The sequence below is a fragment of the Rutidosis leptorrhynchoides genome, chromosome 8 (genome assembly GCF_046630445.1).
Source record: "Rutidosis leptorrhynchoides isolate AG116_Rl617_1_P2 chromosome 8, CSIRO_AGI_Rlap_v1, whole genome shotgun sequence".
Lineage (NCBI taxonomy): Eukaryota > Viridiplantae > Streptophyta > Magnoliopsida > Asterales > Asteraceae > Rutidosis > Rutidosis leptorrhynchoides.
The window spans coordinates 217,445,479-217,517,567 of NC_092340.1; positions in this window are offsets into that span (position 1 = coordinate 217,445,479).

Here is a 72,089-nt window from a genome sequence, read left to right on the forward strand (position 1 = left end):
AATGAAAGTGTTTGTAGGTGTTTTTGGTCGTTGGTGTATGGATTAGATATAAAGGATATGTAATTTTGTTTTCATGTAAATAAGTCATGAATGATTACTCATATTTTTGTAATTTTATGAGATATTTCATGCTAGTTGCCAAATGATGGTTCCAACATGTGTTAGGTGACTCAAATGGGCTGCTAAGAGCTGATCATTGGAGTGTATATACCAATAGTACATACATCTAAAAGCTGTGTATTGTACGAGTACGAATACGGGTGCATACGAGTAGAATTGTTGATGAAACTGAACGAGGATGTAATTGTAAGCATTTTTGTTAAGTAGAAGTATTTTGATAAGTGTCTTGAAGTATTTCAAAAGTGTATGAGTACATATTAAAACACTACATGTATATACATTTTAACTGAGTCGTTAAGTCATCGTTAGTCGTTACATGTAAATGTTGTTTTGAAACCTTTAGGTTAACGATCTTGTTGAATGTTGTTAACCCATTGTTTATTATAACAAATGATATGTTAAATTGTTATATTATCATGATATTATGATATATAATATATCTTAGTATGATATATATACAGTTAAATGCCGTTACAACGATAATCGTTACCTATATGTCTCGTTTCGAAATCATTAAGTTAGTAGTCTTATTTTTACATATGTATTTCATTGTTAATACACTTAATAATATATTTAATTATCATTTAACATAATTAACCAAGTGTATCAATATCTTAATATGATTCATATGTACCTAGTAAGACGTTGTTATAACGATAATCGTTATATATATCGTTTTCGAGTTTCTTAAATTAATAGTCTCATTTTTATGTATATAACTCATTGTTAAAATACCTAATGAGATACATACTTATAATAAAATAATGTTAACTATATATATAACCATATATATGTCATCATATAGTTTTTACAAGTTTTAACGTTCGTGAATCACCGGTCAACTTGGGTGGTCAATTGTCTATATGAAATCTATTTCAATAAATCAAGTCTTAACAAGTTTGATTGCTTAACATGTTGGAAACACTTAATCATGTAAATAACAATTTCATTTAATATATATATAAACATGGAAAAGTTCGGGTCACTACAGTACCTACCCGTTAAATAAATTTCGTCCCGAAATTTTAAGCAGTTGGAGGTGTTGACGTATCTTCTGGAAATAAATACGGGTATTTATTCTTCATCTGATATTCACGCTCCCAGGTGAACTCGGGTCATCTACGAGCATTCCATCGAACCTTAACAATCGGTATCTTGTTTTGTTTAAGTCTCTTAACCTCACGATCCATTATTTCGACGGGTTCTTCAATGAATTGAAGTTTTTCATTGATTTGGATTTCGTCCAACGGAATAGTGAGATCTTCTTTAGCAAAACATTTCTTCAAATTTGAGACGTGAAAAGTGTTATGTACAGCCGCGAGTTGTTGAGGTAGCTCCATTTGGTAAGCTACTGGTCCGACACGATCTATAATCTTGAATGGTCCAATGTACCTTGGATTTAATTTCCCCCGTTTACCAAATCGAACAACGCCTTTCCAAGGTGAAACCTTAAGCATGACCATTTCTCCAATTTCAAACTCTATATCTTTTCTTTTACTGTCCGCGTAGCTCTTTTGTCAACTCTGGGCGGTTTTCAATCTTTGTTGAATTTGGATGATTTTCTCGGTAGTTTCTTGTATTATCTCCGGACCCGTAATCTATCTATCCCCCACTTCACTCCAACAAATCGGAGACCTGCACTTTCTACCATAAAGTGCTTCAAACGGCGCCATCTCAATGCTTGAATGGTAGCTGTTATTGTAGGAAAATTCTGCTAACGGTAGATGTCGATCCCAACTGTTTTCGAAATCAATAACACAAGCTCGTAGCATGTCTTCAAGCGTTTATATCGTCCTTTCACTCTGTCCATCAGTTTATGGATGATAGGCAGTACTCATGTCTAGACGAGTTCCTAATGCTTGCTGTAATGTCTGCCAGAATCTTGAAATAAATCTGCCATCCCTATCAGAGATAATAGAGATTGGTATTCCACGTCTGGAGACGACTTCCTTCAAATACAGTCGTGCTAACTTTTCCATCTTGTCATCTTCTCTTATTGGCAGGAAGTGTGCTGATTTGGTGAGACGATCAACTATTACCTAAATAGTATCAAAACCACTTGCAGTCCTTGGCAATTTAGTGATGAAATCCATGGTAATGTTTTTCCATTTCCATTCCGGGATTTCGGGTTGTTGAAGTAGACCTGATGGTTTCTGATGCTCAGCTTTGACCTTAGAACACATCAAACATTCTCCTACGTATTTAGCAACATCGGCTTTCATACCCGGCCACCAAAAATGTTTCTTGAGATTCTTGTACATCTTCCCCGTTCCAGGATGTATTGAGTATCGGGTTTTATGAGCTTCTCTAAGTACCATTTCTCTCATATCTCCAAATTTTGGTACCAAAATTCTTTCAGCCCTATACCGGGTTTCGTCTTCCCGAATATTAAGATGCTTCTCCGATCCTTTGGGTATTTCATCCTTTAATTTTCCCTCTTTTAAAACTCCTTGTTGCGCCTCCTTTATTTGAGTAGTAAGGTTAGTGTGAATCATTATATTCATAGATTTTACTCGAATGGGTTCTCTGTCCTTTCTGCTCAAGGCGTCGGCTACCACATTTGCCTTCCTCGGGTGGTAACGAATCTCAAAGTCATAATCTTTCAACAATTCAATCCACCTACGCTGCCTCATATTCAGTTGTTTCTGATTAAATATGTGTTGAAGACTTTTGTGGTCGGTATATATAATACTTTTGACCCCATATAAGTAGTGCCTCCAAGTCTTTAATGCAAAAACAACCGCGTCTAATTCCAAATCATGCATCGTATAATTTTGCTCGTGAATCTTCAATTGTCTAGATGCATAAGCAATCACCTTCGTCCATTGCATTAATACACAACCAAGACCTTGCTTTGATGCGTCACAATAAATCACAAAATCATCATTCCCTTCAGGCAATGACAATATAGGTGCCGTAGTTAGCTTTTTCTACAATAATTGAAACGCCTTCTCTTGTTCATCCTTCCATTCAAATTTCTTCCCTTTATGCGTTAATGCAGTCAAGGGTTTTGCTATTTTGGAGAAATCTTGGATGAATCTTCTGTAGTAACCAGCCAATCCTAAAAATTGACGTATATGCTTCGGAGTTTTTGGGGTTTCCTACTTTTCAACAGTTTCGATCTTTGCCGGGTCCACCTGGATACCTTCTTTGTTCACTATGTGACCGAGGAATTGAACTTCTTCCAACCAAAATGCACACTTTGAAAACTTAGCATACAGTTTTTCTTTCCTCAATACTTCTAGCACTTTTCTCAAATGTTCTTCGTGCTCTTGATCATTCTTTGAGTAAATAAGTATGTCATCGATGAAAACAATGAAAACTTGTCAAGATATGGCCCACACACTCGGTTCATAAGGTCCATGAACACAACAGGTGCGTTAGTCAATCCAAACGGCATAACCATAAACTCGTAATGACCAAAACTCGTCCTAAAAGCAGTTTTTGGAATATCATCCTCCTTTACTCGCATATGATGATATCCAGAACATAAATCGATCTTCGAATAAACCGACGAGCCTTGTAGTTGATCAAATAAGTCGTCAATTCTCGGCAGTGGATAACGGTTTTTGATGGTAAGTTTTTTCAACTCTCTGTAGTCAATACACAACCTAAATGTACCATCCTTCTTCTTGACAAACAAAACAGGAGCTCCCCATGGTGATGTGCTTGGTCAAATGAAACCACGTACTAATAGTTCTTGCAGTTGGCTTTGCAGTTCTTTCATCTCGCTGGGTGCGAGTCTATAAGGAGCACGAGCTATTGGTGCAGCTCCTGGTACAAGATCTATTTGAAATTCAATAGATCGATATGGAGGTAGTCCCGGTAATTCTTTCGGAAATACATCGGGAAATTCTTTTGCGACGGAAACATCATTGATGCTCTTTTCTTTAGTTTGTACTTTCTCGACGTGTGCTAGAACAGCATAGCAACCTTTTCTTATTAGTTTTTGTGCCTTTAAATTACTAATAAGATGTAGCTTCATGTTGCCCTTTTCTCCGTACACCATTAAGGGTTTTCCTTTTTCTTGTATAATGCGAATTGCATTTTTGTAACAAACGATCTCTGCTTTCACTTCTTTCAACCAGTCCATACCGATTATCACATCAAAACTCCCTAACTCTACTGGTATCAAATCAATCTTAAATGTTTCGCTAACCAGTTTAATTTCTCGATTCCGACATATATTATCTGCTGAAATTAATTTACCATTTGCTAATTCGAGTAAAAATTTACTATCCAACGGCGTCAATGGACAACTTAATTTAGCACAAAAATCTCTACTCATATAGCTTCTATCCGCACCCGAATCAAATAAAACGTAAGCAGATTTATTGTCAATAAGAAACGTACCCGTAACAAGCTCTGGGTCTTCCTGTGCCTCTGCCGCATTAATATTGAAAACTCTTCCGCGGCCTTGTCCATTCGTGTTCTCCTGGTTCGGGAAATTTCTAATAATGTGGCCCAGTTTTCCACATTTATAACAAACTACATTGGCATAACTTGCTCTGACACTACTTGCTCCGCCATTACTCGTTCCGACACCATTTGTTCCTTTCATTCTGTTAACCCCTAGTCTATAGACCTCACACTTCACCATGCTATGACCATTTCTTTTACACTTGTTGCAAAATTTGGTGCAGAACCCCGAGTGATACTTTTCACACCTTTGGCATAGCTGCTTCTGATTGTTGTTGTTGTTGCGGTTGTTATTGTTGTTGGGATGATTGTTGTAGTTGCTGTTGTTGTTGTTGTTGTTGTTGTTGTTGTTGTTGTTGTTGTTGTTGTTGTTGTTGTTGTTGTTGTTGTTGTTGTTATTGTTGGGTTGTTTGTTGTAGTTGCGATTGATGTTGCGATTGTTGGGATAATTGTTGCGATTATTATTGTAATTGTTGTTGTTGTTGTATTGGTGATTCTTATCACCGTTTTCCTCCCACTTTCTTTTGACTTGCTTCACATTGGCCTCCTCAGCCATCTGTTCTTTAATTCTTTCCTCAATCTGGTTCACTAGTTTGTGAGCCATTATACATGCCTGTTGTATGGAGGCGGGCTCGTATGAACTTATATCTTCTTGGATTCTTTCGGGTAATCCTTTCACAAACGCTTCGATCTTCTCTTCCTCATCTTCGAACGCTCCCGGACACAATAGGCACAATTCTGTGAATCGTCTTTCGTACGTGGTAATATCAAATCCTTAGGTTCGTAACCCTCTAAGTTCTATCTTGAGCTTATTGACCTCGGTTCTGGGACGGTACTTCTCGTTCATCAAGTGCTTGAATGCTGACCACGGTAGTGCGTACGCATCATCTTGTCCCACTTGCTCTAGATAGGTATTCCACCATGTTAACGCAGAACCTGTGAAGGTATGCGTAGCGTACTTTACTTTGTCCTCTTCAGTACACTTACTTATGGCAAACACCGATTCGACCTTCTCGGTCCACCGTTTCAATTCGATCGGTCCTTCGGTTCCATCAAATTCCAAAGGTTTGCAGGCAGTGAATTCTTTATAGGTGCATCCTACACGATTTCCTGTACTACTAGATCCAAGGTTATTATTGGTATGCAGCGCAGCCTGTACTGCAGCTATGTTTGAAGCTAGAAAAGTACGGAATTCCTCTTCATTCATATTCACGGTGTGTCGAGTAGTCGGTGCCATTTCCTTCAAAATAGTCAAATGGAACAAGTTAATCATACAGAATATTAAGAGTAGTTAATAGTATTTCGTAGCATAATATGAACTCATTTATAAAAGCTTTTTCTTCATATTAGCGTTTTATAAGTTTAAATTCGGGTAGTACCTACCCGTTAAGTTCATACTTAGTAGCTAATATACAATTCAACTACTACAATTCTATATGAAAAACTGATTATAATAATATTTCACGTTCAAACTTTTATACAATATTTTACAAACTTACAATACCGCTTATTTTACATAAAGCATGAAATATAGCACACAATAACTTTGATACAAGATAGTTTTGAAGATAATTCTAGCTAGTACATAAGTCGTTCAGCAAAGGCAATAAAGACACGTAATTCATACGTCCAGAAACAAGTCATGCATTCTAGTTTTACTAGGACTACTTCCCATCCTTGGTCTTGTGGAACATAACTGTTATGGCCGTTGATAAGATAGCGTGTTGTTACTTCGTCAAAGGGACGAGGGTTACGTAATGTCCAACAGTCCCGTAACAATCTAAAAACCTCATTTCTTACCCCAATTACCGACTCCGTTACTTGTGGGAACGTTTTGTTTAATAGTTGTAGCCCGATGTTCTTGTTCTCACTTTAGTGAGAAGCGAACATTACTAACCCGTAAGCATAGCATGCTTCTTTATGTTGCATGTTAGCCGCTTTTTCTAAATCATGAAGTCCTATATTCGGATACATTGAGTCAAAATAATTTCTTAACCCGTTGCGTAAAATAGAATTTGGGTTCCCCGCAATATATGCGTCAAAGTAAACACATCGTAACTTATGGGTTTCCCAATGTGATATCCCCCATCTTTCAAACGAAAGTCTCTTATAAACCAAGACATTCTTGGAACGTTCTTTGAATGTCTTACAAACTGATTTCGCCTTAAATAGTTGTGCCGAGGAATTCTGACCGACTCTAGACAAGATTTCATCAATCATGTCTCCGGGTAGGTCTCTTAAAATATTGGGTTGTCTATCCATTTTGTGTTTTTAAACTGTAAAATAGACAAGAGTTAGATTCATAAAAAGAAATTACTTATTAATACAAGCAATTTTTACATATATCATAAAGCATAAGCACACTATATTACATATATTACACCACACGAATACAACTATCTTATTCCGACTCGCTCATTTATTCTTCTTCGGTTTTGGTTCGTTTTGCCAAGTTTCTAGGGATATATGATGTTCCCCTAATACGAGCCGTAGTTTTCCACATTGGTTTAGAAAAACATGATGGTTTAGAGGTTCCCGGGTCATTGTTACAACTTAAGGGCTTCGGGGGTTGACGATACATATAAAGTTCATCGGGGTTGGAATTAGATTTCTCTATTTTTATGCCCTTTCCATTATTATTTTCTTTTGCCTTTTTAAATTCAGTTGGGGTAATTTCAATAACATCATCGGAATTCTCGTCGAAATCCGATTCATCGGAGAATTGGTAATCCTCCCAATATTTTGCTTCCTTAGCGGAAACACCATTGACCATAATTAACCTTGGTCGGTTGGTTGAGGATTTTCTTTTACTTAACCATTTTATTATTTCCCCCACCGGTTCTATTTCCTCCTCCGGTTCCTCCTCTTCCGGTTCTGATTCTTCTTCCGGTTCCGACTCTTCTTCCGGTTCCTCTTCGGGAACTTGTGAATCAGTCCACGAATCATTCCAATTTACATTTGACTCTTCATTATTATTAGGTGAGTCAATGGGACTTGTTCTAGAGGTAGACATCTATCACATAATATCAAACGCGTTAAGAGATTAATATATCACATAATATTCACATGTTAAAAATATATAGTTTCCAACAAAATTTGTTAAGCAATCATTTTTCAAGTAAACACGGTCGAAGTCCAGACTCACTAATGCATCCTAACAAACTCGATAAGACACACTAATGCAAAATTCTGGTTCTCTAAGTCCAACGCTCGTATACCAACTGAAATGTCCCGTTCTTATTGATTAAAAACTTTCCATATTAATTGATTTCGTTGCGAGGTTTTGACCTCTATATGAGACGTTTTTCAAAGACTGCATTCATTTTTAAAACAAACCATAACCTTTATTTCATAAATAAAGGTTTAAAAAGCTTTACGTAGATTATCAAATAATGATAATCTAAAATATCCTGTTTACACACGACCATTACATAATGGTTTACAATACAAATATGTTACAACAAAATAAGTTTCTTGAATGCAGTTTTTACACAATATCATACAAGCATGGACTCCAAATCTCGTCCTTATTTAAGTATACGACAGCGGAAGCTCTTAATAATCACCTGAGAATAAACATGCTTAAAACGTCAACAAAAATGTTGGTGAGTTATAGGTTTAACCTATATATATCAAATCGTAACAATAGACCACAAGATTTCATATTTCAATACACATCCCATACATAGAGATAAAAATCATTCATATGGTAAACACCTGGTAACTGACATTAACAAGATGCATATATATAAGAATATCCCCATCATTCCGGGACACCCTTTGGATATGATATAAATTTCGAAGTACTAAAGCATATTGTACTTTGGATGGGGTTTGTTAGGCCCAATAGATCTATCTTCAGGATTCGCGTCAATTAGGGTGTTTGTTCCCTAATTCTTAGATTACCAGACTTAATAAAAAGGGGCATATTCGATTTCGATAATTCAACCATAGAATGTAGTTTCACGTACTTGTGTCTATTTTGTAAATCATTTATAAAACCTGCATGTATTCTCATCCTAAAAATATTAGATTTTAAAAGTGGGACTATAACTTACTTTCACAGATTTTTACTTCGTCGAGAAGTAAGACTTGGCCACTGGTTGATTCACTAACATATAACAATATATACATATATATCAAAGTATGTTCAAAATATATTTACAACACTTTTAATATATTTTGATGTTTTAAGTTTATTAAGTCAGCTGTCCTCGTTAGTAACCTACAACTAGTTGTCCACAGTTAGATGTACAGAAATAAATCGATAAATATTATCTTGAATCAATCCACGACCCAGTGTATACGTATCTCAGTATTGATCACAACTCAAACTATATATATTTCGGAATCAACCTCAACCCTGTATAGCTAACTCCAACATTCACATATAGAGTGTCTATGGTTGTTTCGAAATATATATAGATGTGTCGACATGATAGGTCGAAACATTGTATACGTGTCTATGGTATCTCAAGATTACATAATATACAATACAAGTTGATTAAGTTATGGTTGGAATAGATTTGTTACCAATTTTCACGTAGCTAAAATGAGAAAAATTATCCAATCTTATTTTACCCATAACTTCTTCATTTTAAATCCGTTTTGAGTGAATCAAATTTCTATGGTTTCATATTGAACTCTATTTTATGAATATAAACAGAAAAAGTATAGGTTTATAGTCGGAAAAATAAGTTACAAGTCATTTTTGTAAAGGTAGTCATTTCAGTCAAAAGAACGACGTCTAGATGACCATTTTTGAAAACATACTTCCACTTTGAGTTTAACCATAATTTTTGGATATAGTTTCATGTTCATAATAAAAATCATTTTCCCAGAATAACAACTTTTAAATCAAAGTTTATCATAGTTTTTAATTAACTAACCTAAAACAGCCCGCGGTGTTACTACGACGGCGTAAATCCGGTTTTACGGTGTTTTTCATGTTTCCAGGTTTTAAATCATTAAGTTAGCATATAATATAGATATAGAGCATGTGTTTAGTTGATTTTAAAATTCAAGTTAGAAGGATTAACTTTTATTTGCGAACAAGTTTAGAATTAACTAAACTATGTTCTAGTGATTACAAGTTTAAACCTTCGAATAAGATAGCTTTATATGTATGAATCGAATGATGTTATGAACATCATTACTACCTCAAGTTCCTTGGATAAACCTACTGGAAATGAGAAAAATAGATCTAGCTTCAAAGGATCCTTGGATGGCTTGAAAGTTCTTGAAGCAGAATCATGACACGAAAACAATTTCAAGTAAGATTTCCACTCGAAATAAGATTGTTATAGTTATAGAAACTGAATTAAAGTTTGAATATGATTATTACCTTGTATTAGAAAGATAACCTACTGTAAGTAACAAAGGTTTCTTGATCTTGGATGATTACTTGGAATGGATTTAGAAAACTTGGAAGTAAACTTGCAATCTTGGAAGTATTCTTGATTTTATGAAACTGGAACTTTTGGAATTTATGAAGAACACTTAGAACTTGAAGATAGAACTTGAGAGAGATCAATTAGATGAAGAAATTTGAAGAATGAAAGTGTTTGTAGGTGTTTTTGGTCGTTGGTGTATGGATTAGATATAAAGGATATGTAATTTTGTTTTCATTTAAATAAGTCATGAATGATTACTCATATTTTTGTAATTTTATGAGATATTTCATGCTAGTTGCCAAATTATGGTTCCCACATGTGTTAGGTGACTCACATGGGCTGCTAAGAACTGATCATTGGAGTGTATATACCAATAGTACATACATCTAAAAGCTGTGTATTGTACGAGTACGAATACGGGTGCATACGAGTAGAATTGTTGATGAAACTGAATGAGGATGTAATTGTAAGCATTTTTGTTAAGTAGAAGTATTTTGATAAGTGTCTTGAAGTCTTTAAAAAGTGTATGAATACATATTAAAACACTACATGTATATACATTTTAACTGAGTCGTTAAGTCATCGTTAGTCGTTACATGTAAATGTTGTTTTGAAACCTTTAGGTTAACGATCTTGTTGAATGTTGTTAACCCATTGTTTATTATAACAAATGAGATGTTAAATTTTTATGTTATCATGATATTATGATATATAATATATCTTAGTATGATATATATACAGTTAAATGCCGTTACAACGATAATCGTTACCTATATGTCTCGTTTCGAAATCATTAAGTTAGTAGTCTTATTTTTACATATGTATTTCATTGTTAATACACTTAATAATATATTTAATTATCATTTAACATAATTAACCAAGTGTATCAATATCTTAATATGATTCATATGTACCTAGTAAGACGTTGTTATAACGATAATCGTTATATATATCGTTTTCGAGTTTCTTAAATTAATAGTCTCATTTTTATGTATATAACTCATTGTTAAAATACCTAATGAGATACATACTTATAATAAAATAATGTTAACTATATATATAACCATATATATGTCATCGTATAGTTTTTACAAGTTTTAACGTTCGTGAATCACCGGTCAACTTGGGTGGTCAATTGTCTATATGAAATCTATTTCAATAAATCAAGTCTTAACAAGTTTGATTTCTTAACATGTTGGAAACACTTAATCATGTAAATAACAATTTCATTTAATATATATATAAACATGGAAAAGTTCGGGTCACTACAGCTAAGACCACCGGCCAGACACTTTCTCCTGCCCATGAAGTACCTGCACTACCTTCAGATGATTCAAACGGATCATCATCCGATGACGACAGCGAGGTGGATCCCGAGGAGGATTCTGATGAGGATTCCGAGGAGGATCCTGTACCGCCACCCTCTACCCCGCCGAAGAAGCGATACCGCTACGATGGTACTGTTATTCCAGGGGTTAATGGAGGTAAGACGTTCGTGAACGCACATGGACAGTTGGTTAGTGTCATAGCCCGTAAGCGGGTTGTACCGTACCTACCGATCCGTTTATGCGTAAGGTCGCCCGCTCAGTGCCGTCTACTTCTAGTGCTACATCCGCATCATCTGGACCATCTGCACCACCGACACTGCCCACCATTGAGGAGCTGATGAGGGAACTGCATGCCTTACATACCCGAGTGACTGAGCTCGAGGACCAGGTCTCCTATATGATGGACATCATTTACCCACCCTCACCGTAGGATTGTTGTATTAGATTTCATTATGTACTCCGTTAGTAGTTTCATGTTTTTCATTTCTGTATTGTACGAACTTTAGGAAGTTGTATGCAATTTTCTTACTATGAATGGAATTACTGTTGTCTGAATTATTGTACGGCGTTTTGTTTAAGCTATTACATGTTAGCTTTTGTGCTATCTGCTGCTTGTTTGCCATGCTTAGTTAACGTGTATTGTGTTGATTCCATGTCGTTTACCTTATGCTGTGAAGTTGTTGGTTAATGGATTTTGACTTAAGTCGAAATTTTTGTTTGGAAGATCGATGGCAAATGGAAGAGGTCCAAGAGAAATGCCCACTGCAGCACAAATTGAGGAGATGATAGCTGCTCGAGTAGCTGCAGCTATGGTGAATGCCAACCTACAAGCTCCACTGGCCAACCAGAACATTCAGAATGGGTGCACTTATAAGGAATTTCAGAGTTGCAAGCCCCACAATTTCAGTGGAACAGAAGGGCCAGTTGGGCTGACGAGATGGTTTGAGAAGTTGGAATCTGTATTCCGTGTGAGTAACTGCTCCGAAGTGAATAAGACTAAGTTCGCATTGTGCACGCTGTCGGATGGCGCTTTGACTTGGTGGAATACGTTCTTCCAGGCTCAGGGAATTGAAGAAGCTTAAGCTACACCATGGGAGGAGTTTAAGACGGCTATGATCGAGGAGTACTGTCCCAGAACCGAAATTTAGAAAATGGAAGCGGAGTTTTGGGAACTGAAGGTCGTAGGAAATGACCTTGATGGCTATAACCGGAGGTACTTGGAGTTAGCCTTGATGTGCCCCACAATGGTTACTCCTGAGTTCAAACGAATGGAATGGTATCTGTGGGGACTCCCCAAGGACATCCAGAGAAATGTCACCTCTTCGAAACCAGCTAATGTTCCGGAAGCTATGGGCAAGGCACACACCCTGATGAATCAAATTACCCGCCAAGAGCTAGAGAAGGTGCAATCGGAATCTGAAGCTAGTAATGGGAAACGTAAGTGGGACGAAAGTAAGGGAAAAGGTTTTGACTAGAACCCAGCTAAGAGGTATGAGAACTTTAAGGGAAACAACGACTGGAGGACCCCAAGCCCCAACCCTAACTACAAAGGTAGCCTTCCTCAGTGTAAGAGATGCTACAAGCATCACACTGGATACTGCAATGTAGTGTGTGAGAAGTGTAAAAGGACTGGACACATCGGCAGAGACTGTAAGATCAACGCCCCAGCTGTGAGGACAAATCCGAATGGACCAAAGAAGTGTTTTGAGTGCGGTCAGCAGCACCACTTCAAGAATGAATGTCCTAACAAGAAGAAGGATGGCAGGCCAGCACGTGGAAGAGTCTTCAACATAAAAGCCAGAGATACCCGTGAAGATCCTGACTTGGTTACAGGTACATTCACTATCAATAACCTATTAGCTGCTGTCTTGTTTGATACTGGTGCAGATAGGAGTTATGCATGTAGACACTTTTGCTCTAAGATAGATTGGTCATTAATTCCTTTGGAGGAGAGTCATCTTGTTGAGGTAGCCAATGGAAAACTTAAGAAAGTTGACCAAATTGGCCGAGGAGGTATAATAAACTTAGCTGGTGTGGATTTCGAGATTGATTTGATACCCATTAAGTTAGGGAGCTTTGATGTGTGTTGGTTGAATGTGGGTTAATACACTAAATAATAAACTTAAGTATGATTAACTAAAGTGTAATTAACCAAAGAATATGTTTTGATGATGACACATACATATGCATAAGTGATGACTGACATCTTAGCATAAAACACGCAAGGTCACTAATCTATACTTTATCTTGCATACGACCAAGTCAAACATAGGATTAAGAATGAAATTAAAAGTTTAGAAAAACACACGGTTGAGGTACGGTTGACCGCATAGTCAACCGTGAAACCCCAAACTGAATTGCAACGCAGTTTTGTGAAAACAAGTTGCATGGTCGCCACCACGGTCAACCGCAGTGCAACCGCAGTTTTTTCTGTCACCATTTTTAACCAAATAAAGTTTGACTAGTTCCCGACATTTATAATTCATGAAACCTTTCTCAACATGCTTAGAATAGATGCCTTCTCCATACTCAAATGAGTTTGGGTCATAAAAATACTAATTGTGATTAATTACGCCTAATGACATCTTAATGACAAATTAACCAAGATTATGATGGGATTCAACATAGCAACAAGTTCTTAATGTTAACATTATCACAAAACCAATTGATTTGAAGTTGTAGCAAGCGAAAGCATAAATATTAAGAAAACAAGTTCATATGTTAAACCATTTTGTTTGAATCCCATGTAAATATCAAGTTATGAACATATTCTTACATATAAGAACAAGGAGGGCAGAGATTATACCTCCTCAAGTAAATTGAGGGCTGTTTTGAACAAGGAAGATGATGATGAAAATGAAGGAACAACAACCTCTAACTTGAAGCCTCAAGTGTGTAATACCCACAAGCCTTTTGTGCACCAACACCACCTTTGTTTAGTTAGCATTTTTGACACCAAATGAACTAGAATACCAAGAAAGAAAACCTCTCTTTCTACCCACAAAGTTTCAGCCAGCAGCTCCTTAGGAGGAGAAGAGAGAGTTTTTCAAATGTAACCTCAATATTTTGAGTCAATTACTTGGTTAAAGAGACAAGCATGCTCATGTGTAGTTGTGTATTCTTAAAATAACAAAAGCTAGCATGTGTGTACCCATGGGGACTCCCAAAACCATCCACCACCATGGGACATTAAAAAAAATTCAATTTTTTTATTATAAAACTTGTTATTAATAAACATGTAATAAAACACATGCATTTGTTAAGTTACTTACATTTTATAAACCCAATTATAAAATATAACACACCATAATTATTTAAGCCTATAAATAATTAAATATAAATTATCCAAATAATTTATCTCAAGTGATAATATTTTAGAAAACTAATTTTCTAAAGTTCAAGTGTCGCGTATTTATTTACTGATTCAATCGTTAAGATTAAATACGTATAAGGTGTCGGTAAGCTTATTATTGGGTATGACCCGACTTGGATCATAACATATTAGCCACGTTAATTTAATATGTCTCTCGGGCATACGAAATACCTTCAATCTCCCACTTGCACGAGAAACATAAGAAATTAATGCAAGTGATGGATACCACCTAACGACCGTCCATCACCCCCAATATGTTATGACTTTGTGCCATTCAATAACATCATCCCTTTCGAGTTCCCATCTCGAATATGAATAGGTGAATCTTTCATTTATCCTTTCATCCTAGATGTCATGTTAAATCCAAGAGATACAGAGTGATCACTCTCTTATAGATTTAACTTTATCAGGCCTTAGACATCTGACTCTCAACGAATAAGAGGGATAAATTCCATCTCGACTACATACGTCCTAGATATATACTTTGTATCATACCTGAGGTCTTCCTTATGAACTACCATATTTCAGAATAGTGAAGGAAAGAATCAAGGCACAATACTTAGTAAATATCCGAACCCAATATGTATCTCAGGTCAGAGGATATAATGATATTTTCCTTTACTCAAGATTACATGTGATCAACCACAAAGGCCACATGTAGTGAATCTTGAGGGCGGGTCTTCCAATATTTGTATCCCACAAATATCTATGAACCTTGGTTGCAACCTTGCCCCACATTCATCCCGTGAATGCATACCAATCCAAGTTCATAATAGGCTAAACCTCAGACTTGTTCCCACAAATGTGATCGACTACGGAATTTAGAATAATTACTTATTCATGGATAAAATATGCAAAATAGGAACATGACTCAAAATAAATTAATACCATAATTATATTAATGAGTTTGAACAATTTCGTTCCATTACAATACTTAAAACAGATCATGACCAATCACTAGAATATCGAAGCCCTAATGCACAAACATGTCCATTATGTTTTGCTCCAAGTAAGAGCTTCGTGAGAGGATCCGCTATATTAAGATCTGTGTGAACTTTGCGAATACATATCTTTCCCTTTTCAACTTCATCCCTTATGTAGTTAAATCTCCGCTCAATGTGACGGGTCTTTTGGTGAGCACGAGGTTCCTTGATTTGAGCAATCGCACCCTCGTTATCACAAAAGATCTCAAGAGGGTCCTGAATGGAAGGGACTACTCCTAAGTCGTCAATGAATTTCATCATCCATGCAGCTTCCTAAGCTACCAATGAGGCGGCAATGTACTCTGACTCTGTAGTGGATAAGGCAACAACATCCTATTTTGAACTCTTCCAAGAGACTGCACCTTCATTTAATGTGAAGACATAACCGGATTGTGATCGAGAATCATCTCGATCAGTTTGGAAACTCACATCCACGTAACCTTTTACTGCGAGTTCCTCCTCACCAGACCCATATATTAGAACCATATCCTTAGTCCTCCTAAGGTATTTCAATATACTTTTGATAGCAATCCAATGACTGTTCCCTGGGTTATTATGGTATCTACTTGTCAGGCTAAGAGCGCATGACACATCCGGTCTAGTGCATATCATTGCATACATGATTGACCTAATGGCAGATGCATATGAGACTTTCTTCATTCTCTCCTGTTCATCTTTCATGGTAGGGCACTGAGATGAACTGAGAATCGTTCCTCTTTGAATAGGTACCAAACCTTTCTTAGAGTTCTCCATCTTGAACCTTTTCAAGATCTTTTCAATGTATGCACTTTGATTCAAACCTATCAATTTCTTGGATCTATCCCTGTAGATCCCAATCCCCAAAATGTATTGTGCTTCTCCAAGATCCTTAATGGAGAAGAATTTACTTAGCCAAGTTTTAACACTTTGCATTTCCAGAATATCATTTCTAAATAACAATATATCATCCACATATAGTACAAGGAACATGATAGTGCTCCCACTAGCTTTCTTGTATACACAAGCTTCATCACAATTTTTAATGAAGCCAAATTTCTTGGCCTCCTCATTAAAACGATGATTCCACATTCTAGATGCTTGTTTGAATCCGTAGATTGACTTCTTTAACTTGCATACCTATTTAGGATATTTAAGATCAACAAAACCTTCAGGCTGAACCATATAGACATCTTCCTCAAGATGTCCATTTAGGAAAGTGGTCTTGACATCCATTTGCCATATTTCATAATCATAATGAGCAGCGATGGCAAGTAATATCCTAATAGACTTTAGCATTGCCACAGGCGAAAAAGTTTCATCATAGTCAACCCCTTAAGTTTGAGTGAAACCTTTTACTACAAGTCTAGCTTTATATGTATCCAAGTTTCTATGTATTTCGGTTTTCATTTTGAAAAGCCATTTACAATCAACTAGCCTTGAGCCAGTAGGTTGTGCAACAAGTTCCCAAACTAGTTTGTCATACATGGATTGCATCTCATCGTTCATGGCTTCCTGCCATTTATCTTTATCAATCCTTGATAAAGCATCTTGGTAGTTTGTTGGTTCATATAAATCAACCACATAGCAACCATCCATGAGAAACCCAAATCTCTCAGAAGGATTACTAATCCTACCAGATCTGCGAAAGTCTTGTGTATTTTGATCATCCATTTGATCACTCTCAACATTTTCATGTTGAGTGCTAGTGTCAACCAATTGTGTATCATCTACTTGATCTTGAACATCTTCAAGATCTATCTTCCTTTCACTATTTCCTTCCATTAGGAACTTAGTTTCAAGGAATTCAGCCTTTCGAGCAACAAATACATTCTGTTCGGATGGATCATAGAAATAATATCCCATATCATCCTTGGGATATCCTATGAAGATACACTTCGTGGATCGAGCATTCAACTTATTAGGGATGTAACTCTTAGGATAAGCTTCACATCCCCATACCTTTAAGTATGACAGAGATGGAGGTTTTCCAAACTACATCTCATGAGGAGTTCGATCCACTTTCTTGGTTGGGGCCATATTTAGAATATGAGCCGCGGAGCATAGGCAATAACCCCAAAATGATAGAGGTAACTAGCTTCTAGCCATCATAGATCGAACCATATCCATTAGGGTTCGGTTCCTCCTTTCGGAAACTCCATTAAGTTGGGGTGTTCTAGGAGGAGTGAGTTGCAAGATAATCCCACAACCTTTAAGATGATCTTCGAAAGCATCGCTTAGGTATTCATCTATCGGTACGAAGTACCTTAATTATCTTATTTAGTTGATTTTGTACTTCGTTTTGATATTCGTTGAATGCTTCAAAAGTTTCGTCCTTGTGTCTTAATAAATAGAAATATCGGAAGCGACTGAAGTCATCAATGAAAGTGACGAAGTATCTTTCACCTTTCCTAGTCATGGGCTTAAAAGGTCCACATACATCTGAATGTATTAATCCTAATAAGTCTTTAACCCTTTCATAGGTCCTTTTGAAAGGAGCTTTAGTCATTTTGCCTTGTAAACAAGATTCACATGCATCAAATGAGTCTAGTTCATTTGATTTCAAAAGTCCATTCTTTTGAAGTGTATGCATTCGATTCTTGTTTATGTGACCAAGGCGACAATGCCATAAGTAGGAATCACTCAAATCCCTTTTGAATTTCTTGGTGTTTGCATGGAACATTGAGCTATTGAATGATGTGTCATCATGAACCAATTCATAAATACCATTCAAAGGCGAAGCCTTAAAATAGAACACATTATCTAAATAAACATGGATATCATCATTAATGAAACTAAGATTAAAACCATATTGTTTCAAACGTGATACAGAAATAATGTTTCGTGATAAATCGGGTGCATACAAAACATTTTTCAATATAAGCTCCAAACCACTTGGAAGCTTTAAAACAAAGTCTCCTTGAGCTTTCACTTGCACCCTTGCTCCATTTCCCATGAAGAGACTTGTTGTTCCCTCATTTTGATTACTTCTTTTGAACCCCTACAAAGAATTGCAAATATGAGTTCCACATCCTGTGTCTAATACCCATGTATTAGAAGAAGTAATACTAAGCTCAACGTATACCATATATACATTACCTGAGGTTTTCCCTGTATCCCTCTTTTCTTTCAACTCCTTGAGGTAGACCGGGCAGTTGCGTTTCCAGTGACCCATTTCTCCTCAACCAAAGCACGGATCTTCCTTGGGGTTAGCTTTACCGGCAACCTTTTGCTTCTTGTTATTTTTGGTTAGGGTAACCATCTTCCCCTTTCCCTTGCCCTTGCCTTGGTAGGCGGGTCATTTCCTCTTAGCCGCCTTCGGCTTAGAAGTGTTATTGTTTTTGAACCCGCCTTCATTGATCATAAACATGGGTGAAGCCCTTTTACCCATGCTCGCTTCGGTCGTCTTAAGCATTGCATGTAATTCGCCAAACCTCTTTGACAAAGAATTAAGGATAAGGTCCGTGGCTAATTCATTAGACACGTTGCAGTTTAGATGGTTCGCTCAATCAATTAGGCTTTTCATCTTAATCACATAAGATGAAACGGATTGGGAGTCGTCCATCTGACATGCATGAAGCGCTCGAACCGTTTCGAAGTGCTCGACACGAGCTTGTTGAAGGAACATCTCCTTCAATTATGTGATCATGTCATATGCACTATGATGCTCGAAATCCTTTTGGAGTTCTGGTATCATAGTCCCAAGCATGAGGCAAGAAACTTGCACCGAGTCGGTACAATATTTCTCCCAATAAGCCATGCCTTCCGTATCATCCTCGTCTGGTTGATCGGGAATAGGGTCTTCCAACACATACACCCTATCCTCTAGTTTGAGGACAATTCTTAGATTACGAAACCAATCCATGAAGTTCGTATGGTTGAGTTTTTCCTTTTCGAGGATTGACCTCAACGATAGGTTGTTAAAGTTGATAGGTGCGTTTGGAATGTTGTTGTTATTGGCGGCCATCTACAAAATTTAACAAAGTTTTTTAAGTATTAATTTTAATTTAACAATAAATACCCTTTAAATCCAATTGATATTTATTAAATTTTAGAATCCAACGATAAACCAAATTTCGGTTAGGTGACCTTTATCCCGTCATTTTATTTAGCTAGGTAGTCATTATATGACAATTGCAATCCTTTTGAAACTTCTAAGTTATAGAATCATGCAATCCTTTTGCATGGCATATTTATTCCATCAACGCCTATTTGTTCCTCATGCTTCGGTGACCCTAAGTTCATGATTCCCAAATCAAGTCGTCCTACTTGTGTAAACGTGTAAATTTAACATACAAGTGGTTAGGTGACCTTTATCCCACAAGTGCGCAAAATTCACCTTAATCATAATAGTTTGCTCATAAAGGTTAGGTGACCTTTATCCCATTATGAGTTCCCTAATTATTTTTAAGTGTCACACAAAAGGATGGCGTTTAACTTGTTTGCCTTGTTAATAAGGGTTTTTAAGTTTTCATTATTTCTAGTTTAAGAAAACTTTTGTGCCATACACCAACATGCATTTAGTGTATGGTACTTATGAAAAACCATTTTCATGTCTTGTAATTAAGCCAATTAGTTGATATAAACCATTTTATATATATGATCCTTATCATGTTCTTAATAACCGTTTATTAATGTCCTTTTAGCCATTTTTTAATTTAACCATTTAAATTGTCATTTTGCATGTCATTAATAATGTCTAATTTAACCAATTAAATTGTCATATTGCTTGTTGTTAACTTGTAATTTACTTGTAGTAATCAAACATACAATCCATAATCAAACAAATAAACAACTACGCATGCAAAACAATATGTTCACAATCAAGCCTTTTGATAGGCATTTTGTTTAGCCGAAAACAAAATGCCACCGGTCAATGGGTTATAACACAAAGTAGGAGATTTCAAAATCTCCCACTTAATCTTGCATCCAAGTACAATCTTCTTGTGTTCTTCCTTTTCTTCTTGTATCTTCATCTTGTTACAAAATATATCCTAATACATTTTGTCTAGAAAATGAAATACAACCTAATCTATTTTACATAGCAAATATAAAATAAATTACATAACCAAAATAAAATTATTACAAACCAATTGAATAAATATTATTACAAACCAAATGAATGAATAATAAATCAACCATGCATGCAATCATGCAAACACAAGGTCTTGGCTATGATTGTGAACATTAACATACAACTAATATGAACCAAATGGCAACCCAAAACTATTTTTGGAACCCCCATAATTCGGCCTAAATTATGTACCCACCTCAAATCCATCAATTTTGCATTCTACTTTCATGCATGTTAATAAAATGCAAAGTTGGTGGATTTTAAAGACCATATATAAGAAGCATATTTCATAGACTTCGGCTCTAGATACCATTGATGGGATTCAACATAGCAACAAGTTCTTAATGTTAACATTATCACAAAACTAATTGATTTGAAGTTGTAGCAAGCAGAAGCATAAATATTAAGAAAACAAGTCCATATGGTAAACCATTTTGTTTGAATCCCATGTAAATATCAAGTTATGAACATATGCTTACATATAAGAACAAGGAGAGTAGAGATTATACCTCCTCAAGTAAATTGAGGGCTGTTTTGAACAAGGAAGATGATGATGAAAATGAAGCAACAACAACCTCTAACTTGAAACCTCAAGTGTGTAATACCCACAAGCCTTTTGTGCACCAACACCACCTTTGTTTAGTTAGGATTTTTGACACCAAATGAACTAGAATACCAAGCAAGAAAACCTCTCTTTCTACCTACAAATTTTCGTCCAGCAGCTCCTTAGGAGGAGAAGAGAGTTTTTTTTTTCAAATGTAACCTCAATATTTTGAGTCAATTACTTGGTTAAAGAGATAAGCATGCTCATGTGTATTTGTGTAATCTTAAAATAACAAAAGCTAGTATGTGTGTACCCATGGGGACTCCCAAAACCGTCCACCACCATGGGACATTAAAAAAATTCAAATTTTTTATTATAAAACTTGTTATTAATAAACATGTAATAAAACACATGCATTTGTTAAGTTACTTACATTTTATAAACTCATTTATAAAATATAACACAACATAATTATTTAAGCCTATAAATAATTAAATATAAATTATCCAAATAATTTATCTCAAGTGATAATATTTTAGAAAACCAATTTTCTAAAGTTCAAGTGTCGCGTATTTATTTACCGATTCAATCGTTAAGATTAAATACGTATAAGGTGTCGGTAAGCTTGTTATTAGGTATGACCCGACTTAGATCATAACATATTAGACACGTTAATTTAATATGTCTCTCGGGCATACGAAATACCTTCAGATTAGGCATAACACATAAGTGTTAATCAACGACTTGTGATCTTAATTCTTATCTAGATATCCTTAGTATGATCATCAACTACCAACACACTTAAGCCAATATCACTAGAACAATAATTGCTATTAGAAATGACTTAGTGATTAATTAAGGCTAAATGAAGAACCATGCTCTCAAGATTAAACTATAAATGACTTGTAATCCTAAAACACACTTAGATACATTTAGGATGGTCACCAAGTCCCAACTAGAGATTGCTCTTCCCTTGTGCATGTGTTGGACATTAATGTGTGCTTACACATTAATCATGTAATGTCTTATATTGCACATTAAACTTATTAAGTGCTTGAATTATAAGTTGTGCAAGAATCTATATGATTGATCCTAGAATAAATATCTTTTGCTATTTGAGTATTACTTGCTACTTGCTAATAATGCTTAATACTCATAAACTTGTCAACTTGATTAATATGTTCGCCATGTACTCATTAGTTAGGATTCAAGTAACTAACCTACTCCAATAGATTAAGTGTAAAATGGTTCACAATGAAACTATAGTCAATTATCTATTTGGTCTAGTCTAAGTAACTAAGTGTGATTTGTAAGACCCGAATATTTATTTTGTATACTTGTTTATAAAAGACATATGAGATCGGGCTTCGTTTAATATTTATATGGAATTAATATGCAAAGGAATCTGGTTCAGCTGTGTTGCGCGCCGCGCAGGGTTGGGGCGCGCCGCGCCGATTGCTGCTGACAGAACCCTCTTTATTTTTTAATTGCTTTAATGAGGGGTAAAAGGGTAAAATCACATGGGGCCGGATTTGTGAGGCTTATGAGCTAGTTTGGATCAGTTTTGGATCCCATTCACATCCACTCATCATCTTCATCCATTCTTAGAGAGAGAGAGAGAGAGGCTTAGAGAGAGATTGAAGGTTTTGGTGAGGAAGAAGCTCGAATCGTTCAAAGTCTCGGGTTTTAAAGTTGTTCTCCTCGTTCCTAGCTACGTTGTGGTGGTATTGGTAAGCTCAAACTCCGAATTTCATTTATTTAACTTGATATTCAATTTAGGGTTTTGAGTTAATTTGTTGAGTAACCCACTTAGGTGATGAAATGGGTTTATGGTGACTAGTTATTCTTGTCACTTGGCGGGTTTTGGGTTGGATGACGTTTTGGCCTTGATTAGGCTTTGGTTTGGAGTTTAATCACTTGGATTAATGATTATAGAAGTATTGGAACCCATTTAGGGTAATTTGGGTGACTAATTGTGACTTTGGGTCAAATTAGGTTTTGGTGGTAATTATGACCCGATTGGCGAATTAAGGAGGTTTATAAACTTAAAATGGATTAAGTTGAAGTATTAAACCGAGTTAAATGTGTTTTGGTGTCAAACTTGTAAAAGATGAGATTTTGACCTTTATGGGTCAAAATTAGGGTTTAAGTGTCAAAATGGGTATGACACGTGTTTAACACTTGAGTTCGGGTTTATTTAGCATATTATGACCATTCTCACTTGTGTTAGTGATTATTGGTTAGTTCGGATACGGTTTGTGCTTGGAAGTGCATTTGGGTCGAAATTGCACTAAGGGTCGAATTGGGTGGTTTGTAAATCCATCCTAATTGTGTTGTGATATTTGTGATAATGGAATAGGTACTTTTCATTGACGAGTTGCGGATTTCTTGGGAGCTTTCTTCAAGACTTCAAGGAGAGTGATAATATCCTATGTGCATATGTATGTGTAGGATGGGTGCGGGTCGGGTGAAGTGATTCTCGGTTATAGAGCTCACTTCACATATAGGTGGACTTGATGGACTTGTGTATAAGTCCAATTGGCACGGTTGTGCGTTTTGGTTGACCATCTTTGGCGAGGTGCACATTTTGTGTGCACATTATCACACATGGTTGTGATTTGGTTGTTATAACCCTAATGGCGAAGGGTTGATATGGTTGTGTTGTGGATGACCCCGATGTGGTGGATTTTATAATCCCGTGACCGTGGGCTTTGGTAATGAGAAATGAATCTCGGGTAGTGCGGATTCATGGTGACTCGGGTTGTTCGGTCACCTTATTGAGGTAGTGGATCTCGGGTAGTGCGGATTCACGATGACTCGGGTTGTTCGGTCATCTTATGGTTGAGAAGTGAATTTCGGGTTGTGCGAATTCACAAGGCTCGGGTTGTTCGGCCAATGTTCGTGTAATTGAGGTTAAGGGGTTAACCTTGTGTATTATTATTATTGTATTATATTAATGTGTTGTTGTGTTGTAGCTAACCCTCCGGGTGTAGCTATTTGGCGATGTTTACTTTGTCGTTGGTGGACTATCTTTTGTGTTGTATCTTTAGCTCGTTGCTTAGATCGTACGGTATGCTTAGTGTAGATGCTTTATACTTGGATGCTTCGGTATGCGGTATTTGTTTTGTGTGGCGTATTCATTTTATACATATATATGTATGTAGTATATTATCATTCACTAAGCATTAGCTTACCCTCTCGTTGTTGACTCTTTTTATAGATTGCATGCGGATGGTGGCTTGGGTAAGCGCGAGGACTAGAAGACTTGCATAGTTGCTTTAGTGACTTGCTTTTGGATTGTTTAGGATTGGGTAGTGTATTCCCGATCGCCATGCTCGGCTTTGTTTTGTATTAAAATCTTAAAGTCGAAAATTGTATTTTTGGTACTTAAGGTGGTAATATGGGTCGATGTCGGACCCACTCCGTAAACTTAATTTTATTAATTAAACGTGCTAGTTTTATATATATGAATTCATGGTTGAAAGCGTTTTGGCTAAAAATGTCGGGAACTAGTCGAACATTTTCGTTAAATTGACTTCCGGGGACAGCGGGCTGTCCAGGTGGTTTGGCGCGCCGCGCAATTGAACTGCACCAGAAATTTTTTTTTTTTGTTGTAAAATTTAACGGGAATTGTCGTGGTTTGGTTTGGGTTGCTACAAGTGGTATCAGAGCATAGTCTAAGGGATTTAGGTGACTTGAGATAGGTGCCTAGACTTAGACTTTTGTGTGCGCGTAATTTGTTGCGGGCCTTGTAGGATTACGGGTCAGGAACGGGTTTAGTTAGTGCCTTGTTTATAGGTCGACTAACGTTTATATTAGTAATGCGGATATTATTAATATATTATTTGTGTTGTGGTGTAATTCTCGCGTGTGCTTCTATCGCGTAGAATTTTGTTTGTGTTTGTTTATAGCATCGAGCGAGGCGGTCGTTGTACTAACGAGTCGATGCGGCGTGCGTGTGTAATAAGAACTTGCAGACCTTATTACGGGTGCAAATCGTGTCTAACAAGTGATGTACGACGAGTGTTTAGCAAGATGGGAGGGTGTTGTGCGTGTCGTTTTATACGTGCGTGGACTAATCGTTTTGCATTCTTTAGAATGACGACGCGAAACGAGACCGAGACGAACGACACGGAATTTAACGCTAGAGTTACGGCCGACGTTGCGGAGCAAATGTGGGCGTTTCGAGACGAAATGGATGGGAAGTATTCCGAATTCCAAAATAGGGGTGAAATGGAGCGTTGTCTTAAGAGCTTCATGAGAACTAAACCCCCTATGTATGATGGGAAACCGGATCCTTTGGTGAGTACGACTTGGGTTTCGGATGTCGAAGGGTGTTTTCGTACTATGGAATGCCCACCCGAGAAAAAGACGAGACTCGCTACTAGTTTGTTGCGAGGTAGGGCGAAGGATTGGTTGGATGGCAAGATTGATCTTGTCGGTGGTGAGACGTTTATGGCATTATCATGGGACGAATTTAAGGAGGAATTCTTCGAGGAGTTCCGAACTTCAGCCGATTTATCGGAATTGCGTTGTGAGTTGCGAAATTTACAACAGGGTTCTATGGACTTGAATACTTTAAAGACGACTTTTATGTCGAAGGCTCATTTTTGCCCGGAATATTTGGGGAACGATCGTTTGTTGATGGAGGATTTCTATCGAACTTTGAGCGATGACTTGAAAAGCAAAATTAGCCGGGGTTACGCGAAGTTGTTTGCGGAGTTATTTGCGGTGGCTAGGGGTTTCGAGTCTTATACGCGATCGAAAAAGGCCGAACCTTCAAGTGAGAGAAGGGTTATTACTTATGGTGCTCCGAGTAAGAGGACTAAGGGTCTGAGTGCGAGTACGAGTAATGTGGTAAAGGGCGCAGTGGATTCTCGTGCGCCTAGGTGTTTCAATTGTGGCGTTAGGGGTCACAAGTTGTGGGAATGCACAATGCCGAGAAGTGATGACGGAATGTGCTACTATTGTCATAAAGAGGGACATCGCAAGCCGGATTGTCCCGAGTTGGCGGCGACGAATGCCGCAAGGAGACGTTGAGGTACGTTTCGTTTTAATAAATAAGTCTTTTGAATATTTATTTATGTGGCGTTTAGGTTCGGATTTGTTAGATGCATTGTGTTGTGCATGTTATTGTTAAGGGTGACGTTCCTAATGGAAGTACCCTGTGACGATGTTTGATTTTTGGGACGAAGGGCGTAAGACTTGGTGCAACCAAGCATTCCTTAGTATTTGGGAAATGTTACTACCAAGCCACGGAAATGGATTTGGTGTTCGATTGTTAAGCGCGTGTTCGCTTCTGTGTTGAAGTGATGAACCATGGGGTTCGTCGGGTGATTGGAACCTTTGAGATCGAGTGTTTAAAATCTTGACGTATGTTGGTAATGGAGTCTTTATGACGCGACATTAGGTGCCTCTTTTATACCTACTAGCGTGGTGTCGACTCCGATTGTGTTGTGGTTACATTGTACTTAGGGTCCCGGGAGAAACCCTTAGGTACATGAGTGACTAAGTGAAACTTGACAAACTAAAGCAATTGGATAATTGCGAGGGTATGGTTTGTGTAATCGTGCTACACTTTTCGTTCGAAGTGTTTAAGGATTGATTGAAACCCTTTGTATGCTCAAGGTTGGAGCAAGGTGTAGTGATGGGTCGTGTGTACCCAATCGTCGGTAAAGTCTACCTTTGGTAGCATTGTACGGTTGTACGAGTTGTGAGATAGGAACGTGGTTCCAAGTGGGGGAGTCGCACTCCCGCACGAGGAAGTTTTAGTGTGATATTTCGGATGATGCTTTTGGTAGATCCGGAAATTTTTGTCGAGACCTAGTTTTGGTCGATTTGTGGTAGGGTACGATTTCGGATAAATTGTACTTATGGTTTGGATTGGAATTACCACCGAGGTGGTAATGTGGTAAATCTCGTTGAGAGATAATGGACGTGTTTGGTGAGCAAGGTGAAATCCTTCGGTTAAGGAAGGTGTGTGTCGGGTTCTCTTTTGGAGAATTCTTGTTCGGTACCCATGCTTGATATAGGTGGTTCTTGCTCGATTATGGTATGTGATTGATGAAGCATGACTTTCGGAGTCCGCTGACTTCATCATGGGATTGACGATTAATGAAGCATGATCTTCGGGTCTGCTGACTTCATTATGGTATGGTTGATTGATGGAGCATGATCTTTAGGGTCCGCTGACTTCATCATGGGAGTACGTGATTGATGGAGCATGATCTTTAGGGTCCGCTGACTTCATCATGAGCGTGGTGTTGAGATCGGTGAAGCATGATCTTCGGGTCCGCTGACTTCATCCGGTATTGAGATTGGTGGAGCATGACCTTCGGGGTCCGCTGACTTCATCAAGAGAGTTGTGTTGTGGGACGTGAATATCGGGTTGTTCGTATTCACAATATTTCGGGTAGTACGATTGTCCCTGTTGGTTGGGCTCATAGTTTGAGGTAGTGAATGTCGGGTAGTTCGGATTCACTAAGGCTCGGGTTGTACGGCCATCCTCGGTTACACTATGTGGCAGTGGTAGTGAATATCAGTTTGCGCGTATTCACGATGACTCGGGTTGTGCGGTCATTCTGTTGTGAGATATATGGATTGGGTTGGTGGATTTCGGGTTGTGCGAATTCACTAAGGTTCGGGTTGTTTCGACCATCCTCCATATGTGTTTTGGCTCGGGTTGTTTCGGCCATGTTGAGTTGTGATCTATCGGTTGTTTTATACACCGATGGTGGGGTCATGAGGACCGTGTGGTTTGATCTATTGGTTGTTTTATACGCCGGTAGTGGGGTCGTGAGGACCATGTTGTGTGATTATTGATGCGATAGCCGTGTTTCGCTCACATATTGTCACGGGTGTGACGAGAGTTGATTTTGTACACCTTCGGGTTTAGCGTTGCCATAGTCGTTTTGGACGCTATCGGTTTCTAACCGTTGGATTATGATGTTACAGTAGTGGCGTATTGGTCGTATAGCGCACTACAAAGGATGTCTAGTGATTTGGTGTTATCCGCAAGGATTCGTTTGGTTCGGTCTTCATCGTTTCGGATTGTTGACTTTAGGTTGAGACTTGGTTGCTTTTAGCGTTGTACTCGGTAATAGTACACTAAGGAATTAATATCTCGGTATGAGATTGGTTGGGTTTTTCCCAGTGTTAGGGAATGAGCATGGTGTTAGTGCTCGGATTGTGGATTTGATAAATCGCGGGTGACGATTTAGTTGTGGAAGGCGATTCGTTGGGAAAAATTGCTTAGGAAAGTCGGATTGGACTTATGTTGAGGACCGTAGAGTGGAGTCCGTTTGGTCAAGTGATGAGGATCACGAGGACGTGATCGAGTTTAAGTGGGGGAGAGTTGTAAGACCCGAATATTTATTTTGTATACTTGTTTATAAAAGACATATGAGATCGGGCTTCGTTTAATATTATATGGAATTAATATGCAAAGGAATCTGGTTCAGCTGTGTTGCGCGCCGCGCAGGGTTGGGGCGCGCCGCGCCGATTGCTGCTGACAGAACCCTCTTTATTTTTTAATTGCTTTAATGAGGGGTAAAAGGGTAAAATCACATGGGGCCGGATTTGTGAGGCTTATGAGCTAGTTTGGATCAGTTTTGGATCCCATTCACATCCACTCATCATCTTCATCCATTCTTAGAGAGAGAGAGAGAGAGAGGCTTAGAGAGAGATTGAAGGTTTTGGTGAGGAAGAAGCTCGAATCGTTCAAAGTCTCGGGTTTTAAAGTTGTTCTCCTCGTTCCTAGCAACGTTGTGGTGGTATTGATAAGCTCAAACTCCGAATTTTATTTGTTTAACTTGATATTCAATTTAGGGTTTTGAGTTAATTTGTTGAGTAACCCACTTAGGTGATGAAATGGGTTTATGGTGACTAGTTATTCTTGTCACTTGGCGGGTTTTGGGTTGGATGACGTTTTGGCCTTAATTAGGCTTTGGTTTGGAGTTTAATCACTTGGATTAATGATTATGGAAGTATTGGAACCCATTTAGGGTAATTTGGGTGACTAATTGTGACTTTGGGTCAAATTAGGTTTTGGTGGTAATTATGACCCGATTGGCGAATTAAGGAGGTTTATAAACTTAAAATGGATTAAGTTGAAGTATTAAACCGAGTTAAATGTGTTTTGGTTTCAAACTTGTAAAGGATGAGATTTTGACCTTTATGGGTCAAAATTAGGGTTTAAGTGTCAAAATGGGTATGACACGTGTTTAACACTTGAGTTCGGGTTTATTTAGCATATTATGACCATTCTCACTTGTGTTAGTGATTATTGGTTAGTTCGGATACGGTTTGTGCTTGGAAGTGCATTTGGGTCGAAATTGCACTAAGGGTCGAATTGGGTGGTTTGTAAATCCATCCTAATTGTGTTGTGATATTTGTGATAATGGAATAGGTACTTTCCATTGATGAGTTGCGGATTTCTTGGGAGCTTTCTTCAAGACTTCAAGGTGAGTGATAATATCCTATGTGCATATGTATGTGTAGGATGGGTGCGGGTCGGGTGAAGTGATTCTCGGTTATAGAGCTCACTTCACATATAGGTGGACTTGATAGACTTGTGTATAAGTCCAATTGGCACGGTTGTGCGTTTTGGTTGACCATCTTTAGCGAGGTGCACATTTTGTGTGCACATTATCACACATGGTTGTGATTTGGTTGTTATAACCCTAATGGCGAAGGGTTGATATGGTTGTGTTGTGGATGACCCCGATGTGGTGGATTTTATAATCCCGTGACCGTGGGCTTTGGTAATGAGAAATGAATCTCGGGTAGTGCGGATTCATGGTGACTCGGGTTGTTCGGTCACCTTATTGAGGTAGTGGATCTCGGGTAGTGCGAATTCACGATGACTCGGGTTGTTCGGTCATCTTATGGTTGAGAAGTGAATTTCGGGTTGTGCGAATTCACAAGGCTCGGGTTGTTCGTCCAATGTTCGTGTAATTGAGGTTAAGGGGTTAACCTTGTGTATTATTATTATTGTATTATATTAATGTGTTGTTGTGTTGTAGCTAACCCTCCGGGTGTAGCTATTTGGCGATGTTTACTTTGTCGTTGGTGGACTATCTTTTGTGTTGTATCTTTAGCTCGTTGCTTAGATCGTACGGTATGCTTAGTGTAGATGCTTTATACTTGGATGCTTCGGTATGCGGTATTTGTTTTGTGTGGCGTATTCATTTTATACATATATATGTATGTAGTATATTATCATTCACTAAGCATTAGCTTACCCTCTCGTTGTTGACTCTTTTTATAGATTGCATGAGGATGGTGGCTCGGGTAAGCGCGAGGACTAGAAGACTTGCATAGTTGCTTTAGTGACTTGCTTTTGGATTGTTTAGGATTGGGTAGTGCATTCCCGATCGCCATGCTCGGCTTTGTTTTGTATTAAAATCTTAAAGTCGAAAATTGTATTTTTGGTACTTAAGGTGGTAATATGGGTCGATGTCGGACCCACTCCGTAAACTTAATTTTATTAATTAAACGTGCTAGTTTTATATATATGAATTCATGGTTGAAAGCGTTTTGGCTAAAAATGTCGGGAACTAGTCGAACATTTTCGTTAAATTGACTTCCGGGGACAGCGGGCTGTCCAGGTGGTTTGGCGCGCCGCGCACCCACCTGGCGCGCCGCGCAATTGAACTGCACCAGAAATTTTTTTTTTTGTTGTAAAATTTAACGGGAATTGTCGTGGTTTGGTTTGGGTTGTTACATGATTGCTTGTTCAATAATAACTTAACCTTAATGTCTCTACATACTTCATGATTATCTTATAAAGACATTATTCAATTTATCCCTAACTAAACTCAAATAAACATGACTTGTGATTAATTGAAACTAGGAAGTTAATGATATAGTGACTAGCCTTTAGAATTGAACCAAGAGCATTAATGTGACAAACTAATTCTTGACCAAACTGAAATTTCCCTATATATCAATCAAGACACTTCTTCAAGAATGTTGAGTTTGCCACTTTTGGAATGATTAGTCACTTTCATACAATAAGATCAAATCTCACACACTTAATGCATATAGTACTTGTATATGATGTTTGGTTTCTTTTGCAGGTGCTAGAAGGAGTAAAGGTTCCAAAATGTGGTGTTCAAATCTGAGTCAAACGGCTATACAACGGATACCAATTTTGGACTGGAGCACGCAACCGTGTGTCAACGGCTATTTTTTGAATCCCACTACAAAAGGCAAACATTTAAGAGCATTTTAAGTAGACCCTCTTGCATATTTCAAAGGCTTATCTGCAGTGATCACAAGTGCATCAACTACAACTCAAATGTGATCAAGCAAGAGAAGATTCTATGATCTTATAGATATAGAATTGGGTTGCTGTAAACTTACTAATCAAAATCATTTATCTTGTGAGTTACTTAATGTAATGTGTGTTATAGTATTGTGTTAGGATAATCATTGCAGAGTGTATAAGTCTTGTAACTTTAATTAGTAGAAGCATAGGCTAGCTTAGTGATCTACTTCCTTAAAGGGACTTAGGAAGTTGATTAATCTTATTTGAAGATTAATACTTGTCCAAGGTGAAGACAAGTTGATCTAGGTTGGAGTTGATCTTTCAAAGGGATAGAAAGATTATGTTAGTTGTCTACTAAAGAAGATTGAAGACTTGAAAATCGGATCTCCACTGGGTTTGGAGAAAAGTGCTTAGTGAAGCAACAAATCTCGATTAGTGTAATCGGGGAGTGGATTAAGGTGGATTAGTTAACATCCACCTGAACCACTATAAATCCTTGTGTCTATGTTCTTTACATTACTTCATTTATCATTTGAACATATACACTACACACATCAAGTATGAGTTGAGTTGGTTGATCAAAGTAAAATCGAACTTGGTGATCAATCGAAAAATTGGTAAAAACGTATTAAGTAACTATTCACCCCCCTCCCCCTCTAGTTACTTACAATTGGTATCAGAGCGGTTGCACAAATTATTGCACTACAAACGATCGCAAAAGCGTCAAAATTTGTTTTGTGCAAAAACTTGAGTCAACGATTCTCGGATCAACTCAAACTATGGGATATTTGGAAGAATTGGTGAAAGAAGCACCAATCTTTGATAAGATGAATATTGATGTGTGGAAATCAAGATTTGAGTCTTATCTCAAATCCAAGGATTACTACTTGTGAAGAATAATCAAAGTAGGAGACTATGTACCACAAGCTAGTTCAAGAATAGTGAAGTCAACTTTTCAAAACAATGATGTTTTGAAACAATTTGATGCAATTTCACTACTTCATGGAATTCTTCCTAGTGAAGAAAGATTAAAGATAATCTCATGTGAAAGTGCAAAAGAATGTTGGGACTCACTATGTTCTCAAGAAGATTTAAACTCTAGGAGTTTAAAGGGTAGAGGAATAGAAAAGGGTTTAAAAAAGGTTGGTGATTTTCAAGCAAAAGGGTTAAATGAAGATGAAGACTTTTGCCTCATGAGTTCTTGGAATGATGTGGATCAAGATGGTCAAAGTAAAGAAGAGGTTGAATCTTCATTCAAAGAAGATGATGTCTCAAACATGGATTGCAATGAGGTACATGTACTCTATCCTTCTAATTATGAAGAATTGTTAGATGATTACAAGTCCATTAAATTTGTGTATGATAGTAGTCGTGACAAAGTAAAACTTTTGGAGAAAGAATTACACAAAGTTAGACAACTTAACAAAGTTTTAATTGATGAAAATAACTCTTTGAAAAGAAAACTTGAAAGGATAACTATTTGTGATTCATCAAGAGGTAAACATAAAATGAATGTATGTCACGACTCTAGCAAATACAAATCCTGTAATCAAAGTCCATTGTCTATTATTAGGAAAATTGAAAACATGGGAAAAATGGATCAAGCTAGCAATTCTATGGTAGGGATAAGTCAAGGATTGGGTAATCTTAAAATCAATCAAAATCAATGATCAAAATGCTAATGAAAATAACCTTGTAACAAGACTTTGTATAAATGAAAGGTTTTTCTTACAAATTTTGCAAATTGTTTTTGAAAAATGTTTTTAAAAGATCGAGTGTAGGAAGCTTACTTGCCTTAGGATTGTGTATTTATGTGAAAACATGTATTGCATGCTAAATACTATATTGATGCATTGTGTGTATACTATGTGTGATTGAATATAAATATACGTATAGATATAGTATATTATGTGTCATTGATAATTAAACATCGAGAGGATGTAATCATTCAATGTTAGGAAAAGAAAACTTGTCCTCAAGTATTCTATAGAACCTAAGAATCATTAAAACGCGTTCGAAGAAAGAAGAAGTGAAGAAACGAGTGATCAGAAGGATCCACGGCAGCACCACGGCTGACCGTATACTCGATGGCAGACTCCTGTCCTATGCGTGGAAAAATATCTACACGGCTAACACCACGGTCGACCGTGCTTCGACCGTGCATGGTCTAATTCTGTTTTAAATTAAATTAAACCCTCACTTTTATTTCTTTTAACCCACTTCAAAACACACACACCTACTGTGATGCCCCGTACAAAATTAACGTGTACGGATCATCAACAATAGGATCATTACAAGGTCAAACACTATATGCTGTTTTAAAATAAGTTTGCATTCATAAGAAAGGGTGACGTCACAACCAACATTATAAGTTTTACAAACGATAGTAGGCTTCTACGAATAGAAGCAATTAACATAAGTACGAGACCCGAAGGTCATATCAAATTCATTGTTTCAAAAGTAACATAGTTTGTGAATGCAAGGTAAACGTTTAATGCAGAGACATCTCTAACAAAAGCATTGGGAGTCTACACAGCAAGACTACTACAGCGGAAGCATCAAACCTCTAAGCACCTAAGAAAACATGCTTAAAAATGTCAACACGAATGTTGGTGAGCTATAGTTTGAGTATAACAGTAATGTAAGGTAGGTCACGAGATTTCGTATTTCAAAACAGTATGAAAAGTATATGTTCAACCGTGGGCACTTGGTAACTAACTTAACGTAATATCACCCCCTAAAAGTATACTTAGCGAGTATGTAAGTTTACGAAGTATTAAACACCCGTTAAATGCTAGCGCTACTAGCCCGAGTGGGGATGTCAAACCCTATGGATCCATATCTAAGTTTCGCGTTCACCGGTTCAAAAACCAATAACTAAACGTTACCGAGCTGAGGGGAAAGTTTATGCCGTTATATCACACATATATAAAGTTTAAGTACTCGTGCCTAGTATGTAAAATGTAAAAAAGCGCACGTATTCTCAGTTCCCAAAATGGTTAAAGTAAAAAGGGATGCTATAACTCACAGTGAAAAGTAGTAAAGTCGGTACGAGATAAGTAAGCAAGTAGTTGGTCCGAAAGGTCCTCAACCTAAGTCAAAAGTTACTAAGTCAGTAAATCATTCCCAAAGGTTTAAAAGTATGTAAATTAGGTCTTAAGTATCATCATCATTAACCAACATAAGTAAAAAGTAAAGTAAGTTTTCAATCAAGAATAGAGATCGAAACAAAGGCTGATTTCGTTCAGCTGCTAAGACCCCTATATAAATCGAAAAGATGCGTAGTCAGTGGCTATGGATCAGTATGTGAGTCCTTTAACCACTGACCAATTTTCAGAACCAAACTCGTCTTCGTTTGACCGTGGCGACGGTTTAAGTGCGAGTAGGTAAGAAATTTTAGCACAACGTTAAAAGGGCGTAGTGACTTTCGGAAGGCTATAAATCCTAAACCGTAAGTCGGATTAAGATGAGGCCTAAACGGAAAATCATCTAATCGAACCGAACTAACTGTAAATCAACTTTTACAGTTGCGCAGGCGCCTGATCAGATCCAAAAATCAGTAAGCAATGTGCTCTAGTGGATTCATGGTGCTTGATGTTCATCACGGTTCTCATCGTCGATGCTTGTAGCTTCAAGTGTACAACTCGTTGATGTGTTTGCATCATCTTTACCAAGTTTTGATCATCATGACACTAGTGTATGTCTAAGATAAATAGCACAACTCATTTAAGGGTTGTAAGAAGTTTGATGAACCAAAGTTACATCAAGATCTTAGATCCATCCAACATATACACGAGTTCTAATAGTAATATTAAGCTATAAACTTGAATGTAAACTAAATAAACAAGATCTTAAGTTGTAGAACTTAGATCTTGGTTAGATCTTGAAGATCCTAAACTAGAAAGTCTAGATCTAGTGTTCTTAAGTTAAACCCTAAGTTATGGAACTTGGATCTTTATTTTAATAAACCCATAAGTTATGAAACTTAGATTTAAATCTTGTAGAATGTATATATAAGCTTATAAGCTTTTGTTTTAGACAAAATTGAAAGACCATAAGCTATAGAAACTTAGATCCAATATAAGTGTATGAAATTATAACTAGAAAGTTAAACTTCCATGTTCTTGAACTTACAAAGTTTAAACTTTAGTTTCAAGAAAAATGAGATCAAGTTTAACTTGTAATACTTGACCAATATTATACAATCATGAATTTAAAACAAAAATAAAGTAATCAACTAAAATTACAAGTAACAAGTTCATGTTTGTTTCATACTTAAGAAGATTCAAGCCAAAACTTGGATCTTAAGAAAATAAACCTTAAGTTTACAAAACATGAACACAAGTAAGATCTTAAAGCTTATAAACTTTAGATCTTTATAATATTTCATGTGTAAAGCCATAAACTAAGAAGCTTAGATCCTTGTTCTTGACTTCTCATCAAACAAAGGATGGAAGAAGCAAGATTCGTGAAGATACAAACTATAAAGCTTGATCTTTAACAACAAACACAAACAAGTAAATTGATGATGATACTTGGTGATTTTTAAAGGAAAAAGAAGAAAGAAAAATAAAGTTGTTACTTACAAATTAGAGAGAAAAAGAAAGAGTGAAAGTAGTGTAAGAATGATGTGTGAAAAATGAAGTGTAAACTAGTAAATAAGTAGCAAAAAAAAAAAAAGAAATGGAGCTCACTCCCCTAGCCCCTAATGCCGACGGTTTGGAGCTCCAAAAAGGGGTGGTCAACTTGCTCTATCATGTGTGGGAAGATGGTGCATGCTAGGAAGAGGTATAAAGCCAAATACATGGGAAAGTGATCATGCATGCTTGAAACATTTTTGTCTCCAACACTTAGCTTAATTAATCTTGTTTAAGCTTAATGTATCACTAGTAATATGATGGGCTTACTAACTAGTCCATTAAGAAATGTAGGGTGAGCTTCCAAGTTAAATAATATAATCCAAGTATAAGTAAGCAACACATTAGTAAAAAGCCCAAGTAATTAACTACTTACATTAGTTAATTATAAATAATTAATAATAATTAATTATGAACGTAAATAATATTCGAAATATTATTCATGAAAGCACATGTCGAAAAGACGAGTCGGGACATGGAAAGTCAAATACGGTAAAAAGTAAAATGTATAAGAATACATTTAGTACAACGCAAGTATTAATAATAAATATTAATAATATAAGTCAGAAAGTCCAGGGTCGTTACATTACCCACCTGTTAAAGAAAATTTCGTCTCGAAATTTTAAGCTGAGATAGATGGAGGAGTTGGGAAAAGGTGAGGATACTTATGCATCATTTGATCCTCTCATTCCCAGGTAAACTCAGGTCCTTGTTTGGCATTCCATCGGACTCGAACGATCGGAATCTTGTTGTGTTTCAAAGTTTTGACCTCACGGTCCATAATTTCGACAGGTTCTTCCACGAAGTGGAGTTTCTCATCAATCGTAAGTTCTTCCAGTGGTATGACAAGTTCCAGTTCAGCAAGACACTTCTTCAAATTCAATACGTGGGAGGTAGGATGAACTGAGTTCAATTGAGTCGGAAGATCCAGACGGTAAACAACGGGTCCAACACGCTCCAAGATTTCAAAAAGACCAATGTATCACTGGTTTAACTTTCCACGCTTTCCAAAACGAATCACACCTTTCCAAGGTGCGACCTTCAACATTACACGGTCACCCACGTTGAATTAGAAGTCTTTACGTTTAAGGTCGGCATAACTCTTTTTGCGATCACGGGCCGTCTTGAGTCTCGCTTGAATTTGGACAATCTTCTCAGTTGTTTCATGGACTAACTCGGGTCCGGTGATTTGCTTTTTTGCCTACTTCGGCCCAACAAATAGGATAACGGCATTTGCGGCCATACAACGCTTCGAAAGGTGCGGCATTAATACTCGAATGATAACTGTTGTTGTAAGAGAATTCGGCTAGCGGCAAATGCCTTTCCCAAGCCTTTCCGAAATCAATAACACAAGCACGCAACATGTCCTCCAAAGTCTGAATCATGAGTTCGCTTTGTCTGTCGGTCTATGGGTGATACGCAGTACTCATGTCGAGACGTATCCCTAAGGCTTCTTGCAAAGAACGCCAAAATCTAGAAGCAAAACGGGCATCTCGGTCTGAAATAATCGACAAGGGCACACCATGACGAGATACAATTTCTTTTATGTTTAGTTGAGCGAGTTTCTCCATCGTATCTGTTTTCTTCATGGCTAAGAAGTGTGCAGATTTGGTAAGACGATCAATGATAACCCAGATGGTATCGTATCCGCCCACTGTCTTTGGTAGTTTCATAATGAAGTCCAACGTTATCCTTTCCCACTTCCATTGCGGGAATTCTGGTTGCTGAAGTAACCCAGATGGCCTTTGATGTTCGGCTTTAACCTTCGAGCAAGTCAAACACTTTCCAACATAAGTTGCAACATCCTTCTTAAGATTTGGCCACCAATACTGTTCCTTGAGATCGTGGTACATTTTACCGGCTCCTGGATGAATCGACTCTCTTGACTTGTGGGCTTCGTCTAGAATGGGGCTTCGCAAATCCCCATAACTAGGCACACAAATTCTTTCGGCGAAGTATCGGAGTCCAGTCTCCTTAACCCCGAATCGAGAGACGAGAATGTTCAAGTGTTCATGAGAAATATTCTCCTCCTTGAGAGCCTCATCTTGGGCTACTCGGATTTGGCTATTGAGATTTGAATGGATGGAGATGTTCAGGGCCCGAACACGAAGAGGTGCCATCCTCTCCTTTCGGCTCAAAGCATCGGCTACAACATTTACCTTGCCAGGATGGTAACGAAGTTCACAATCGTAGTCGTTTAGCGTCTCGAACCATCGTCGCTGTCTCATGTTCAATTGTTTCTGATCGAATATGTGTTGGAGGCTTTTATGGTCGGTGAAGATAGTACTCTTAGTTCCATAAAGATAGTGTCTCCACAATTTGAGCGCAAAAACAACGGCTCCAAGTTCAAGATCGTGAGTAGTGTAGTTTCGCTCGTGAATCTTCAGTTATATGCAATGACCTTCGTTCTTTTCACTAATACGCAACCAAAACCATTTTTCGAGGCATCACAATATACGACGAAATCATCACTGCCTTCAGGAAGTGATAAGATAGGCGCAGTGGTTAACTTCTTCTTCAAGGTTTGAAATGTTGATTCTTGTTCGGTTTCCCAAACAAACTTCTTCCCTTTGTGAGTCAGCGCAGTCAAAGGACGCGCAATCAGAGAGAAACCTTCAATAAATCTTCGGTAGTAACCGACGAGACCTAAAAATTGGCGAATATGAGTCGGAGTAGTGGGGGTTTCCCACTTGCTGATAGATTTGATCTTTTTAGGATCAACTTTGATACCTTGATCGCTCACAATATAACCCAAGAATTGGACTTCCTTCAACCAAAACTCGCACTTGGAGAATTTAGCATAAAGTTGCTCTTGTCTCATGAGTTAAAATACTAGTTGAAGATGTTGCTCATGTTCTTCTTCACTTTTGGAGTAGATGAGGATATCATCTATGAAGACGATAACGAACTTATCCAGGTATGGCTTGCATACAAGATTCATGAGATCCATAAACACGGCAGGTGCATTGGTTAAACCGAATGACATCACGAGAAACTCATAGTGACCATAACGGGTTCTGAACGCAGTTTTCATCAGATCACTCTCCTTCACCCTCAGTTGGTGATAACCTGATCGTAAATCGATCTTAGAGTAAATGCTTGATCCTTGCAGCTGGTCAAAAAGATCGTCAATTCGGGGAAGGGGATACCGATTCTTGATCGTCAATTTGTTGAGTTCGCGGTAGTCGATACACATGCAAAAGGATCCATCCTTCTTCTTCACAAACAAAACAGGTGCGCCCCAAGGTGAAGAACTTGGTTGGATAAATCCACGGTCTAGCAGTTCTTGTAGTTGACTCTACAACTCTTGCATTTCGGAAGGTGTGAGTCGATAAGGTGCGCGAGCTACAGGTGCATCTCCAGGCACTAAATCGATCTGAAACTCCACTGCTCTCGATGGCAATAATCCGGGAAATTCTTCCGGAAAGACATCGGGAAATTCTTTCACAATTCGTACATCATCCTTGCTCTTCACCTCGGTTTCTAATGTTTTCACATGTGCTAAAACGGCAAGACGTCCTTTCTTCATGATCTTTTGTGCTTTCATGCAACTAATGAGGTTCAACTTTGAGTTACATCTCTCTCCGTAAATAATCAGTGGCTCACCATCTCCGTGTGGTATACGAATAGCTTTATCTCTACAGATAATTTCGGCCCTTACCTTGGTCAACCAGTCCATACCGACAAATACATTAAAACATCTCAATTTGATGGGTATCAAGTCAATATAAAAATCCACACCAGCTATGTTGATAATACCTCCTCGGTTAATTTGGTCAACTTTCTCAAGTTTTCCATTGGCTAACTCAACAAGCATACTCTCCTTTAAAGGAACTAACGACCAATCTATCTTAGAGCAAAAGTGTCTACATACATAACTCCTATCGGCACCAGTATCAAATAGGTCAGAAGCTAATAGATTGTTGATAGTGAATATACATGTAACCAAGTCGGGGTTGGCATCCCTTGCGTTTACGTTGAAAGCTCTTCCACGCGCTGACCCACCGTCCTTTCTCTTAGTGGGACATTCATTCCTGAAGTGGCCCTGTTGTCCACACTCATAGCACTTTCTTGGTCCAGTAGGGTTTGTCTTCACAGTTGAGGTGGTGATCTTGTAGTCTTTGCCAATATGCCCTGTCCTTTTACACTTTTCACAGACCACGTTGTAGTACCCGGTATGATGCTTGTAGCATCTCTTGCACTGCGGGAGACTACCCTTGTAGTTAGGGTTTGAGCTAGGGTTCGGGTTGGGGTTCCTCCTGTCGTTGTTTCCCTTGAAACTTTCATGCCTCTTAACTGGGTTTTGATCAAAGACCCTTCCCTTGTTGCTGTCCCACTTACGTTTCTCATTACTAGCTTCCGATTCGGATTTCCCCTTTTCTGGTTCTTTGCTAGTAATTTGGTTCATCAGGGTGTGCGCCATGCGCATAGCTTTCGGGACATCAGCTGGTTATGAAGAGGTGACATTTCCCTGAATAGACTTGGGAAGTCCCCATAAATACCGTTCCATTCAATTAAATTCCGGGGTAACCATCGTGGGGCACATCAGAGCTAATTCCATGTACCTTCGGTTATAACCATCAAGATCGTTTCCCACAACCTTCAACTCCCAAAACTCAGCTTCCATTTTATGAATCTCTGTTCTGGGGCAGTACTCTTCGATCATAGCCCCCTTAAATTCCTCCCATGGTGTAGCATAAGCCTCGTCAATACCCTTAGCCTGAGCAAGTGTGTTCCACCAGGTTAAGGCGCCGTCCGATAGTGTACAGGAGGCATACTTAGTCTTGTTCATTTCTGAGCAGTTGCTCACACGGAACACAGCTTCCAATTTCTCAAACCATCTTGTCAGTCCAACTGGCCCCTCAGTACCACTGAAATTTTAGGGCTTGCAGCTTTGAAATTCCTTATAGGTACACCCGTTATGATTGTTCTGGTTAACAGGTGGAGCTTGGGGGTTGACATTCGCAATTGCTGCGGCTATTCATTCAATTATCATTTCCTCAATCTGTGCTGTTGTGGGCGTTGATCTTCCGTTTGCCATTGGTCTTCGAAACAGAAATTTCGACTTAAGTCAAAATCCAGCACTCAATAAATAGTAATACAGTATATGGTAACGAACATGGAATCAACACATCGCATGTTAATTAAGTAATGCAACTAGATACAGATACCACAAAATCATCATATAGTAACGTAAATAGAACACCGTACAGAAATTAAACAACACAAAGTTCCATTCATTAATAAGAAAGTTGCATACATCCGCATACGGTTCGTACAGTACATGAGTATAACATGAAACTACAAACGGGATTACATAATGAAATCTAACACAATAGCCCTATGGTGACGGTGGGTAAAGGATGTCCATCATGTGGGACACCTGGTGCTCTAGCTCAGTTACCCGATCACGGAGGATATGCACTTTCCTCGTCAGTTCCTCGACGATGGGGGATGGTGGTGGGGCAGGCGGTGCAGATTGTACATGTGGAGCTGGTGGTACAGATGATGCTGGTGGAGCTGGTGGTGCAGACGGTCCAGCACCAGAAGTAGATGGTGCATAACGGGAAGCCTTACACACGAATGAATCGGCAGGGTAAGGTACAACCCGCTAATGTATGGTAACCCTAACCAACTGTCCGCGTGCGTCCACGAACGGTCTACCTCCGTTAACCCCTGGAATAACAGTACCATCGAAACGATATCGCTTCTTCAGCGGGGTAGAGGGCGGCTGCACGGGCGTCTCCTCAGGGTCCTCGTCGAAAACCTCGTCGGAATCCTCCTCGCCGAAGTCATTGGATAATGAGTCGTCTGAATCATCTGAGGGTGGATCTGCTCGACCGGTGGTCATCATTCGATATCTGCTAGGCGGGATTGGCATGACACGTCCATCAGCAAGGCGTCTGACCCAATGTCCTTGCTCATTACGGAAAGGACCATCCTCATTTCCCCCAGGAATCACAGCACCACCGGAATGGTGTGGCTCCGGGTGAAAGGACCCGTCCTAATGCATCTGGATGAAGTCTTCAATAGTTGGTCCCATTGCGAGGTTCTAACCTCTATATGCCATGAACGACTTCATGTAATATGAGAAAATGCACAGCTGAAGATTTCTTTCATACCTGAGAGTAAACATGCTTTAAAGTGTCAACCAAAAGGTTGGTAAGTTCATTAGTTTAACATAAATAATCATTTTCATCATTTTAATAGACCACAAGATTTTCATTTTCATTTCTCATAAACATAATCTCATATCAGGCATTTCGCACGGCATAGAGATAAAAATCATTCATATGGATTGAACACCTGGTAACCGACATTAACTTATGCATAGAATATCCCCAAAACAGAACCTCTTGTCTGTATATAAATCTCGAAGTACTAAAGCATTCGTACCCTGAATGGGACTTGTCAAGGTCCATAGATCTATCTTTAGGATTCGCGTCAATCAGGGGCCATTTCCCTAAATTCTTAGGTTACCAGACTTGAAGGACGATATTCGGTTTAATAATCCCACCATAGAATGTAATTTTAAGTACTTATGTCTATTCCGTAAAATAGTTATAAAAGCAGTGCATGTATTCTCAGTCCCAAAAATATATATTGCAAAAGCATTTAAAAAGGGAGCAAATGAAACTCACCATACTGTATTTTGTAGTAAAAATACATATGACGACACTAAACAATACAGGGTTGGCCTCGGATTCACGAACCTATATCATTTGTGTATATTAATACATATAATCGTAATCAAACAATTATATATATATTTAGTTATGTATTAAGATTTACTATTTATATATATGATTTAATTTAAAATATATTTATATATTATTTGTAACTTATTTATAATAACATTTTATTTAACAAGATAGTATTTAATATTAATATAGATGTACAATATATTTTTACATAAATGTCCTTTATTTATTAAAGTAATATTTTTAATACTAAAATAGTGACAATAATAATAATGATAATAATAATAATAATGATAATATAAAAGGAGACTACCTTCAAGGAGATTAAAGAAGCTTCTTAAAAAAAATGTTGTCAGAGCCCGGGCTCGAACCCGCGAGCTCTCTTTTCCCCTAACCCATGCCTAACCATTAGGCTGTCCATTACTTTTCTGAAATTAATATCACTCTATATGTAATTAAACTTCTTCTGTTTTCATTAACATTTCCTCATCAATCATCATCGTGACTTTTCATATTTATCACCATATCATTATTATCATCTTTTAATTCTCATCGTCTTAATCTTGTTTATCATAATAACACGTATCATCATCATCATTCAAGTATCTCATTATTATTAAGATCATCTATCATCCTACACGTATTATCATAGTGCATCATCACATCATCTCCATAATCATCATAATTCACGTTATCATTAACATCATACAATTATCTTTCATCATCGTACGACCCAATATAACATGACTCTCGGCCCAATAATAGGTAATCAAGGTCACAAGTCAACCAAAGATTTAATGGTCCAATTGCTCGAATGATTCGGCTCAATCATAGTCCAAAAGGAAAAAAAAAATATCACGGTCCAATGTATTAGGGTTAATATCCAATTTTAATCACGAAACTCGTAGAAGAAAAGTAAAAAATATAATAAAAAGGTGTCGGTGAACACAGATACAGCATCATCTACGCATCATCAATGTATCAGCATCCACTACTCTACTAATAATCATCATTTAACTTTACAGCTCCTCATCAATCAATTGCATCAGTTCTTGGGGTCGTTCAATCAATTAGAAAAAGAAGAAAAGTATACAAGTGGGTTAATTGTTTTGATGAGTGTCGGTATACGGTTTTGGTAACAAGAATATAACAACCACTTTACAGCCATAACTATCACCATTCTATTATATTATTCGGCTCACAATACCTTTTATATCCAGTGGATTAATTTCGACTTCTTTTTAAAAGTAAACAGATCGAAGCAGCAAGCAACAATCACCAACCACAATATTTAATTCGATGGTATTTGAGTTTAGTTGCAACAGGCGACAGGAACAATAACATAACTGCTTTGGTGGTGGTTTCTTGGCTTGGTTCAAACATAAAGGAAAACGTAGCAGTAGTTATAAATAATCGATGGTGATAGGTTTGGACCTTAACTAAACAGAAACGGAATATCGCAGGTTGTTGATATGGTGGTTCTTTGTGGTTTGGTGACTTTGAATAAGAAAGAAATAAAGGTTGGTTCTTTTTTTTTTGTTCTTTTTTTTAATTTCTTTCCCTTCCAACCACAAGTGTAACGATGATGACTCGTAGTTAGTTAACGGTTTTAAAGGAGGCAGTTTTCCAGCAATCACTGAAGAGAGAGAGAGAGAGCTAGTCATTTGAGAGAGAGGAAGGAAAGAGATAGGGTGGCCGTGATGGTGATTCAAATGGTGAATGGTGGTTACTAGATGGGTGATAATAGGGGTGTAGGGTGGTGAGAATGGTTTGTTATTGGTGATCATGAAAGCAAGGGTGTTTGGTTTGGTTAAGAATAAAAAAAAATGGATAGAAAGAGTAAAGTTGGTACCTGGTGGTCGTTTGTATCATGAAACATAAACGGAAAGACATCAACGAGTATCATTTGCCATGGTTATGATGGTAGTGTTATAAATGAGTTTCGTTTTTGATGTCTAAGATGGCGGGTGTAGGTTTAAAATGGTTGTCGATGATGATCTTGGTGGTAATTTAGTGGGTTTCGATGGTGATAGGGAGGTGGTGTATTGAGGTGGCGATTTTTGGGATTTGATTAGAAACATAAAACGAATTTTTACAATGATGATGGTGGTGGTTGATTTTTCTTCTTTTATAGTTCTCAAACATATGTAATACGTATAGATTAATTAGAGGAAAAGTCAATTGACTTCCTATTGAGATGATGGTTTGTTTTACACATAAATTGACTTGACATTGGTTCACGGGCAAAACAGGAAAAGTAGATCAATATTGATATTTGCTTGTATATATCTGATTACTCGTAATTATTTGCTTTATATATATATATATATATATATATATATATATATATATATATATATATTATATTTAATTTAAATAATAAATTAATATTAATAATAATAATACTTTTATTAATGTTATTAATAATAATATTAATACAAATAACAAGGATAAAAAAAATACTAAGTTTAATAATAATTACTAGTAATGGCAACAATAACTATAAAGATGATACATGATAATAAATGATATTATATATTTTTTTTATAATAATAATAATGATGACAACTATAATAATGATAATTATAACTTGTATTATTTACATTACAACTAAATCATAATTTTTAATTATTTTTATAATAGTATTTTTAACTATATCAATAATAATGATAATGAAGTCAATAATACCAATATCAATATTAATATTAGTAATAATAATAATGAAAGTAGCAACAATAATATTATTATAAATACAATAACTATATTTTAACTTGTAATCATATATTATGCCAAAATAATATTTCAAATTACTAAATATCTATACATTTAAATATATATGTATCTATTTACAATTTGTTGTTCGTGAATCGTCGAGAATAGTCATTGGTCAAATATATACACGAACACAGTTCCGAGTTTTTGAGATTTCAATATTACAGACTTTGCTTATCGTGTCGAAATCAAATAAAGATCAAGTTTAAATTTGGTCGGAAATTCCCGGGTCGTCACAGTACCTACCCGTTAAAGAAATTTCGTCCCGAAATTTGATTGGGATGGTCATGGCTGACAATAAGTATGTTTTCATGACACATGCGAGCTAGAATTTAGAGTTTTATCATCAGCGAATAATATGGATAAAACCATTTGATTTTGAGAAGAGTACGAATGAAGCTATCACAAAAGAATGAAATAAAGAAGTAAAGATTTAGCTTTTGACGTAGTCAGGGTTGAATTTAGAAAATAAGGTGTGTCTTAGCTTTTGACGTTGTCTTGCTTGAATTCTGAAATTCAAGGGATTTAAAAGAAAATCTTGGAAATCTATAAAATCTGATTCTTCGGCGAATAAGGAAATTAATATCTCTCTAATTAAATATGGTGATCTGCTTCGATTACTCTGTCTGAAATTTCCATTATAAATTTAACTCTTCCGTTCCATTATTCTCACCATTCCTATACTTTCCTTCTTGTTTCATACATCCAAAAGATTCTGAAAATGCTTAATCCAGTTCTGATCCTTGTCCTCATCCTACTATCGCAACAATCATTCTCCTTTTCCAACTTCCACAAGAGGAATCTACTTTCTTCTACTTCGCCCTTGGGATTATAATGTTTTTAATTCTCCCGTGTCTTTATGTTGCGATAAACATTGATATACACTGTTTGTAATTTATGTGTTGTTATCGGGCTTTATATTCTCCCTTATATTTCAAAGCTGTATGCTTTTGTTTTCTCTTCCCGACTTCAAGTCAAGCGAATAATGGTCTAGAATTTGTTGATATAGAGTTTCGAATGATTATAATGTTCTAAGCAGGAAGGAACGTGATAGCACGATTTGATTTTTAAATTACCAGAATTACTGAGAATAGAACTATCAAGAATATATATTCTTGATATGTTCAGAAGTTAAGCAGAATGAAAGAGTTATGTAACATGGCACATGATGACGTTATGATCTATGAATCATCACGTCCCATTAGAAACTCAGCATGACTTACTGTAATATAATCACGTTGATCAAGTGTCATTATATTATACTAACTCATGCATCAATTCCCAACATTACTTCAATAACATTCATATTTTAAGCTCGAAAGTTTACAGAATATAGAAACTAACAGTTTCTATATGATGTAACACTGATAGCACGAAGAGATTAACGATTTCAGATAAGAATAGTTATAAAAATATCTTCAAAAATATGGAGGATATTTATAATGAAAGATACGATGATATCTTAGAATTTCTAATATCGATGGATGATGAAAAAGATTTGTCCGTAAAGGTTTAGAGTCAGGAGCAAGGTATTCATTAATGACTTCAGTAGATAGTGAATCATTTGGATTCTTTGAAGGCATAATTAGTCTTTGTGATTTGTCCATAGCCTCCTTCATGGTTTGCTCAATCTGTTTTCCAGTTCCAACATTTTTTAGCTTTGCCAACATTCAATTCTTTATCATCAAACTTTTGGTTGTTAAGGTCGTTTACAGTTGTCTACGGCTTCTGCTGCTTCATTCAGCTTTTTCAACATTCAGAGTATTGATTTGTAGACTGAGTGCTTTTCAGAATTTCAAAATGAAAGATCATAATTCCAAGAGATAAATGTTATACATATAACTGTTGATGTAGATATGCTGTGTTTCAAAGTACTGATTGTTGATTCCCGGTAATTGGTATGGCAGTTCTCGTTACAAGATGCGGATGAGCATATGATAAGACTTCAATGGATAAATATAGTGATTTGTCGGGGAGATGTAACCCAATGAGTAATGAAGTTGCTGATAAGTTTACTGCTAATGTGATGGAATATACACGGTTCTCCGGTAACGATGATTAAAAGTAAACTTATATATCAAGGTTATGATAAGGCTAATTCGAAGGAAAAGTCGAAGTTGACTTGCTGGAGTTGTGACAAAATTTGCTACTTTGAAATGGATTATCAAGTTATTTTGGGTAATAACAACGCCAAAGGAGCTAGCTTAGATACGTGTTAAACTTTTACTCATATTCCGAGCGTTTTTCAGGTGTATAACTATATGCATCAATATTTTCTCCTGTAGATGAAGTGCGGTTGATTCATCCTCTCGATTGAGGTGTTTTCAAGAATCATGAAAGGTTTGAACGCAGATTATAATCGACAAGATACAAATGAGGTTTAAAATGAAATCAAGTGGCAAACTCGAAGAATTGTTTAGTTTCATATGTTATAATTAATATTTTAATTCATTTTAATTGTCCACTGTTGATAGTCCATAGTTCAAAGTCCAAAGTTAGCAATTCAATAATTCATTTATTGTTTAATATATAACATTCGAATTAATTAATACGTATCGTGACCCGTGTACATGTCTCAGACTTGATCACAACTCAAAGTATATATATTATTATAGAATCAACCTCAACCCTGTATAGCGAACTCGATAATTACAGCATATAGAGTGTCTATGGTTATTCCAAATAATATATATAGATGCGTCGATATGACATGTCAAAACCTTGTATACGTGTCCCGATATTAAAGTGCGTAAAATAAATAACAGAAATTAAATGACGATAAATAAAATTGCGAGAATTAAAATTGCGATAAATAAAATGCGATAAATAAATTGCGATACCGAATTAACAGTTAGCTAGGAACAGTTAGCTAGGATTTTGTTAGCGTGGATTCTTAATAGAATTTTTCATATTTAATTCGTTTGTTTCTAACAAATTTTATTTTGTCCAATGTTTTCTTCATTATGCCACTTGTTGGATTCTGATAGATCAAAATCCAAATATGAAATCGAATAAAAATGGTTATTCTGCAGTGAACGGATGCATATATCGGTAGTTGTAAATATGATAGTAAATGACTGTTGAATCTGATTCGAAGAAAGTACAGTGTAACTTATTAATGTGAAATCTAAATATTTCTCGAGTATTAGCTACCCGTTAAAATATTTTTATCATTAACAGTTTGTACAAAAGAATTTTTAATTACAACCTTTATGAAAACATATATACATATATATTTTCTTCATATGTAATCATGGATTTAATGAGTCAATATGATATTAAACTCATTTGATTTACTGTTAGAACAAGAATATATAATCTCTAAAACATTAGAGGTTACATAATCGCCATGTCGAACGAAGATAAATGATGTAGAACAATACGTAGAACGATGATCATGCTCGAGGTACAAAATGAGATGTTGAGGCGTGTGATGTTTGAACTTGGGTGGTTGGTGGTACTGGTGCTGTTACTGATGGTACTGTTGGTGCCGGTGATGTTGCTGAAGCTGGTAAATTTTACACCATATTTTCCAAAGCTATAACTTGGGCGCGAAGCTCGTTGACTTCTGCTATTACTCCGGGATGATTGTTGGTCGGATCGAGCAAATGAATAAGGTTTAGAATTTTAGATAGAATATAATCTTGGCGAGATATTCGGGAAATGAGAGAGAGAATAGTATTCCGAATAGGTTCGCCGGTAAGTGCTTCAGGTTCACCGCCAAGAGGTAAATTCGGTTGGTGGAAGGGATCGCCTTCTTCGCGTCTCCATTGATTAAGTCAACTACGAACCCATCAGATGAATTGGGGATGACTGATTGGTTGATTCATTCTGGTGACACCGCTTTTGGAGCTTAGGTGAATATCCATGTCAGAATAGTTGTCGGAATAACTATCGGAATAGCTATCGAAATCTGAGGGACTCGAACTGGTTGAGGGATTCATCTCGTATGATCAGATGAAGGATTTTCGATAAGAAATAGATTATAGGATGTAGATTAGTACCCTGCAATACATAATTTACATATGCATATATAATACTAAAATCCCATAAGTTACGGAGGAATCTACGGAAACTGTCAGGCAAAGTCTACAGTAACAGATACGCTAAGATATGAGTTTGTCTATACACTATCTATGCAATGAAGGCAGTAAGACGTATCTAGACTTAGGAATGATAAGCAGGTAATTTCTTAAGGATAATAAGTAGATGATTTTCGACACGAAATGATAAGCAAAACTTTTGACATGCAGACATGGTCGAAGTCCAGACTCATTAATGCATCTAAACAACTATCAGTCAGACACACTAATGCAAGACCTGGTTCACTAAGACCACCGCTCTGATACCAACTGAAAGGATCCGTCCTAATCCATCTGGATGAAGTCTTCAACAGTTGGTCCCATTGCGAGGTTCTGACCTCTATATGCCATGAACGACTCCATGTAATATGAGCAAATGCACAGCAAAAGATTTCTTTCATACCTGAGAGTAAACATGCTTTAAAGTGTCAACCAAAAGATTGGTGAGTTCATTAGTTTAAATAAATAATCATTTCCATCATTTTAATAGACCACAAGATTTTCATTTTCATTTCTCATAAACATAATCTCATATCAGGCACTTCGCACGGCATAGAGATAAAAATCATTCATATGGATTGAGCACCTGGTAACTGACGTTAACTTAATTCATAGAATATCCCCAAAACAGAACCTCTTGTCTGTATAATAATCTCGAAGTACTAAAGCATTCGTACCCCAAATGGGACTTGTCAAGGTCCATAGACCTATCTTTAGGATTCGCGTCAATCAGGGGCCATTTCCCTAAATTCTTAGGTTACCAGACTTGAAGGGCGATATTCGGTTTAATAATCCAACCATAGAATGTAATTTTAGGTACTTGTGTCTATTCCGTAAAATAGTTATAAAAGCATTGCATGTATTCTCAGTCCCAAAAATATATATTGCAAAAGCATTTAAAAAAGGAGCAAATGAAACTCACCATACTGTATTTTGTAGTAAAAATACATATGACGACACTGAACAATACAGGGTTGGCCTCGGATTCACGAACCTATATCATTTGTGTATATTAATACATATAATCATAATCAAACAATTTTATATATATTTAGTTATGTATTAAGATTTACTATTTATATATATGATTTAATTTAAAATATATTTATATATTATTTGTAACTTATTTATAATAACATTTTATTTAAAAAGATAGTATTTAATATTAATATAGATGTACAATATATTTTTACATAAATGTCCTTTATTTATTAAAGTAATATTTTTAATACTAAAATAGTGACAATAATAATAATGATGATAATAATAATAATGATAATATAAAAGGAGACTACCTTCAAGGAGATTAAAGAAGCTTCTTAAAAAAAAATGTTGTCAGAGCCCGGGCTCGAACCCGCGAGCTCTCTTTTCCCCTAACCCATGCCTAACCATTAGGCTGTCCATTACTTTTCTGAAATTAATATCACTCTATATGTAATTAAACTTCTTCTGTTTTCATTAACATTTCCTCATCAATCATCATCGTAACTTTTCATATTTATCACCATATCATTATTATCATCTTTTAATTCTCATCGTCTTAATCTTGTTCATCATAATAACACGTATCATCATCATCATTCAAGTATCTCTTTATTATTAAGATCATCTATCATCCTACACGTATTATCATAGTGCATCATCACATCATCTCCATAAACATCATAATTCACGTCATCATTAACATCATACAATTATCTTTCATCATCGTACGGCCCAATATAACATGACTCTCGGCCCACTAATAGCTAATCAAGGTCACAAGTCCACCAAAGATTTAATGGTCCAATTGCTCGAATGATTCGGCTCAATCATAGTCCAAAAGGAAAAAAAAATATCACGGTCCAATGTATTCGGGTTAATATCCAATTTTAATCATTAAACTCGCAGAAGAAAAGTAAAAAAAATAAAAAGGTGTTGGTGAACACAGATACAGCATCATCTACGCATCATCAATGTATCAGCATCCACTACTCTAATTATAATCATCATTTAACTTTACAGCTCCTCATCAATCAATTGCATCGGTTCTTGGGGTCGTTCAATCAATCAGAAAAAGAAGAAAAGTATACAAGTGGGTTAATTGTTTTGATGAGTGTCGGTATACGGTTTTGGTAACAAGAATATAACAACCACTTTACAGCCATAACTATCACCATTCTATTATAATATTCGGCTCACAATACCTTTTATATCTAGTGGATTAATTTCGGCTTCTTTTTAAATGTAAACAGATCGAAGCAGCAAGCAACAATCACCAACCACAATATTTAATTCGATGGTATTTGAGTTTGGTTGCAACAGATGACATGAACAATAACATAACTGCTTTGGTGGAGGTTTCTTGGCTTGGTTCAAACATAAAGGAAAACGTAGCAGTAGTTATAAATAATCGATGATGATGGGTTTGGACCTTAACTAAACAGAAACGGAATATCGCAGGTTGTTTATATGGTGGTTCTTTGTGGTTTGGTGACTTTGAATAAGAAAGAAATAAAAGTTGGTTCTTGTTTTTTTTTTTAATTTCTTTCCCTTCCAACCACAAGTGTAACGATGATGACTCGTAGTTAGTTAACGGTTTTAAAGGTGGCATTTTTCCAACAATCATCGAAGAGAGAGAGAGAGCTAGTCGTTTGAGAGAGAGGAAGGAAAGAGATAGGGTGGCTGTGATGGTGATTCAAATGGTGAATGGTGGTTACTAGATGGGTGATAATGGGGGTGTAGGGTGGTGAGAATGGTTTGTTATTGGTGATCATGAAAGCAAGGGTGTTTGGTTTGGTTAAGAATAAAAAAAATGGATAGAAAGAGTAAAGTTGGTACCTGGTGGTCGTTTGTATCATGAAACAGAAATGGCAAGACATCAACGAGTATCATTTGCCATGGTTATGATGGTAGTGTTATAGATGAGTTTCGTTGGTGATGTCTAAGATGGCGGGTGTAGGTTTAAAATGGTTGTCGATGATGATCTTGGTGGTAATTTAGTGGGTTTCGATGGTGATAGGGAGGTGGTGTATTGAGGTGGCGATTTTTGGGATTTGATTAGAAACATAAAATGAATTTTTAGAATGATGATGGTGGTGGTTGATTTTTCTTCTTTTATGGTTCTCAAACATATGTAATACATATAGATTAATTAGAGAAAAAAATCAATTGACTTCCTATTGAGATGATGGTTTGTTTTACACATAAATTGACTTGACATTGGTTCACGGGCAAAACAGGAAAAGTAGATCAATAATGATATTTGCTTGTATATATTTGATTACTCGTAATTATTTGCTATATATATATATATATATATATATATATATATATATATATATATATATATATATATATATATATATATATATATATATATATATATATATTATATTTAATTTAAATAATAAATTAATATTAATAATAATAATACTTTTATTAATGTTATTAATAATAATATTAATACAAATAACAAGGATAAAAAAACTACTAAGTTAAATAATAATTACTAGTAATGGCAACAATAACTATAAATATGATACATGATAATAAATGATATTATATATTTTTTTTATAATAATAATAATGTTGACAACTATAATAATGATAATTATAACTAGTATTATTTACATTACAACTAAATCATAATTTTTAATTATTTTTATAATAGTATTTTTAACTATATCAATAATAATGATAATGAAGTCAATAATACCAATATCGATATTAATATTAGTAATAATAATAATGAAAGTAGCAACAATAATATTATTATAAATACAATAACTATATTTTAACTTGTAATCATATATTATGCCAAAATAATATTTCAAATTACTAAATATCTATACATTTAAATATATATGTATCTATTTATAATTAGTTGTTCGTGAATCGTCGAGAATAGTCATAGGTCAAATATATACACGAACACAGTTCCGAGTTTTTGAGATTTCAATATTACAAACTTTGTTTATCGTGTCGAAATCAAATAAAGATCAAGTTTAAATTTGGTCGGAAATTCCCGGATCGTCACACTGGGAGTCCTAGGCTAGGTGAAGTTGGAATCTCCTCTGGGTCCTCGTCTTCGTCAGAGATGATCATCAGGTCAGGTGCGTGGCTACTGTCCCTAGAGGATGAATCGCCAGAGTCACTGGAGGGTAGCGATGACGGGATCTGTGAGTCGGCGGCAATAGCAGGCGAGGTGGCAGATGAATCTGAGTCGCTGTCCAAGTCAATGATGATGGGTGGGATATCCGACATCTGAACAAGGAAAAATAACTTTTTCCATGTCAGTAAGTCATATAGCAAGCACGTATTAGGCAAAGTAACTACGACAGTCTAGATCATCTATAGCAGTAAATAACATGGCAATAATAACAAGTCCTACAGAAGTATCATGCAATCGAGAACAGATAGTAGCATGCAGTAGTGAAAACAAGTAGCAGTATACGACATATAGCAGTAAAAGTAAGCAGCAGCATGCAGCAAGTTCCGCAGAAACAAGTAAACTAGCAAGTTGTAGATTCGTCCTATTAGTGAATCCTACTCGGTCCGGTCTAGACTCATTAATACAACCTAATTCCCTACAACCAACGCTCTGATACCAAATGTGATGCCCCGTAAAAATTAACGTGTACGGATCATCAACAACAGGATCATTACAAGGTCAAACACTATATGATATTTTAAAATAAGTTTGCATTCATAAGAAAGGGTGACATCACAACCAACGTCATAAGTTTTACAAACGATAGTAGGCTTCTACGAATAGAAGCAATTAACATAAGTACGAGACCTGAAGGTCATTACAAATTCATTGTTTCAAAAGTAACATAGTTTATGAATGCAAGGTAAACGTTTCATGCAGAGACATCTCTAACAAAAGCAGCGGGAGTCTACACAGCAAGACTACTACAGCTTAAGCATCAAACCTCTAAGCACCTGAGAAAACATGCTTAAAAACGTCAACACAAATGTCGGTGAGCTATAGTTGAAGTATAACAGTAATGTAAGGTAGGCCACGAGATTTCGTATTTCAAAACAATATGAAAAGTATATGTTCAACCGTGGGCACTTGGTAACTAACTTAATGTAATATCACCCCCTAATAGTACACTTGGCGAGTGCGTAAGTTTACGAAGTATTAAACACACGTTAAATGCTAGCGCTACTAGCCCTAGTGGGGATGTCAAACCCTATGGATCCATATCTAAGATTCGCGTTCACCGGTTCAAAAACCAATGACTAAACTTTACCGAGCTAAGGGAAAAGTTTATGCCATTATATCACCCACACATATATAAAGTTTAAGTACTCATGCCTAGTATGTAAAACGTAAAAAAGCGCACGTATTCTCAGTTCCCAAAATGGTTAAAGTAAAAAGGGATGCTATAACTCATAGTGAAACGTAGTAAAGTCGGTACGAGATAAGTAAGCAAGTAGTTGGTCCGAAAGGTCCTCAACCTAAGTCAAATGTTACTAAGTCAGTAAATTGTTCCCAAAGATTTAAAATTATGTAAATTAGGTCTTAAGTATCATCATCATTCAACAACATAAGTAGAAAGTAAAGTAAGTTTTCAATCAAGAATAGAGAACGAAAAAAAGGCTGACTTCGTTCAGCTGCTATATAAATCAAAAAGATGCGTAGTCAGTGGCTATGGCTCCATATGTGAGTCCTTTAACCACTGACCAATTTTCAGAAACAAACTCGTCTTCGTTTGACCTTGGCGATGGTTTAAGTGCGAGTAGGTCAGAAATTTCAGCACAACGTTAAAAGGGCGTAGTGACTTTCGGAAGGCTATAAATCCTAAAACCTAAGTCAGATTAAGATGAGGCCTAAACAAAAAATCATCTACTCGAACCAAACTAACTGGAAATAAACTTTTACAGTAGTCCAGGAGCTTGATCAGATCCAGAAATCAGTAAGCAAAGTGCTCCGGTGGATTCTTGGTGCTTGATGTTCATCACGGTTCTCATCATTGATGCTTGTAGCTTCAAGTGTACAACTCGTTGATGTGTTTGCATCATCTTTACCAAGTTTTGACCATCATGACACTAGTGTATGTCTAAGATAAATAGCACAACTCATTTAATGGTTGTAAGAAGTTTGATGAACCAAAGTTACATTAAGATCTTAGATCCGACACATACATGAGTTCTAATAGTAATATTAAGCTATAAACTTGAATGCAAACTTATTTTAAAATAGCATATAGAGTTTGACCTTGTAATGATCATGTTTTTGATGATCCGTACACGTTAATTTTGTACAGGGCATCACACCTACACACGGCTGAGGAGATTGACCGCACGGAGAAGAACGCTCATTCATCAATTTCAATTCCTACTTCCAGTATGATTAATCATTGCTTTCCTAACATTCAATTGTGTTTGTATGATGAATTAGGGTTATGAAGAAACCGTAACTAGAATGAATCAAAACCTAAATTGATGCAAACAATTGAAATTGTTCTTGAAGAACAATTTAGAAACGATTGTAGTAATGATTATTGTATGCATTGATTTAACTTTGGATAATTCTAGGGTTCATTATACATCTAGGTTAGATTTTCATAGAAGCATTGTTCATATGATATAAATGACATTGTTGCTAATTAAGTGTAATAATGTTAAATGTCAAAACATGTGTTGATGATGATTTCAAAAGTCTAGAACACATATGAACTTTGTGAAAATCTTAATCTAGTTGCAAACACATTGACACTAATGAAGAGTGAAAATGTGAAGAACATTAACATCAAAACATCTAAGTATTGATGATAATTAAAGTTTGCAAAACGTGTTGCCTACAATTGAAATTATACACTTTGAATTAATTTGAAGTATCATTGTGTAGAAAATGGCAAGGACCCGAGATGCTCAATCTAGAGGAGGAGAGAATAGATATAATCCTCCAACTGATGCGAGACAATGTCCGACATATAACAAGAAATGGCTCAAAACAAGAGCAATAGCAGAAGGAAGAATCATAAGTCTTGAAGCATTCCCTGAAGTAATTGACAAGCTATTTCAGAGAGATCTAGGTTCGTTCGTTCTAATCAATGAGCCTATATATCCCGAGTTGATAAGAGAGTTCTGTGCCAACTATAGCTTCAACACAGAAACTAAGATGATAAGATTTCATCTTAAAAAAAAGTGGTGGGAATTTCCTCTCAGCACGTTTGGTGAAATTCTGGGTGTTCCTACTGAAGGAATGGAGTTCTACAGTAGACGGCACAAACTAGAACATCTTCCTGGGTTTATTTAAGCTACCGAAGTACTGACCTTACTTTGCAAACCTAACGCCAATCACTCAGAAATCCTATTTAAGGGACTAACCGGAAAGGATCTCCGATTAGATCTAGATATCTTGAACAAAATCATTGACCACAACATCTACTGTAGGCTGGGAAATCATGCTAACATTCATGTTACCCAGATTTTTGTCATGTGGGCAATTGAATTAAATGTGAAGATTAATGTGGCGTTTCTGATGACATCCCGAATGAGCAACCTAATGGCTGAATCAACTAGATCTCTTCCGTATGGAATGCATCTAAATAGCTTGTTCAGCTACCTCAAAGTGACGCATGCTATTGTTCAAAAACCTTCATTCGAGCCACTGGATAAGTCAACCATCATCCGAAGTGGTCGCCTAGGAGAATCCTCTCGTGGAAGAAGATCGAGTCTTCAAGAGGACCTTGAAGAGATTGAGAACTATCAACCAGAGGAAGAATCAGATGAAGAGGAGATAGAAGATGAGGAAGCAAACTTACGGGAACATCAAGAATTTGTTAATTCTAATTTTGAAACCAAGATCGACAGGATTATGAAGCGAGAGGAACAGATCAGTGAAAATCACTTTAGGTTCAAGAAAGCGTTGAAAGGATTTGTTAAAACAATTTCTTGTAATAGGTCTTAACTTGCATGTTTGGGATAATAATCCTTAGTTGAGTACTATGTGAAGTGCTTAAATGTTGGCACTAAAACAATTATGTGTAGGATAGCTAGTAACGTGGTGTTTATTTTGTGCTTAAGTTGATTTTGCTTATGTGATGCTTATTATGTGCTTAAGTTGATTTTTCTTGCAAAAATATAATTCTGTCACTGTACGGCTGCTCCCACGATTGACCGTGGTTCGACCGCAGAACACCTGACACGATTGACTTGTCCTAACACTCTTGCATAAATTCAATGATCAATAGATTGTAAAAGGAAAAATTGATATCTCTGTCAAAGTGCTCTCAAATCAGCTACCTACCTCATTAAAAGTTTACTAGACAACATTCATCATTTGTCTATTAAAGTAATTGCATTCAACAAATTCACACCCACTTCAATTACTCCAAACATCTCTTTAAAAAATAAAAGATCTTCACAATGAGGTCTATTGTTGAAGGGAGAGAAGTTCTTACTCATCATCTTACTACCTACTCTCTTGAAAGCTTCACAAATATCAAGTGGGATGTCTTTCTCAATCTAAGAGGATTACTCTATCCTCTTCACATCAATGAATTCTATGAGAATTTTCAATTCTCACACAATAATGAGAAAATCTCATTTTCTCTTTATGGGAGAAGTTATTCATTAACGCTAAAAGAATTGGGAAATATTATGAATGTTCCGAGTGAAGGTCGAACATTCTTTCTAGAACCAAATTCGTTTAATGAATTTCCTAAATGGGTAAAGAAAGACAATGCACTAGACATTATGTGCAACGGAACTCTTAGACCCGAATTCATCAAAAAGGATGGATTCCTTTGTCAACATCTTGCATCAACGTATGATCTTTGGCAGCAGATCATCACTGCAAATGTTTACGAAAAGGGGGAACTACTGGATCGAGTGGATGCAAATGAATTCACCTTCATATGGTGTCTTCTGAACTCCACGAAAGTAAATATTGCACACTTCATGGCATCAATAATGCAACATGAAAGTCAACATTCCCACATGTCACTTCCGTATGGTCTCCATCTAACCAAGCTTTTCGCATATGTTGGAATAACATCTCCATTTCATCATTCCATTCAAGTCTCTTCATATCCAATATGCAAAGCTTCAACCAAGCATATCCAAGAACCTCCTCTTGAAAATCCACCCAACTTTTGTTCTCTTCCGACACAGGGACAAAACAGTGTAATACATGCAAAAATTCTAAAACTAGGTCGAAGATTATCATGACTTGAGGATAAGGACAATGGTCAATCCTCTCATCACAATAATTGAACGTCTCTTAACTGTCATGTATTATCTATGAATTATCTGTGCTTTGTATGTGATTTGAATAAAATGTGTGCTTGTTGTGTTTTAATATATATGTTTTTCCAACGTGCACAATTTAAGGGGGAGTTTTGTTCTAAGGGCGAGCTTAGTTCTAGGGGGAGCTAACCATTTTACTTCGACAAAGGGGGGAGAAAGATGGATACAAGTGATTGTTAACACTTGCGTATTTATAGCAAAATGTCCCTAATCACTTGTATGTTTGTCATCATCAAAAAGGGGGAGAATGTTGGTTGAATGTGAGTTAATAGACTAAATAATAAACTTAAGTATGATTAACCAAAGTGTAATTAATGAAAGAATATGTTTTGATGATGACACATACATATGCATAAGTGATGACTGACATCTTAACATAAAACACGCAAGGTCACTAATCTATACTTTATTTTGCAAACGACCAAGTCAAACATAGGATTAAGAATGAAATTAAAAGTTCAGGAAAACACACGGTCGAGGTACGGTCGACCGTATAGTCAACCGTGAAACCCCAAACTGAATTGCAACGTAGTTTTGTGAAAACAAGTTGCACGGTCGCCACCACGGTCAACCGCAGTGCGACCGCAGTTTCTTCTGTCACCATTTTTGACCAAATAAAGTTTGACTAGTTTTCGACATCTATAATTCATGAAACCTTTCTCAACATGCTTAGAATAGATGCCTTCTCCATACTCAAATGAGTTTTGGTCATAAAAACACTAATTGTGATTAATTACGCCTAATGACATCTTAATGATAAATTAACCAAGATTAGGCATAACACATAGTGTTAATCAACAACTTGTGATCTTAATTCTTATCTAGATATCCTTAGTATGATCATCAAGTACCAACACACTTAAGCCAATATCACTAGAACAATAATTGCTATTAGAAATGACTTATTGATTAATTAAGGCTAAATGAAGAACCATGCTCTCAAGATTAAACTAGAAATGACTTGTAATTGTAAAGACCCGTCCTAATCCATAAGAACGAATATAATAACATATTATTACATCGTGACGTACTTGACCTCTATATGATACATTTTACAAACATTGCATTCGTTTTTAAAAGACAAACTTTCATTACATCGAAAGTTGACGGCATGAATACCATTTCATAATATATCCAACTATAATTGACTTAATAATAATCTTGTTGAACACAACGACTCGAATGCAACGTCTTTTGAAATATGTCATGAATGACTCCAAGTAATATCTTTAAAATGAGCAAATGCACAGCGGAGGATTTCTTTCATACCTGAGAATGAACATGCTTTAAAGTGTCAACCAAAAGGTTGGTGAGTTCATTAGTTTATCATAATCGATCATTTTCATCATTTTAATAGACCACAAGATTTTCATTTTTAGTTCTCATAAATATACGTCCCATGCATAGAGACAAAAATATCATTCATATGGATTGAACACCTGGTAACCTACCTTAACAAGATGCATATAGAATATCCCCATCATTCCGGGACACCCATCGGACATGATAAAATCGAAGTACTAAAGCATTCCAAATTCCATAATGGGGCTTGTTGGGCCCGATAGATCTATCTTTAGGATTCGCGTCAATTAGGGGGTATGTTCCCTAATTCTTAGGCTACCAAGCTAAAAGGGGCATATTCAGCTTCGATCATTCAACCATATAATTTAGTTTCGATTACTTGTATCTATTTCGTAAAACAGTTATAAAAGCGCATGTATTCTCAGTCCCAAAAATATATATTGCAAAAGCATTTAAAAAGGGAGCAAATGAAACTCACCATACAATATTTTGTAGTAAAAATATTCATACAACGATACTGAACAATGTAGGGTTGGCCTCAGATTCACGAACCTATATCAATTGTATATCTTCTAAAATATATAATGGAAATCACATAATTTCATTTTTTTATATTATTTACATATTTGTAGTTATATAGAATTTATACTAAATTCCATTTAAAAATGTATACTTATATTATATTTTAAATTATATGTTATATATATTTATAATGATTAATATCTATACATTTAGTTATATTAATATATCTATATATTATGTATATATGATTAACATTAAAAAAATATCAATAGTTTGTTATATGTAAGTATTTATATAAGTAATGTTACTATTTTTGATATATAGTTATATGAAATATTAATACGATTATAGTATATGAAATAAGTATATTTTATGTACAAAATATTTATCCGTTTAAGAATAATAGTTTTGATAATAATGAATTGCCATTAATAATAATAACTTTATTAATATTAATAATGATAATACTAATAAAAATTATATTGTTAATAATGATACCTATGTTAATAATAATGATAATACTAATAATAATAAAAATGATACTAATACTAATGTTAATGAAAATAATAATAATAATTTGTATTGTTTTCAAAATAATAATAATAGTAATAATAATAATCATAATAATGATCATAATACCTATTTTAATACTAATACTATTAATAATACTCTTAATACTTTAATGATAATACTTAATAATAATAATGACACTTTCTAATAATAATAATACCTTCATAATTATATTATTGTATAAAACTTTTCATTATTACTCATAATCTTATTCATTTTTCATACTTTTATCATATCGAGTTCATATGGGTTACTATATCCATACTTATAATTGTTAGTAAGTTTTATCCATCTATTATTTTATAATCATAGCATTTTAACTTTATATTTTATATTTAATTCATAATAATAATAGTAATAATAATAATAACAATAATAATAATAATAATAATAATAATAATAATAATAATAATAATAATAATAATAATAATCATAATCATGATATTTACTAATAATAATAAGGATAGAAATAAAATAAGAGAGTATACCCTCTCCAAGCCTTTTATAAAAAAATGCTCCAAACGGGACTCGAACCCATGACCTCTCATATAACACAAACACCCTGAACCGTTCCTCCATCTCATCCTTTATGTTTTAATTACGGATTAAATCCTTTTACCCAGTATTCGACTATTTTCATTTTCTATATCCTAACTTCATCATCTTATCATGTATCATTCTATCATACTTCTCGGCCCAATTTCCTTCAGCCCAACAAGCAATTTAATCTCGGCCCAACCAACAATATCATGCTTAATTGATCTACAAGCCCAACTATAAACTAGTTACATTTCGGCCCAATAAACTTCTAGCCCAACAATAGACCCAGGAGGTTGTTTAATTAAAAAAAATTTGCTGCCTAGGTTCGAACCTAGGACCTCTAGAATAAACCAAAGAACACGAAACCAGCTGCTCTAACTCGTCTTTCTGTTTAATTCATAAATCTAACCCATTTAACCTAAACTTTTCTGTTTTCTTCTTATTCATAATCTATTATCATCATCATCTTCAAATCATCTATTCAATCGACATGCTTATCATCATCATTTCTTTATCATCACATTATCTCTGAATCATCATTATTCGTCGCCTTTATCTTCTACATCATCACTTTCATTTTTTTTTTTAAATCGTCATCGTCATTATCAATAACAACGAGCATCATCTTTATTCGTTTCTCACTCATCTTAATCATGATCACTATCATAATCATAATCATAATCATAATCTTAATTATTATCATCATCACCTAATAATTGTATAAACATCATCATAAAAATCAAACCGTAACCATCATTCAAAATACCATCGTGATCATCATTTTCGTTTACTATACATCGTCTCTTTCAACGTATCGTCAAAATCGTGTAATCATCAACATCGTTCATCATCTTCTTTGTTCGAGTAGCAGGTTTTATATGGTGGTTTTAGACAGAGAAAAAGGAAATAAAAGAGGTGATGTCGACTGCAAAAATAGAAATAAATGAGTAGCATCACAACAGTACTAGATGCAACTGAATGAATCACAGTAGTAGGGCTATTCGTAGGGTTTCTTCATGATAAGAAAGATAAAATAATAAATGGGTTTGTGTTGGTGGCGAGTTTAGGGTGGTGGTGATCGTGATTTACAGGAAAGAAAGAGAGAGAGAGAAAGAGAGAGAGAGAGAGAGAGAGAGAGAGAGGCGTAAAGAGAGAGATGGCAGTTTATTATGGTTGCAGTGGATCAATGGTGGTGTTGAAGGCTGTTGGGGTGGTGACGCGGTGGAGGTGTCGGGTTGTAGAAGAAGGAGAACAAAAGTCTTGCTCCAAGGAAAAATAGAAAGAAAAAAATATAGCAGTGGTAATGAATTACATCCTCGTGACTTTTATTTGCTGTATACTACCGACACTATATTTGGGATATTATATCACGACCGCTTGTAAATTAGTGGCGGATAAAAGTCTTCAAAAAAATTCCAAATTTTTAGATCGACTGTATTTTTATATATTGGTCATTATGGTATAAAATTCGATCATTAATTTATTAAATAAAAATTACATCAACTGTCCCTCTCATTTATGGGTGAAATATAAAAAGTGTTAAAATTAAATAACTAGATCCTAAATACATTTTTAGTAAGCCTAAAATTTATAGAACTCATTTTTGGGTCACCGTTTATTTTAAAATTAAATAAGTTCGAATTTAACTTGCTTAACATCAATCGAAACATCAAATGAGTATTACAATCATTTAATATTTATTTTTAATATACCTTATTTATATATATAAATATATTTTAAATCTTAATTATTATAATAACCTATTTTTATTTTATTAATTTTTAATAACAACAAAATATAATACTTTAAATTATATTTCAAATTATTATTTATATATACATACACACATATCTATTTACAATTAATTGTTCGTGAATCGTTCGGGAGTAGTCAATGGTCAAATGATATTATGAATACAGTTCAAACTTTTTGAGACTCAACCTTACAGACTTTGCTTATCACATCGAAATAATATTAAGATTAAGTTTAAATTTGGTCGGAAATTTTTGGGTCGTCACAGTAATCCTAAAACACACTTAGATACATTTAGGATGGTCACCAAGTCCCAACTAGAGATTGCTCTTCCCTTGTGCATGTATTGGACATGAATGTGTACTTACACATTAATCATGTAATATGTTATATTGCACATTAAACTTATTAAGTGCTTGAATTATAAGTTGTACAAGTATCTATATGATTGATCCTAGAATAACTATCTCTTGCTATGTGAGTATTACTTGCTACTTGCTAATAATGCTTAATACTCATAAACTTGTCAACTTGATTAATATGTTTACCATGTGCTCATTAGTTAGGATTCAAGTAACTAACCTACTCCAATAGATTAAGTGTAAAATGGTTCACAATGAAACTATAGTCAATTGTCTATTTGGTCTAGTCTAAGTAACTAAGTGTGATTGCATGTTCAAGAATAACTTAACCTTAATGTCGCTACATACTTCATGATTATCTTATAGAGACATTATTCAATTAATCCCTAACTAAACTCAAATGAAACATGACTTGTGATTAATTGAAACTAGGAAGTTAATGATATAGTGACTAGCCTTTAGAATTAAACCAAGAGCATTAATGTGACTAACTAAGTCTTGACCAAACTGAAATTTCCCTAAATATCAATCAAGACACTTCTCCAAGAATGTTGGGTTTGCCACTTTTGGAATGATTAGTCACTTTCATGCAATAAGCCAAATCTCACACACTTAATGCATATAGTACTTCTATAGGATGTTTGGTTTCTTTTGCAGGTGCTAGAAGTAGTAAAGGTGCCAAAATGTGGTATTCAAATCTGAGTCAAACGGCTATACAACGGATACCAATTTTGGACTGGAGTACGCACGGTCGCACCACGGTCGACCGTGCAGGCAACCGTGTGTCAACGGCTATATTTTGAATCCCACTATAAAAGGCAAACATTTAAGAGCATTTGAAGGAGACCCTCTTGCATATTTCAAAGGCTTATCTCCAGTGATCACAAGTGCATCAACTACTACTCAAATGTGATCAAGGAAGAGAAGATTCTATGATCTTATATATATAGAATTGGCTTATTGTAAACTTACTAATCAAAATCATTTATCTTCTGAGTTTACTTAAGGTAATGTGTGTCCTAGTATTGTGTTAGAATGATCATTGCAGAGTGTATAAGTCTAGTAACTTCAATTAGTGGAAGCATAGGCTAGCTAAGTGATCTACTTCCTTAAAGGGACTTAGGAAGTTGATTAATCTTATTTGGAGATTAATACTTGTCCAAGGTGAAGACAAGTTGATCTAGGTTAGAGTTGATGTTTCAAAGGGATAGAAAGATTAGGTTTGTTGTCTACTAAAGAAGATTGAAGACTTCTAAATCGGATCTCCACCGGGTTTGGAGAAAAGTGCTTAGTGAAGCAACAAATCCCGATTAGTGTAATCGGGGAGTGGATTAAGGTGGATTAGTTAACATCCACCCGAACCACTATAAATCCTTGTGTCTATGTTCTTTACATTACTTCATTTATCATTTGAACATATACACTACACACATCAAGTTTGAGTTGAGTTGGTTGATCAAAGTAAAATCGAACTTGGTGATCAATCGAAAAATTGGTAAAAACGTATTAAGTAACTATTCACCACCCTCTAGTTACTTACAATGTGATAGTCAGAATGGACTGGTTATCCAAGATGAAAGCAGAAGTTATTTGTGGTGAGAAGAATCTTTGTATACCTCGCGAAGATGGCGAGCCATTAATTGTTTATGGGGATAGATGTAGCCCGAAGTTGAACCTTATTAGTTGCATGAAGGCATAAAAGGTCATGAGAAAAGGGCGTTTTGCTATTTTAGTGCACATGAAGAAGTTGGAAACTGAGGAGAAGAGCGTGGATGATGTACGAATTGTGAACGAATTTCCCGACGTCTTTCCAGAAGAGTTGCCAGGATTACCCCCACCGCGATTAGTGGAGTTCCAGATCGAACCAATGCCAGGAGCTGCACCTGTAGCTCACGCACCTTATCGACTTGCACCTTCTGAACTGCAAGAGTTGCAGAGTGAACTGCAGGAAGTGCTAGATCGTGCATTTATTCGACCGAGTTCTTCGCCTTGGGGCGCACCTATTTTGTTCGTAAAGAAAAAGGACGAATCTTTCCGCATGTGTATCAATTATCGTGAACTTAACAAGTTGACAATCAAGAATTGGTATCCCCTTCCCAGGATTGACGACCAGCTACAAGGATCCAGCGTTTACTCCAAGATCGATTTGCGATCGGGTTATCACTAGTTGAGGGTGAAGGAGAGCGATGTACTGAAGACTGCGTTCCGAACTCGTTATGGTCACTATGAGTTTCTGGTGATACCATTCGGATTAACTAACGCACCTACCATGTTTATGGATCTCATGAATCGTGTATGCAATCCGTACCTAGAAAAATTTGTTATCGTATTCATAGAAGATATCCTAATCTATTCCAAAAGCGAAGAAGAACATGAGCAACATCTTTTACTTATGCTAGAACTTTTGAGGAAAGAGCAACTCTATGTCAAATTCTCTAAGTGTGAATTTTAGTTGAAAGAAGTTCAATTTCTTGGCCACGTTGTTAGTAGCCAAGGTATCAAAGTCGATCCCACAAAAATCGAAGCCATCAGAAAGTGGGAAACCTCCACTACTCCTACTCATATCTGCCAATTTTTAGGCCTCCCCGGTTATTTTCGTAGATTCATCGAAGGTTTCTCTTTGATTGCGCATCCTTTGACCGCGTTAACTCACAAGGGGAAGAAGTTCGTTTGGGAAACAGAGCAAGAGTCGGCATTCCAAACCTTGAAGTAGAAGTTAACCACCGCACCTATCTTATCCCTTCCCGAAGGCAGTGATGACTTTGTTATGTATTGCGATGCCTCCCGACAAGGTTTTGGGTGTGTGTTTTGATGCAACAGAAGAAGGTTATTGCTTACGCTTCCCGACAATTGAAGATTCACGAGTGAAACTACACTACTCACGATCTTGAGCTTGGAGCCGTTGTCTTTGCACTCAAATTGTGGAGACACTATCTGTATGGAACCAAGAGCACTATCTTCACCGACCACAAAAGCCTCCAACACATATTCGATCAGAAGCAACTAAACATGAGACAACAATGGAGGATTGAGATGTTGAATGATTATGATTGTGAACTTCGATACCACCCTGGCAAGGCAAATGTTGTAGTCGATGCCTTGAGCCGAAAGGAGAGAATGGTACCTCTTCGTGTCCGAGCCTTAAACATCACCATCCACACGAATCTCAATAGTCAGATCCGTGTATCCCAGGAGGAAGCTCTCAAGGAGGAGAATATTTCTCATGAGCACTTGAATATTCTCGTCTCTCGATTCGAGGTTAAGGAGTCTGGACTCTGATATTTTGCCTGAAGAATTTGGGTGCCTAGTTATGGGGATTTACGAAGCTTAATTCTAGATGAAGCCCATAAGTCATGGTATTCGATTCATCCAGGAGCTGGTAAGATGTACCACGACCTTAAGGAGCAAGGTTGGTGGCCAAACCTCAAGAAGGATGTTGCGAATTAGGTCGGAAAGTATTTAACTTGTTCTAAGATCAAAGTCGAACATCAGAGGCCATTCGGGTTACTTCAGCAACCCGAAATCCCGCAATAGAAGTGGGAAGGAATAACGATGGACTTCATCATGAAGCTGCCAAAAACGGTAGGCGGTTATGATACCATCTGGGTTATTATTGACCGTCTTACCAAATCTGCTCAGTTCCTAGCCATGAAGGAAACTGATATGATGGACAAACTCTCGCAGCTGTACATAGAGGAAATTGTATCTCTTCACGGTGTACCCTTATCGATTATTTCAGACCGAGATGCCCGTTTCGCTTCTAGATTTTGGCTTTCTTTGCAAGAAGCTTTGGGAACACGTTTAGACATGAGTACTACGTATCACCCGCAAACTGACAGACAAAGTGAAAGCACGATTCAAACCTTGGAGGACATGTTACGAGCTTGTGTTATTGATTTCGGGAAAGCTTGGGAGAAGCATTTGCCTCTGGCCGAATTCTCCTACAACAATAGTTACCATTCGAGCATTAAGGCTGCACCTTTCGAAGCTTTGTATGGCCGCAAGTGCCGTTCTCCTATCTGTTGGGCCGAACTAGGTGAAAAGCAAATCACCGGACCTGAACTCGTCCATGAAACAACCGAGAAGATTGTTCAAATTCAAGCAAGGCTCAAGACTGCCCGTGATCGCCAAAAGAGCTATGCCGACCTTAAATGTAAAGATCGCGAATTCCAATTAGGTAACCACGTAATGTTGAAACTCGCACCATGGAAAGGTGTAATCCGTTTCGGAAAGCGTGGGAAGCTAAATTCGCGATATATTGGTCCTTTTGAAATCTTGGAGCGTGTTGGACCCGTTGCTTACCGTTTGGATCTTCTGACTCAGTTGAGCGCAGTTCATCCCACTTTCCAAATGTCGAATCTGAAGAAATATCTTGCTGAACCAGAACTTTTTGAAAGGACCCGTTCATATACATTATAAACGATTCACAATAGTTGATTACATCGCGAGGTATTTGACCTCTATATGATACGTTTTACAAACATTGCATTCGTTTTTAAAAGACAAACTTTCTTTACATCAAAAATTGACGGCATGCATACCATTTCATATTACATCCAACTATAATTGACTTAATATTAATCTTGATGAACTCAACGACTCCAATGCAACGTCTTTCAAAGTATGTCTTGAATGACTCCAAGTAATATCCTTAAAATGAGCTAATGCACAGCAGAAGATTTCTTTAATACCTGAGAATAAACATGCTTTAAAGTGTCAACCAAAAGGTTGGTGAGTTCATTAGTTTATCATAATCCATCATTTCCGTAATAGTAATAGACCACAAGATTTCAGTTTCTATAAATATTCGTACACTCGCAAGTGTATAAAAGTATTCTATAAGTTGTAGGCACCCGGTAACAAGCCTTAACGTTCATGTTTTACCCTCTGAAGTACACCAGATCAGGTGTGTTTAATATAACCTCGAAGTACTAAAGCATCCCATAGTCAGGATGGGGTTTGTCAGACCCAATAGATCTATCTTTAGGATTCGCGCCTACCGTACATAGACAAGTAGTTTAATGTTACCAAGCTAAGGGTATATTTCTGGTTTAAACCTACATAGAATTAGTTTTAGTACTTGTGCCTATTTTGTAAAACATTTATAAATCAGCGCATGTATTCTCAGCCCAAAAATTTATATAAAAAGGGAGCAAATGAAACTCACAATACTGTATTTTGTAGCAATTATGTATATGACGGCACTGAACAAGTGCAGGGTTTGTCTCGGATTCACGAACCTATATTAAGTATATATATTTATATGTTGGTCAATATCTGTCTAACAATTTAGGTTAAGTCGTAGTGTATCACAATCCTAATGCTCGAGACCGACATGCAAAAGTCAACAAAAGTCAACTTGACCCAAAATGACTTTCAAAATCTATACATGTTTATTATATAACTTATATATAGTAGTTTTATATATTTAAATATATTTATCAGATCTTATTATACTAAATAATACAAGTCATTTATTAATAAATAAAAATTTATATTAAAATTCATATATGATAAAAATATACTTTTATATATCTCAAGTAATAAAATTTATAAAATTCACTTAATATCATAAAAATATAGTGGTATGTATTATTAATGTAATTACATTACGTGTGGTAAAAATATCTTTGTACGCATATTTATTTGATAAAATAATATTGATAATAATAATAATGATAAAAATAATAAAATGATAGTTTCAATAAAAATATTAATTTTTAGTAATAAAGATAATTTTAGTAATAACATCAACTGATAACAGTTATAATAATCGTTTTAATAATAATATTAAAATTAATGATAATTCAGTTGACCATATCTTTTAATCCGTTCATCGAAACCACACGATTTCTAAATGAAAAGTTATTAATTTTTTTTCTTCAGCTTTTCAACGACATGCATATCATATAACTTATCTCAGTAGCATATGTATCAAATTCGTGATTTATCATAAACTATTTAACGACGAAACTAAGCATACAAACATGCATAATCATATATACTCGAGCACTAGTCAGGGATACACTATTAATATATAAAAGATAAGATATGAATGCTCACGTATCAATATTGTGATTCAATATTGCAGGAAAGTACGTAGACGCAACGAAAATGATAAACGTTAGGTTGACCTCACGAGCAATACCCTCGATCAATACCCATAACCTTCATAGCTATAACCCATAATTTCCTTAGCTATATCCCATTTGAAAACTTATTTTGAAATCGTCTGAATATAACTCTGTCGTAGTATTTTATGTATACTAATAATATCTTGAAATAGTACTAAGTAAATATATATATATATATATATATATATATATATATATATATATATATATATGTAATTCGATTGAGAGAGTTTAGAGAAATATATTTTCAAGTTTCTATGAAATAATGAAACCTATTGAATTCTATTTATAATAGATTTTTGAATTATTAAAGTGAATTATTAAAGTATGAATTATTAAAGTGAATTATTAAAGTTTGAATTATTAAAGTGAATTATTAAAGTATGAATTATTAAAGTGAATTATTAAAGTATGAATTATTAAAGTGAATTATTAAAGTATGAATTATTAAAGTGAATTATTAAAGTATGAATTATTAAAGTATGAATTTTTAAAGTGAATTATTAAAGTATGAATTATTAAAGTGAATTATTAAAGTATGAATTATTAAAGTGAATTATTAAAGTATGAATTATTAAAGTTAAAGTAAAGTAAAAGTAAAGTAAGGGTAAAGTTAAAGTATAGTAAAAGTATAAAACTATGTACGTATAATAGGCGTATAAAAATATATAATATTAATTTTAATCGTTATATATATTTAATAAAATAAAATATAAATATCGTTATCTTTATCATACTGGTTAAGTAATGAGTTGTCAAAAAGAAAAGATTTCTTAAATCACAGTGGACCTCATAACATAGGCCCGTAATCATATCATAATGTATCTGATAATTCAATCATTTGATATTATCTCTTAATTCTGTCGATAAATATATCGAAACAAATATGTTCATGTAAAGTATCATATATCTAATACTTTGTTAATGTTTTCAGTTAATATTATATATTATATATACATATCTATATACACATAATTGTTCGTGAATCGTCGAACACGGTCAAAGGGTAATTGATTACATGAATGTAGTTCCAAACTTTTTAAGATTCAACATTACAAATTCTGCTTATCGTGTCGGAAACATATAAAGGATAAGTTTAAATTTGGTCAGAAATTTACGGGTCGTCACAGTACCTACCCGTTAAAGAAATTTCGTCCCAAAATTTGATCGAGGTCATCATGGCTAACTATAAAAATGTTTTCATGATGAATATGAGTTGGTAAATAGAGTTTTATCATCATTGAGTAATATAGATAAAATAATTTGATTACGCGAAGAGTATAAGTGAAGCTATCGCAAGAGAGTGAAATGAGTAAACGTATATTCGTTTTAACCGATGACGTAGTTATGATTGATTTTCGGAATTCATGGGATTTAAAGAAAATCTTTGTAATAAGATTTGGTTCTTCGGCGATTAAGGAAATCAGGATCTTCTTTGATTAAATGCGATAATCTGTCTCGATTTCTCTGTCTGATATTTTACTATAATTCCACCCCCTTCGTTTCTTTATTTCCACATCTCACACCTTCTAGTCTTTCTACCCAATTCATACTTTAAAGCATTCGTTAATATGCTTCATCCAGTATTGATTCTTGATATACTCTTAACTTTCATATATGTCATTCTTCTTTTTCATCTACCGCCGGAAGAATCTATTTACTTCTACTATACTCTTGGATTTATAGTGTTTCTAGTTCTCCCGTGTCTTTATATTGCTATATGCATCGATATATATGGTTTATAATTTCTGGTTTGTCGTTGGGATTTATATGTTCCCTTATATTTCAAAGTCTCTGCTTCTGTCTTCTATAATCATTATCATTCACAGTTAATGCTCTCTTTTATGTGCTGCAATTTATACCCCAATTTCTATTTCAGAGTTTTGTCCTTTCGTTTTTTCTTCTTGCGATTAAGCACCGCTTGTAATGGTCCAGAATTCACAGATATGAATTTCGGAATGAACATTGTTAATGTTCTAGGAAGGAATT